Source organism: Chlorocebus sabaeus, chromosome 25 (genome assembly GCF_047675955.1).
Source record: "Chlorocebus sabaeus isolate Y175 chromosome 25, mChlSab1.0.hap1, whole genome shotgun sequence".
Taxonomy (NCBI): domain Eukaryota; kingdom Metazoa; phylum Chordata; class Mammalia; order Primates; family Cercopithecidae; genus Chlorocebus; species Chlorocebus sabaeus.
Genome location: NC_132928.1, coordinates 86,747,517 through 86,819,605, shown reverse-complemented (window position 1 = coordinate 86,819,605; position 72,089 = coordinate 86,747,517). Strand labels below are relative to the sequence as shown.

General features: G+C 36.3%; 2 protein-coding genes and 2 pseudogenes across 2 annotated transcripts; 3 read left to right on the top strand and 1 right to left on the bottom strand.

Annotated features, from left to right (window-relative positions):
• Nucleotides 1-4,004: 4,004 nt before the first annotated feature.
• LOC103247609 (olfactory receptor 2Z1-like) lies at nt 4,005-9,979 on the bottom strand. Its single transcript, XM_073011413.1, has 3 exons — nt 9,839-9,979; nt 9,013-9,134; nt 4,005-4,971 (listed from the first exon to the last, which is right to left on the bottom strand). Exons 1-3 carry the CDS (start codon nt 9,977-9,979, stop codon nt 4,005-4,007), a joined length of 1,230 nt encoding a protein of 409 aa, XP_072867514.1.
• A 12,829-nt stretch (nt 9,980-22,808) lies between these two features.
• LOC103247612 (olfactory receptor 2T1-like) lies at nt 22,809-23,727 on the top strand. The gene has a single exon (XM_073011449.1). The coding sequence runs from the start codon at nt 22,876-22,878 to the stop codon at nt 23,725-23,727; it is 852 nt and encodes a 283-aa protein (XP_072867550.1). The 5' UTR covers nt 22,809-22,875.
• A 13,940-nt stretch (nt 23,728-37,667) lies between these two features.
• On the top strand, nt 37,668-38,652 carry LOC140708535 (olfactory receptor 2T27-like; annotated as a pseudogene).
• Nucleotides 38,653-48,126: 9,474 nt separating this feature from the next.
• On the top strand, nt 48,127-49,407 carry LOC119622928 (olfactory receptor 2T2-like; annotated as a pseudogene).
• Nucleotides 49,408-72,089: the final 22,682 nt, after the last annotated feature.

The window sequence follows — 72,089 nt, the reverse complement described above, 5'->3', positions numbered from 1 at the left end:
TAACTCTAGATTGTTCTATTCAATTGTACCTTTTAAACATAGTATAAAAAAAATACCCAATGTTATACTGCCAATGAAGAGTACATAGCACATACTATATTTGGGTGGACAGTGGTTGAGTTTTTCTAGGCAGCTGTCTATTCCTAAGACTTTGCAGGGAGGGCATCATTTGCCATTGGACATTTCTTTGGGTACATCCTCTTTGCCTTCAAATAAAGGGAAGGAAGATGATTGTGTTGTTATAATAAAATAAACAAGAATGAGATCCTGTGGTAAAACTGGTGCTTGGGTACGATCATGTGAGGAATTTGAGTCTATTCCTGTTGCTTTTGGGTTCTTGGTCACATAGTCTTTGCCTAAGCCAATGGCTAGAAGGATTTTTCCTATGTTATCATCTAGAATTTTCATGGTTTCAGGTCTCAGATCGATTTAATCTCTATAAATTATACAAATGTATTAAATTGTCACATGTACCCACCAAATATATATATTATATATTAATTTTTAAAATGAATACAGAAAACTTCTGATGAGGATAAAATTAAATAAAGAGCAAGTTTGTAATATGTTAGGGATAAGGTAATTTAATCTTGGGAAGGCTTCTGTAATTGTTTAAGAATTTATCATTTTTTCCCAGTTTGTCACTATCCCTCCCTCATTTTCTCCTCAGGCAAAAGTATATTCCCCGAAGCTTGAGGTCTGTCCTTAAGTTTTTCCTGAAATTTAGCTTTGTGCTTCCACACCTTAGCTTGAAATGTTCCATGTACAAGAGAGCTAGGCTTCGTCATGTCACCTGGCAGATATCACCTAATTACTTGGTTTTTAGATCTTTCCATTTTCATGTTCTATTAAAAGGAAAAAAGCAAATGGCATACATTATAAATTGTACATACTGGAAATACTATGACATATTCCTTAAGTGAAGGTCAAGTCTAATCAGGGCTGGCCACTTCTTCCATGTGGACATCAAATTCTCACAGCTACTGATTTTCTTACAGTCTCCACATTGCTTTCTGATGTGTGTTTTCTAGTGCGGTTCATCTACTTTTCAGCAAGGTTTTCCTGGCATTCTACCGCATGAATGATATAGTTATTCTTCCCGTGCCTTGAAAGGGGGTCTGCTCTCTATCCATCATTTCTTGGTGTGAAAGGATGTAGCTAAAATTAGGTTCACTGCAAATGCCCGGCAAGGCAAGTGACTGTAATTTACTCCATGGTTTCAGAAGGTCACGTTCCTTTTATATTTGCTTCACATTCTCATTTCCTGGCTTCTGCCTCATGTTGCAAGATGTCTGCTGAAGCTCCAGCCGCCATGACTACACACCAGCCAGCAAGAAAGGCGGGTGATGTCGAGAGGCATGTGATATTACCCTGGCTTCTGAGGAACTGCTGGAAAGCACAAACCTTTGTACCTGTAGTCCACTTGCCAGAGCTTACCTAGCTGCGAGAGTAACTGGGAAACCTGTTCTTGTTTTTCATTTTAACATTTAAATTTTACTTTATTTTTAAATGTATTTTTAATTGACATATAAAATTATATGTATTCATCATGTACAGCATGATGTTCTGAAGTATATTAAAATATACATACATTGTGGCATGATTAAATCAAGCTGTTTAACAAATGCATTACCTCACATAGTTATCACTGTTATGATAAAAACACAATGTCTACTTTCTTAACATTTTTCAAGAATACAATATATTGTCAGTAATGGAAATATATTCTTTACTGCAGGTAGTATCTGCTCAGATGAAATTGGAGTATAAAGAAGGTGAGGAATATAAATTATTCTACCATAAAGACACAAGCACCCATATGTTCATTGCAGCACTATTCACAATAGCAAAGACATGGAATCAACCTAAATGCCCATCAACAGTAGACTAAACAAAATACGATACACCATGGAATACTATGCAGCCATAAAAAAGAATAAGATCATATCCTTTGCAGCAACATGGATGGAGCTGGAGGCCATTATCCTAAGCAAACTAACACAGGGCCAGAAAACTAAATACTGCATGTTCTCACTTATAAGTGGAAGCTAACCTTTGAGTACATATGGACGCAAAGAAGGGAACACGAGTGTGGTGGCTGGGAGGAGCAAGCAGCATCTCAACTAGCAGAATAGCTCCAGAATGGGAAGCAGGAAGGTGCAGGAGTAAAGTATTAAGAAGGAGAGTGAAATGAGGCCAAGAATGTCAGACTTTGCAGGACTTTGAAGGCAACGAAAAAGTTTGTTTTATCCAAAGAACTATTCAATAACAAATAGTTATTCAATATTTAATAAATGTCTACTATGTGCCAAGTGCAAGGACAAAAACATCTGCCCTCATGGAGCTTACTTTGTGGTAGGAGAAGACACATAGTAAGCAATGTAAGTTATTAAAATATATCACGTTAGATGGCGATATGTGTTAACAGCAATTAATATGTGTAATGAGAACTGCTAAGGGGATTCTGGGGACTTTCGGGAGTGGGGTTGCTATATGTAGTTAGATTTGTGTTTAGAGATCCCTTTGGCTACATCTTGGAAAATAAGTTGTGAATGTATATGTGGGGGTGGGGCAAGAAAGGGGACAGGGAAGTCTGTTTGAAAATTCCTGCATCGTCCAGGTGAGAATAATTTAGGTATTTTTGGACCACAGTAGTGGTGGCAGTGGTGACCCAGAGGCCATCTTGTGGAGAGGTGAGGCAGGAACTGATGAGGGACTGGATATGGGTGGTGACAAAGACTCATTGTTCTCGTGTGACAACACTCAGTTACCAGCCCTGGAAGAAGCTCAGGCTTCAGGGTGAGATTATGACTTTGTTTCCTGAAATGATGAATTTGAGGTGCCTTTGAAACATCCAGTGGGAGTACTGAGGTGGCCTTGGGTATGTGGTGAGGAGCTTGGAAGAGACATCTGAGTGGCCTACAGTTATGTGTCTCAGGCTTTGGTATCAAATGGTAACCGAAGCCAAGAATGGGAGTGACTAGGGAGTGTAGACTGAGAAGAGAAGTATCTAGCCGCACTGGGTTTTGAGGGCCTTCACCACTTAGTGGGAAAAAGTGCACCAGAAGCAGGAGGAAAACAAGGAATGTGGTATTATTGCCCAGGGAAGGAAGATTTTCAAGAAGGAGGAACTAGAAAAAGGAACAACACTGTTGTGATTAGACAAGAAAATGTTCTTTGGATTTAATTGTTCATCCAAAAGTTATTTTTTGATTGACTCGATGTGCCAGGAACTCTTCTAGGAGCTGAGAATACATTAAAGAGGAAATTCTGTACTCTCCTGAACTACACATTCTAATACACAAATGGGATTAGAGCAAGATGGTGAAGTGGGGTGGGAATGCTATTTTGGAAAGGGTAATCAGTGCAAGTGTCTTTGATATGGTCACGTGAACAATTCCTAAACGAAGGCAAGGAGAACTCCATGTAAAAATGTGAGGAAAGCCCCCAGGCATCGGGAACTCAGCATTGAAGGATGCTAAGGTGGGATTGTGCTTGGGAATTTTGAACAAGGGGGCCAGTGTGGCTGGAGCAGAGTGAAGAAAAAGAAGTATATCAACACAGAAGATTGGAGAAATAGTCAGGTATCAAGGGCTTGGTGGGACCTTTGGCTTTTACTGGGTAAGAAGGGAAGCCCTAAGACATTCAGTGACACAGAGAGGATGGTTTATCGCTGCACTGCCCAGGGGATGGCTGAAGAAAAAGCCTGAGTAGAGTTTGTTGAGATGGACAGGGGGAATGATGAGTAGAATCAGATGTTCTGGACACCTCTCTGAAAAAGTAGAAGTGTGGTGGCTTGAGGGGAATCATTTCACTTCCTTGCATGTGGATTTGGGATTCTTCCTCTCATCCCAGAAGGGAATCCTAGAACAGGATCCTGGAGCCATAAACGCAACCCAGATATGGAAGGTCATATGAAATAGATGTCTGTCTATCTTCAGACCCAATGCCTATGAGTGAACTCAGATCTCATACATGTGTCTCCCAGCCCTCTCTCCTGGGTCTCAAGCATTCCTACGGACACCACACTCTCCTATGATCTTCTTCATTGCCCCAGTCACTTCCTTGTTTCTGAGGCTGTAGATGACAGGGTTGAGCAAGGGTGTGAGAACCGTATAGAAGACAGATACGACATCATCCTGGCCAGGAGAGTGGTAGGATGCAGGTAACATGTAGGTGTAGACAAGGGGCCCATAGAAGAGGTTGACTACTGTCAAGTGGGAGGAACAGGTGGCCAGGGCCTTCTGACGCCCCTCCACAGAGCGCATCTGAAGCACAGCCACCAAAATGAAGGCGTAGGAGGTGGTGATGAAGGCAATGGGCACCAAGAGGACCACCACACCTGTCACAAAGAGCACCTGCTCATAGGCCTCTGTGTCTGCACAGGCCAGCATCAGCAGTGAAGGCACTTCGCAGAAGAAGTGGGTGACCTTTCGTGAGCCACAGTAGGGGAACTGCAGGGTTAGCGAGGTCTGGATGGAGGCATTGAGGGACCCTCCCAGCCAGGAGCTCACAACCATGAGCAGGCAGACGCGACGGCTCATAAGCACTGGGTAACGCAGAGGGTTGCAGATGGCTACATAGCGGTCATAGGCCATGAGGGCCAGCAGGAGACACTCTGCAGCTCCCAGGAACATGAAGAAAAACATTTGTGCCCCACAGCCCCCAAAAGAGATGCTCGTCCAATCAAAGAGGAAGGCCACTATCATCTTGGGGACAGTGACTGAAGAAAAGAAGATGTCCAGGAAGGACAGCTGGCTGAGAAGGAAGTACATGGGCTTGTGGAGCTGGGCATCGGCCCAGATCAGGAGGACCATGGTGGCATTGCCAGCCATGGCGAGGATGTAGACCAGCACCACCATGCTGAAGAGGAACAGGTGCATCTGGCTCTCATTGAAAAGTCTAGTGAGGACAAAGCCAGTGGTGGAGGAGTGGTTCCAAGGCCCTCTGCCTGCCTCCTGCCAAGCCTCACTGTGGAAAGGAAAGCGAACCGGCTCACCAGGGGCTCAGATACATTCACTCAGAGACAGAGATGGGGCAAAGATGGCAAAAGGGCAACAACTAGGAAGGTCGGTGAAGAGGCAGATGATGAGTTTTGCAATGTCCTTATAAATTTTTTGTAGGGTCAACATTATTTCACAATGAAAAATTATTACAAAAAGCATGGTGTGCAGCCAAAGTAGTACTCAGAGGGAAACTCATAACTCAAAATACATGTGCTAGAAAAGAGAAAAGTGTAAAAACTAGTGATCTAATTTCTGTTTCAAAAAGCTGGGAAAAGAACAACAGCACATTACAATGTCCCATGTTTTTGAAAAATGCATAGTTAACAATATTCTTAACACTTCAACAAACAAATATGTGCACAGGAAAATATTGAAAACAAAACCATTTATTCTTATGCCTAACTTGAGGACTAGATCTACCAATACATGAATTACGTGGTTCAAAGTCCTTACTTGAGCATCCACGTGATATATTTCTTTGAGAAATAGGTTAGAGCCGCTGGGTACAGTGGCTCACGCCTATAATCCCAGCACCTTGGGAGGCCGAGCCAGGTGGATCACCTGAGGTCGGCAGTTTGAGACTAGCCTGACCAACATGGAGAAACCCCGTCTCTACTAAAAATACAAAATTAGCCGGGCATGGTGGCACATGCCTGTAGTCCCAGCTACTCAGGAGGCTGAGGCAGGAGAATGGCGTGAACCCGGGAGGCAGAGCTTGCAGTGAGCCGAGATCGCACCACTGCACTCCAGCCTGGGCGACAGAGCGAGACTCCATCTCAAAAAAACACCAAAAAACAAAAACAGAAAAACCTAAAACAACAACAACAACAAAAGAAATAGGTCAGAGCCCGTGTCTGTTGCTGACGTGTTGCATTTTATTAACTAGTGGAGCTGTACAGTCATCACAGTCTTTTGTTACCTTGGCCCTAAGGAATTCCAGACTTGGCACCTATGCTCTTCTGGAATTTTGACACTATGTTCTCATTCTCATACTGTTGTTCTCTTATCTTGATTTCAATAGTTTCATGATAGCTGAGTCCTATTATATTAATTAAGAAGATTTTCTTCTTGATAAATAAACTTCTTGATAAAGATTGGGCCTCTTTATAAATATAAATCTATGGAGTACGTGTTAGGAATACGTAAGCCAGGTCAGTAGTTTCCTTTGGGAGGGATCTGCACCCCTAAAGGGCTCCCTTCTGAAATTATATTTATTCAGGTAAAGTCAAATCTCTAGGAATTATGAGGTAAGCGATGATAGGAAATAAGTCACCTGAAGGCAGTTTTAGGAGCTGAGGATGAGGGACAAATTGGATTAACGACGCTGCTCCAAGGATGAGGTTGTGCTAGACGTGTTAAAGATCCATCCCCTGGCAAGTTCCCTGAGCCAAGAAGCTCTGCGGAAATCCTGGCCCCAGACTCCCGAATCCTAGGGAATGCCTTCAATTTTAGCTTTTATTTCTGCGTATGACTGATGGCAAATGGCTTAAATGAAGGGATTGAAGGGAAATAAAATGAACTTCCCAGTATGGTATTAAGGAGTTGAGAATATGAGAGAATAATGGAGCTGGTGGATACCACAGGGTCACTGGGACAGAGTACGAGGGGCAGCAAGTGTCCCAGAGGGACAGCACATCAGAGAAGTGACAAGGCTGTACAATCTATGGATTTCTCTATGGGTGCCTGTGCTTTTCAAAGCTCGAGCTCCCACTGTTCTGAAGTGTGGTACAAGCTGACACTCACTGACTAGTCTACTGCCCACATCTCACCACTGTATGGTCAAAGGTCAAAGGATCTTAGAAACTGGAACTTGCCGGAGGTCACAAAGACAGCAGAGAGAGCTGTGCCAGGAAGTGGCTCTCTCAGTGCTTGTCCTGGTTCTTCTTGCTATGCCAAGGAGCCTCTCTCATCTGTGGCCTTAAACTCCACCATTCTGAGGCTGCTCACAGCAGACACACAGATCCCTTAGATGTGAGTCAGACGTGTTCGGAGTGCGTAGCAGGGCCCACTCTAAAAGCCTGTCTCTGGAGCTGAGCACAGAAATTAACATGGTTAAACTCAAACTTTTGAGACATGACTTTGGGTGGAGCTAAAATATACACTGCACCTATTTTCTGTATTGTATGATAAGTTGCCATCTTGAGGACTCGTGGACCTGGGGAGGGACTGCACCTCCCAGGGTGAGCTAATTCCTGGAGATGGTAAATACCTTGCTTGTGAGCATGCCTTTGAGAAGCAAATCAACCAATTCCCGAGTCTACAGCCCCACCCACCTCCTTTTATGAGGTTCCCACAGTCAGTGACACCTTCCTGTGCTCAGTTATGATTCACCAGGTCCAGCTCCTGGGCAGTTAGAGGCCACCCATAGAGCCCAGAGCCCACCCAAATTATTCACACTTTCCAGTCCTAAGCCTGCTCAGCTGTTTACCCCCGTTTCTTCCCAGGGAAGACACAGCAAAGGCTTGGTCTCTGTTTCCTGCTCACTCCTTCTGCCTTCCCCGTGTGGCCCTGCGTGGTGTGTGTGCTCCTCCAGGGGATGTGACAAGCCACCGTTTCAATGCCAGTCACTTCCCGATCCACTGGCCTTGCCATACACGAATTAAAACGAAGCCTCGGGTACATTTAAATCTTTCCTCTAAAGATAGTTTTCTCACATGGCCCCTGTTTCGGTGTCTTGTAAGCACAGCTTGTCTTGTTTGGTGTCTCAAATGTCTCAGACCACTGTATTTTACATCTGGAAGGAGCTTAGTCCAATATCTATGTTATTGGTGAGAAGTGACAGCCTTGATCAAAAATCTCTTTTCTAAAGTTTACTTAATTATTTTGATACTTATTTTTGGTTAACAAATACTTGATCTTCTAAGCCAGGTCCAAAATAACTCGTAACTGTTCTGAAGTGGTTTTTCTCAGCCTCAGCACAGTTGGTACTTTGGAATGGATACTTCCTCACTGTGGGGCACTGTTTCGTGCATTGCAGGACATTTAGCAGCTTACCTGTACCTGACCCTGTAGATGCCATAGCAACCCCCTTCAGTTGTAAAAACCAAACATATCTCCAGACATTGCCAGATGCAGGGACACAGTCACCCCCAACTGAGAACCTCTGCAGTAGAAACTTACCATCAGTTACCTTTTTCCCCTTCCCTCGTTCTCCACCAAGGCAAATGAAAAAGGACAAGAATCCACACGTTTAAAATCTGCAATAATTTGACTCTGACTTGGCTGAATGTTCTTATCTGGTTTTATCTAGTATAAGGCATGTGGTTGAGTACCTGGTCTCCGGAGCCAGGCTGCTTGGGTTCAAGCCCCAGCTCCACAGTTTCCCAGCTATGTAACTTGGACAGGCTACTCAGCCTCAGGTTCCTCATTCCAAAAATTGTTGGGACTGTTTGGAGCATTAAGTGGTTTTAAATGTAGAGTGCTTAGAACAGAGTTTGGCCCAAGGAATGTGACATTTTGAGTTCAGCTGCCACTAACGTCAGCACTGTTACCACTTTTATAACCTCAGACCTTTGCTCCCGCTCTATCTAATCCCGCTCTTAGGATTATCATGCCCACTTCCCAGGGTTATTGTGAGTGTGGAGTAAGGAAAATGGTGAGATCATGCCTTTTCCAGAGGAGGTATTCAGTGAATGTTAGCTCTCTTATTCCTTCACTTAAGCAAATCAGTTTTGCAAAATCATCAGAGTTAACTCTGGTACTCACCGGCAGGAGCTCCTAGTCCCTCCCACTCGGAAGTTCCCCTTACATGCGCTTCATATTGTGAAACCTTGCAGGGGGATGCATTTGTTGTAGTTAAGTGAACTCCTCTGTCGCACTCCAGATCTCTCCACCTAGACTGAAAATTACCTGTGACCAGGGACTGCGCCCTTTCTGTTCTATTTCATGACAGATTGTGGTTCATGGTGGCCCTTGGTTAATGCTGGTGGGCCAAAGGAACATGTATAATGGGTAGACGAAAGAAGCATACACTTGCTCAAGAAAACACTGCTAGCCCTCACGCCACCTTCCATCACGGCCATCTGAAGTCGACATCCCTCCGGCTGGTGGGGCTGTGCATGAGTGCCTGCTCCCCGGAATGCGTCCTCGGTTGTCTTGGCACTGCTGATTTATCTTCTCAGGCAGTTTCTCAACATGGCAATGAATGCAGCACGTGCATGTGTGTATGTGTGTCTCATAATTACATTCAGGGAGATTTATTTTCTTTCACCCTGTTTTCCAGGAGAAACAGATCTATTTTTCTATTCCGTCCACCATACCTAGATCATAAGTGGTACACAATAGGTCTTAAAGAACCACTAGAATGAATGAAAAACAAAATCCTGGATGCAACTGACACATTTTGTGTTGTGGGCTACATCTAGCCCAAGATTTTTTTGTTGTGTTTTTATTCTCATTGGTTTTTTGGTACTGATGTGACTTTTAAAATTTCCCTACAGTTTTACAGATTTTTTTTGTTTTCACACAGCCTTGGTTTTTGCCATCTAAGATAGGCAGCTTATGGAGAAGGCCAGTGTTAATTCCAAAAGTATGAATGCTTATGTGCTTTGCTGGGGACTGTGTGTATGATAGTAAAACAATAAATCTTATTATCTCATTAAAAATGACAGTAAAAATAATAAATTATATTATCTCACTTTGCCTTAAAAAAGCAAAATTCCAGATAGTTGAAAATTTTAAATGTGGGAAAGTTTGACAGAGGAGAAGTTACAGAATTGTCTTTTTGTGACTTTTCATAATAAGCTTATTGTAATAAGCTAGCTGGGGCTGCATGGATGGGGTGGAGGGTTTAAATTATTTCCTATCTCTTATAGTTTCCATTGCATACTCACCTCAGATTGCCCTGATCCACAGTCTCCATGGGCATCTCGGTCTCTTGTTGACTTTTTTCCTTCTGCCTTGTCCTTCCTGGGCTCCAAGCTGTGGCTCAGAGCCTGAAGCAGGTCCCTTTGGGGGTCTACGTGAGGGGTCATGAACGCTGAGGTGTAAAATTTGTCTCTTTTCACACAGGGCACTCCTAAAGGCTCCCCATTTTCCCATAGAGCCCCTTTTTCTAAAGTATACTTTATCCACCTTTACTGCAATGAGGGTGAATTGCTGCCTATTCTTGGTGCTCTTCCAACTTCAGAATGCTGTGATTGCAAAGCTTCTGTCATTGAATTTTGCCCCATATTCCTACCCACAGACACTCAGATTGCACAGTCCTGTGTAGCACTTAGGAATTAGTTGTGCTGTTGAGACTTATAGGACACGGGTGCTGGGAAGACATAAATTGCTCAGCCCCAAGACTTCAAATTACAGATGAGATAATGGCATTTAGAACAAGGTCTCCAGATTTGCCTGCATATTGGAATGATCTGATGAGTTTCAAAAAATACTAATGCCTGTGCCTCACCCCCGAAGTAGTGATTGAATTGATCTGGGATATAGCCTGGTCTCTGGAAAGTTTAAAAGATTTTGAGGTGATTCTACTCTGCAGAAAAATCTGGGAACCGATGACTTAGGGATTTCATAGACAGAGGAAAGACAGATATGCCAACTGCTCACACCCCCAGGGCTCCTTAGACCAAAGGGTCATCTCTGGATTGGCAACGCCAGCTACTTGTTCAATGTGCAAATTCTCAGGCCCCACTTTGGACCTATCAAATCAGACACTGCTTGGAGGGCTCAGAAGTCTATTCTGACAAACCCTCCGGGTGATCCCATGTTCTCAGCCAGTGGTGATTTTGCTTCCAAGGGGACATTTGTCAATGTCTGAAGATATTTTTGGTTGTCACAATGAGGAGGTGAAGGTAGTAATGGCACCAAATGGGAAGAGGCCAAGGATGCTGTTTAACATCCTACAATGCACAGAACAGGCCCCACAAAAAAATTAACCAGAACGAAATATCCACAGTGCCAAGATCGGGAAAGCCTCCTCTCGACATGCTTGTTTCCTGTGGTAAATCCGATTCTCCCAGACACGGCAGAGTGGTGGGTTCAAACTCATTCTGAGGCAAAGCTCATACTTATTTTGACAACATTTCAACCGTTCTCCAAAATCTCACATCTCCAAAATTAATGAATAACTAGTCACTAAGTCTAGTTAAAATAATTAAACACATTACAGTTAGTATACCTACTTCCATGCCACATAATTTATATGTGCTGCTCAAATAAAACCTACGCAGAAACCTCTAAAGAAACAGCATACATACCAACAAGGAAAAAACAGGTGTCTCTCTAGCCCCGCAGACTAAGCCCTTGGACGAAGGTCCACGGTTAACAAATGTAAAGTGAGATGGGTTTACTGGGACAAGAACATCCTGGCAGAGGCAGAGGGTGTTGTCTGACTCTAAAAAACTGATTGAGGAAGAGCGTGCCTCTTTAGGATTCTTTACAGCTGGGAGTGGGGTGGTCTATACTTGTGCAGACACCTGAGGCTCTGTACTTGTACATGATACATTTTCCAAAACTAAAAGTCAGAGATTCTCTACCTGCCAGCTCCTAAGTATTTCCCAGGTTTTCTGTGCAGGCAGTCAAGTGACTTTAGAAAGAAGACACGATCTAGATTTTAATGAATTCTATATAAGAGCAAGTGTCAAGGTCTGCGATAAAGCTTCTTGTTTCTGGAAAGCGGGGACTGCTCCAAAAATCACCTACATACTTCCTCAGCTGTAATGCAGTGTATTCAGGGGCTCCAGGGCCCCCGAACTATTGTTCCAAACCATTATATACACAAAGTACTTAATTGTGGGGCAGGCTTGGGCATAGACAAATCAACACAGCGTCATCTTGGTGTCTGGGGAAACTTGGCAATTAGAGACATGGAGGTCCTTTCTTTCCTCCCTCCCTCTCTTCTTTTGTAACATCTATTAAAGTTGGTTTCACTTCTAGCTTTTTGTTTCGGTCCTATTGTTCTAATGAGCTTTTATTCCTTAATTTGAATGGAATCAGAATGAGAAGCAAACCAATATTTCTTATCTCCCATTTTATGTTAGACATGTATGATATTATCTCATTTTATCATGATAATATATAATTGATTATGATTTTATATATGAAGAAACAGAAGTTCAGAAGGTTAACCAGCTTAGTGCTCAAGGTCACCTGCCAAGCAGATGGTAGATCTGAGATGTGAGCCAGGTCTGGGTCACTGCAAAGCCTATGGGCTCCCTGGTCTACCAAGTAGCCAGTGTATACAACACCAGCCCTAGATACATGCTTGGGAATTTAGGTCATGCCAACATGTACAGGTGCCCACAATGTGACTATTTGGTGGTTATATATACACAGGCCTAATAAACTGTCATTTTGGATTGAGTCAACCAGTTAATTCAGTGAAAACTATGACCTATTTCTTAACAAGATATGCCTAATTGTTTTATAAATAATAAGTCACATCTTACATTTGAATGGTATAAAAAATTACAAAATGTGGCCTACATCCAATATCTCATTACTTGATCAGTTCACCCATTCTTTAGGTAACTGTACATAAGACAGGCAAATTTTTATTGCTACTGGGTGAATACACCCAGATCACCAGGATAAGACTGATGTGCTCTCAGAATTTATAATCTCAATTAACACTCACAGCAATGATGTGAGGTGAATATTGTTATCTTATTTTGCAGAGGTGGAAATTGAGATTCCAAGAGGAAATAATTTTGTCCAGGAACACTAAATTTGGAACCACTAATGATTCCCATATCAGCCAAGTATATTCATTTTTTGAACAAATTTTAACATGTTTGGTTGCTGTAGAATTTTTATTCATTCATTCATATTTGTACTCACTTGATGTTTATTTATTTTTGATACGTAATATTTTACATATTTATGGAGCATCTGTGATATTTTGTTGCTTGCATAGGTTTTATAGTGACCAAGTCAGGGTATGTGGGGTATCCATCATCCTGAGTATCATTTGTATGTGTTGGGAATATTTCAAATTCTCTTTTCCAGCTACTTTGAAATGTATAATACATTGTTGCTGACTATAGTCACCCTACTCTGCTATCAAACATTCGAACTTATATTTAGCTCCCACATATGAGTGAGACATGTGACATTTGTTTCTGTGTCTGGCTTATTTCCTTTAACATAATGACCTTCAGTTTCATTTGTGTTGCGGCAAATGACATTATTTCATTCTTTTTTAGGGCTGAATAGTATTTCAATGTCAATACATATTTATTGACCACTGTCCTTAGGCTGTGTGATGTTGAACTTCTGACTCTTAGAGCAGGAAGCTGCTTATGGAACACTCTCCTTTTGATTCCATGCAATCTGTTAATAACCATCTTGTTTTTCTTCTCACATTCATTTACAGAGATCCTTGTCTTCTCCAAGGTTCCAGGTGCCCAAATAATCCTGGAAAATGTGTAAGCCGAAGGCCAGGGAGAAAGAACCTCTCTTCCTCACTGAGCATGGACTTGACCAGGGCTGCCTTCTGTAGTTCACTGACCACCATGGTACTGTTCTGTCAGAAAGAGTAAAACCAACATGTGTTGCATCTGTGCATACTGATGTCATGAATTCAGAGTGATAAATGAAAGGAGTTTCTTTTTTAAACGTGTATATGGCCTTCTGTTCAATCTATTTGTCAAAATTTCGTTTATATTTAAAATGCTATATATTTAAAGGCAAGACCAGTAAGTCTGATTTTTTGATTTCTTTTTTCTTTTCTATTTCCTCAATTTTCTTCTGATCCTCACTAGTTCTACATTCAGCTCTCAGCTACCTTCAGTCTCTGTCATCATTACCTAGTTTCAGATCCCAGGAACTGAGGTGACCAGCAGGGCTGCACAGACGCCCTGTGCTCAGGAGTGTGGCGTGTGCACCACAGTCAACCCCACTGAGTTGTCCACCTGCACTCGACTTATGTGTAGGGTGGCCTGCTGTGAAAGCAAGGGAGATCCCTAGTTGCTGCTTTGTACTTGATTGTCTGTGTTTCTTTGTTAATTATGTATGATCTCACTCTTTGTCCAGCCAACAATACGTGCCATAAATATGAGACTGGAGAATATCTTAGGGATTTATCAATGGGTTTACATTTACTAAACAAAATAGAAAAACATTCACACACCACCACCACCACCACCACCACCACCACCACCAGTGAAATAAATTTATTCAAACCACCAGTGAGGAACCCAGAGTTCTCAAGAACGATTCTTGCGTTTTGACTGCAGCTGGCTAGGTTAAGAACTAGCGTGGTCAGATCCAGCAAAGCCACTTGTGCCAGAGAGCTGAATGTGTTGGAAGTCCTGATTTTTCAAATAAGCCCACAGATAGCTTCCTTTTTAAGTACTGGTTTATTTTATTTTTTAAGAACATGAAACTACAAATTGCGCATACACAAATTTTGTGTCCACATTCAAACTTGTAGCTATGTAAATTTAGACAACATTTAGAAAACATTTTGACCCTGGAGCTTAATTTTTGGAAATTTACGCTAAAGCAATTGTTAACAAGGATAGTAAAGATGTACACACAAATATCTTCCACGGAGCTTGGAGGCTACATTAATACAAAGAGGGGAAAGAAACCAAATGCCTAGCTGTAGGGAAATAGGTTAAATTTTATTAAGTCCACCTGAAAGAGAATCGTTAATCCTTTGAAAATGATGCAAAATTAAAATACATAGCAACATGGAGGAATGCATATGAAAATAATAAAACCATAAAGCAGAATATAAGACTATACCATGATTACAATAGTAAAAAGTGTACATTTTATACATATGGAGAGTAAATGGAAGAATATTTGAATCTCGAGATGGTGGATAAGGGGTGATTCTTTTACTTTTTATTTGTATTCTTAATTACCATAGTAATTCTTAAATAATATATATGATAATATTAAATTGATTATCTACAGTCAATAACCTGTTGACAAAATTCAAAATGTCAGACTGTTTAGTTGGACTTAACTAATGTTGTAATCTACCTAAAAACGTGTTTTGCTCTAACTCATTTTTACGAAAATGAAGAAAACTTAAAGCTTGTTTCCATATTCCCACATTGGTGAGAGCAGAGGCAATTATTTTTGTTTATTTGTATGAAATCATTCTCCGCACTTTGAATTAATAGTAGGGAGGACCAAGTCCTAGAAGGGTGATGCAACTTTCCACAGATGGTTCAGACTATTTCTAGAGAGAACTGAGAACCCATCACTTTCGTCTGGTCTCTGCTGAACTGAGTGAAGGAAGATAAACCAGACTACTGACCACGTAGACCTGTGGACACGTCCCACTTTTCTCAGCCATTGCTCTTGGGAGAAGTCGTGAGGTGACTTCAGGACTGTCTGCCCCGGACACTCCCTGCCGGAGCCACATTTGGTGGGCAGCCCTGAGCAACAGGAATGGTCCCGAGGCGTACAGCACCGCTTGGAGATAGTCACCTCCAGTTGATAATCATGCTGTTGGTGGGGTTGTTAGGGTGAGCCCTTGGGATCTGCCACCATCAGAGACTGTGGGGATCCCAATGCAGAACTCCAGGGCCCCCTGGGGTATCTGCACAATTACAGAACTCACTCCATGTCAGCACTTGCATATAGATAATTAAGTGATCGTTCTTAAAAAATATTCCCTTAGATGGAACTAGAGGTCATTATATTAAGTGAAATAAACCAGGCACAGAAAGACAAATACTGCATGTTCTCACTCACATATGGCAACTAAAACATTGATCTCATAGAGGTAGAGAGTAGAATAGTAGATACCGGAGGCCAAGAAGGGTGTGTAGGGGTTGGGAGGTGGGAGTGAAGTGATTTTGGTTAATGAGTACAAACATACAGTTAGATAGAAGGAGTAAGTTCTAGTTTGATAGCAGGGTAGGATGCTATAGTTCACAACATATTGTATATTTAACTAGAAAAGAAGACTTGAATGTTCCCAGTACACAGGAATAATAAATACTCAACGTGATGGGTATCTTAAATACCATGGCTTGGTCACTGCACACTCAATCCATGTAACAAAACATCACTTGTGCCCCATATATATGTACAGATATTATATATCCATTAAAAACTGTTTAAAAACAAAAACAACAAAAAACCCAAACCAAAACAAATGTTCCTTAACTTGATTCTCACAGAGACACCCATTTTGCCTTTGGAGGTTTTCATTTTCAGGCTATCTCTGCCTTGAATGGAGTGGTGTAACTCATGGCTGGCCAGAGCATACCCGGGGATCTCAAAGCAGGACACCCAGAATAATTCGGCATTCTTTACTGGTCTGCTGCTTTCTTCCTGCATGTTTAGTTTTTCAGACCTGTTATCCCGCTCTACTTGCTAAATATTTCCCTGTAAAGACAAGAAACAGACAGTATTACATGTTTCTAGAAGACTGGAGAATTTATGCAATTTATCCTGGCAACGCAAATGGTTTCAAGGATTTCTAAGGTGGCATTTATTTGTTTGGCTTAATAATACTTCCTTCTACAGAGTTTAATAAACTTGTTGCATGTCTCACTTTGTCCTAACTCCATCATCAGTTGCTAAGGATACCTTCTGTCACGCCAAGTTCATAAATCCAGATTAGAAATCTATGCATACTAGATCTTCAGGAGTAACACGCTGACAGCACTTTGGCATCCAGATGGCCCAGGTGTTGAAGGTTTTCCTGTTGTGGATACCAACGCTTATGAATTGCTTTGTGTGTTTTCTTCTCGGTATAAGCTAGATGATAATTTTAGTCTACTAAATCTGATCATTTCTCCTTCTAGCAAAATATCACCTTCAACCTTCTAAAAAATCTTAGTTCTTCATCGCTTGTTTAGTTACATAAAGTTCTTGTAGTTTACCAGTAAGTTTTTGATTTACTAAATTATGCATAACCTTCTCTATCTACTACTCTGAATGGCTTTCCTGAGAGATTCAGCTCTCTGTGAGTGACAGATAATCATCTTTTGATGGAATACAGTTTGGGATAAAATTAGATATTTGGACAATTTTTATGAAAATTATGTATATTATCTTCCTTGATTCCTACTTAGTGATATGTGTCATGTGCTGTTTTGAGTGGGTGGCATTCAGATTGCGTGGATGAGAGGAGATATGAGAAATGTGAGATCATATAGAACACATGAATACATTACTTTATAAAGCGTTTTAAAAATTAAATAATGGGATTTAATACTTTAAGGTTTTGTCTAAATGATGCAAAATCCTTGAGTAAAATTAGGCAATTAAAATGGATCATCTAGGAGCTACTGCTCTACTTAGACTCACTCTTTGTTTGTTCCACTGTTCCTATTCCCTTTAATGAAAATGCAGGTCTTTTGGAATTATGCAGGAATTTCACAGGCGACAAACCAAATGCTGATGAGCACCTAGACTGACTCCTCCTCATAGTAGCACCTTAAATACTTGGTACATATGCAAATGATTGGGTTTCCAGAACATTTCATTGTGGTCTGACTGAATTTATGTTCTTTATATGACATAAACAAGATTTACGTAAACTGAATCTAAGAAAATTGAGGCAGAGTTGTCTGCAACTCCTGGGCTGGAAATCTCAGGTACACGTATAAAGAGGAATGACCGTCCCATTCCCTCCATGCCAAATGCAAGTGCATTGAGAAGAAGATTGCCTGTTTGATTTTCTGTGGGAATTACATGGAGTGAGTATTGTAAATCTCAGGTGTAAGGATGCTATTGAGTGTAACAGTCCAAAGAATCTTTTCTTAAATGTTTGCTGCTTGTTTTTTAAAAAATAATTTAAGCAAATCTTAGACTTATGAATTAGATAGGATAAGGACAATACTGTTTGAAAGGCATGAAGCCCTAAAGGAAAAACCTGTACTTACTCTTAGTTTCTAAAGTACAGACTATGAACCAGGCTCCCTGAATCTCTGAGTGGTGCATTGTCTTTGTCTTCGTGCCTTCATTTTACAGACGAGAACACTGATGACTGGAGAGTTGAAGATGCTTGCATCAAAGACACAGAGCTGATGTAAGGCAGACTCCTACAGGCGTTCTAATCTCCAACATAGACTTGTTGCCTGACTGTCAAACGTGCAAGCATCTTAAAAATCCTTTCTTCCACAATGATTTCAAAGAATGTGCAGACACCTGGATTTCTCAGATCCACTTTGCCAGTGATTCACAAGCAATTGATTCACAGGTCTTGTCAGGAGGTACGTGTGAGTTGAGGAATGTGGTTCTAACTTACTCTAAAATTGTCAGAGTACATTAGTGCTTTATTATCTAATAATTGTATGATTATTCTTTCAATACGAGTTCATTCTTAATGATTCCAACTTTCTGAGATACTAAACAGAATTTAGGAAGACAGAAAAATTAGGAACATATATTTTTGTATTTAGTCTAAAAAATTCCACAACACTGTATTGACCTGTCTAGAGAACTTCTCATGTGAAAAGATAACTGTAAGTTTGAATGTGTATATGAGTCAAAGTGTCTGGGATAACAACAGAAAAGTAATGTTGCCAGTGTATTCTGTACAGGAAAAACTGCACCTAGAGTAATCTGTTAAAATTGAGGTATTATATTCTAAAATAGACATTGCAAAAGCTATCCCAGGTAAATACCTGGAAGTTGAGCACTTTGGAAAATTCATACATGAATGCATAAAATAACTAGAGAAGTGTGACTGGTATAGAGAAAGAGGAAAGATAACCTTGCAGTCATATTCACATTATGAAATGTTGAATGTTGCAAAGAGAGAAAACTGGTTCCAAGCAGATTTGGAAGGCAAGGAAGGAAACTGCATGAAGCAGCTTTAATCTAAGCTATCGCAGAGCTTCCTAACAACAGGCTGCTGCATTGAAGGAGCGTGGAGCAAGCTCTTTTCTTTGGCAAAAACTTCGCCAGTGGTCATATGGAAGCAGGCAAAGGCTGCAGCTTACAACTTAGGGATTATCTTGTCACTCGTTTTAAAGGATGGGCTGGGTGATCATCACAGTCCTGGGCAAGCATTGTGTTCTATGCTCCAATTGTAGTGATGTGGGAGGAAATTATTTGCAGCCATCCGTACTCAACCAACATGTACCCCTTATAAAATAGTAGAGAATATTTACAAATGTCAGGATAATATAAATGTGTTGATTTATCTCTTGGTGTATTGTATTGTATTATGCAATAAAAAATATTTTACGTAAGCCTAGAAAATTTTATTCACTAAAATTATGTCTATTTTATCCATTAACTTTTTTTTTTCTAATTTTCTTTTCTTTTCTTTTCTTTTTTTTTTTTTTTTTTTTTGAGACGGAGTCTCGCTCTGTCACCCAGGCTGGAGTGCAGTGGCCGGATCTCAGCTCACTGCAAGCTCCGCCTCCCGGGTTCACGCCATTCTCCTGCCTCAGCCTCCCGAGCAGCTGGGACTACAGGCGCCGCCACCTCGCCCGGCTAGTTTTTTTGTATTTTTTAGTAGAGACGAGGTTTCACCGGGTTAGACAGGATGGTCTCGATCTCCTGACCTCGTGATCCGCCCGCCTCGGCCTCCCAAAGTGCTGGGATTACAGGCTTGAGCCACCGCGCCCGGCCTTTTTTAAATTTTCTCAAAATTTGCAGGCGAAGCATACTCCTGCTCTTCAAAGGAGTTTAGATTTTCTGCAAGCTTAATTGCAATGCACACCTTTTTCTGAGAATTTCTACTAAGTAACATTTCTTTCAAGTCAAAGGACATCTGGGGGAAAAGATAGACTTTAACTGCTGATGCAACTTCGCTGGGAGCGCCTGGGTTTACAGACCTTTTCGGAAGATCAGGAGGTATTTGCAATTTAAATTCATAGATTTTAGTTGAATTTGTATATTGCTTAAATGAGAGATTGAGAATTCGTACCCATTTACCAATAGTTTTGAAATAATTTCCAGTATCTTACGTTTTACTTTGTATTATATAAAATATTTTTACTTGTAACTGTACACTTCTTATTTGATTCTTAAAGTAACCCTGAATGTTTCATTATCTCAATTAATATAAGCAGATACTGAGGCTCAGGGTGTTTAGGAAGAGAATCCAAGGTCACAGAATTAATTAATGTCATGACCAGAGGAAGAACTCAATTCATTTAATTCTAAATTTTGTTTTACTGTATGTTGCCTTCATCATTTCAGAAACAAATGCCTATATAAAGTCACAGAATCATTCCAAACATTTTCTGATTATTTTTACGTGTACTAAACCATAGCAAAGCTGTGTGATCTATGCGCAGGAGAAATTCAACAAGTATAATTCCTTACTGTGCTCGCTCTAGTGAGAGAGCAGATAATAAATTTAACAAAACATTTGCTTAAAATCATAATGTACTTTGAGGAGGGCTTGTTCTCTGACAAATTAGACCTTTTGTGTGCAGATTGGAAAAGTAAGGCCAGTTGGCTGCAAAATGGAGTCGACTTTAGAATTTCCCTTTGTATTGCTAGGTCTACAGGGCTAGCTGGCCATAGAAAAAGCTAGAACCACTGAAGAATTACATATATACATATATAAATCTATGGGAGGAGATTGTGAATATATATACATATATATAATGGATAAAAGATCATCCTTTATGTTCTTGAAGTTTGTTGTGGATTTTATTGTAACCTGAAATTGTGTAAAACAGTCACTCGGTTTTTCTTAATTACCAGAACTATGGAAAAATTCCAACTTCCAAAAATAATCGGGGAGTTACAGCTCAATATGTATGTCCCTGTGCTATTATATGTGTGTGTGTGTGTAACATGGGGGTGAGCGTGAACAGAGAGCAGAGACCACTATTACATATACGTGTGTGTGTGTGTAACATGGGAGTGAGCGTGAACAGAGAGCAGAGACCACTATTACATACACGTGTGTGTGTGTAACATGGGGGTGAGCGTGAACAGAGAGCAGAGACCACTATTACATATACGTGTGTGTGTGTGTAACATGGGAGTGAGCGTGAACAGAGAGCAGAGACCACTATTCCACATACGTGTGTGTGTAACATGGGGTTGAGCGTGAACAGAGAGCAGAGACCACTATTACATATACGTGTGTGTGTAACATGGGGGTGAGCGTGAACAGAGAGCAGAGACCACTATTACATATACGTGTGTGTGTAACATGGGAGTGAGCGTGAACAGAGAGCAGAGACCGCTATTACATATACGTGTGTGTGTAACATGGGGGTGAGCGTGAACAGAGAGCAGAGACCACTATTACATATACGTGTGTGTGTGTGTAACATGGGAGTGAGTGTGAACAGAGAGCAGAGACCGCTATTACATATACGTGTATGTGTAACATGGGAGTGTGAACAGAGAGCAGAGACCACTATTACATATACGTGTGTGTGTAACATGGGGGTGAGCGTGAACAGATTGCAGAGGCTGCTATTTGACTTTGCGAAGCAGCACGATTTTCCCTCTATTTCTGCTGTCTTATCGCAGGATAAAAGTCAAACCCAAAATGCAGGAAGTGTGGAAGTAGCTGAAATACTGCTAATATTTAGGCTACAACATAAACTAGGGATCAGTTTCCCTTTAGAAATATATTTTAATAGGCTCCATTAATGAAATTTTAAAAAAGTAAAAGTCAAATGAGGGAGGTATATGAATATATAATGAATCAAGACTCTCTGGTCCAGACACTCCTCGCACGAACAGACCCCGTGACCACAACACATCACCCTCGATGCTGTCGCTGGTGAACGGGGTTTTACAGCTCCTCACTTCTTAGTTCTATCGTGAATATCAGGGAGTCAATAGAAACAAAGCACTTCTTAGCCTGACACTTGGCAAAAGTAAACTCCACGATGTCATCATCATTAATCTCAGTAGCAACTTCTTTTTCTGGGCAACGGACTCAAATGCTAATATTTTTAGAATATTTAGAGGAGCATGAGACTAGTTTGATCAATTTTACCCCCAAATATGTTGGTAAAATATCTGTCTTGGAACACGTTTAGCCTTAAAACATGTGAAACATCATCCTTTACTTTCATGAAGTTTGTTGTGGACATTGGTTTTTTATTGTAACCTGAAATTGTATAACACGCACTCGGTTTTTCTTAATCATCAAGAACTATGAAAAATTCTAATTCCCAAAAATAATCAGTGAGTTATAGCTCAAGGTTTATGTCCCTGTGGTATTTCCTCTGAAAATTAATTGCTAATACTAGTTTCCAATGGTCACGCTAATCATAATCCTAATGCTAATTCCTCATCTTAAAATTGAAAATAAATAAAATTCAGTAACACTGAATGCCTCTTGTATTGAGAATAATTTTTTGTGTCTAAATTTGCAAGAGTAGTTTCCACTGAGTTTCTGTTGCCGTTTTTATTTCATCCCTTATAATTTGTCTGGGACATGGATAGACTAACACCAAGTAAACTCTCATGACGTAGGCAGTGACTTGTGATCCAAACGGCAGATAACCCATACTTGTAGCTAAGTGGAACACATGAGCTACTCACAGCCAGCACCAAAGATGTTTTGAAAGTGGTGGTGATGCCGACCACCGAAAGATGCATTAAATAATAATACAAATTTAAATGCATCTAAAGTAATACACACACACACACACACACACACACACACACACACACACCCCAGGCCATGGTATGTTTAACTGCTGTGTAGCATGGTATGCACCCTTAGGCATTGTAATGTATATCATTGTAATACAGTATCATCTGCTGACATCATCTTCTCCAATGTATTTAAGCAATTATTGATTAATAATGACCAATTTTATTTAAAAACTCTTCGGAATAGATTAAATGCTAGATATCAGTCCCAGTGTACCAAGAATACTATTTTTTAAATGTTTTCTTCCCAGTTTTAAAAGTTTGCTGCCTAACAATTAATTCAAATGTTGTTATTTTACTGCCCTGGGAATGCTGTCATCTTATTCGGAAGATACTACCTGATATCAGCACAATTGTAGGATCAATGGAAGAGCACAACACATCCTCTACAGACTTCGCTTTCATGGGGCTGTTCGACAGAAAGGAAACCTCAGGTCTTCTTTTTGCCATCATCTCTATCATCTTCGTCACCGCACTGAGGGCCAATGGGGTTATGATCTTCCTGATCCAAACAGATTTGCGCCTTCATACACCCATGTACTTCCTCCTCAGCCACCTTTCCTTAATTGACATGATGTACATTTCCACCATTGTGCCTAAGATGCTAATTGATTACCTGCTGGATCAAAGGACCATTTCCTTTGTGGGGTGCACAGCTCAACACTTCCTCTACCTTACCCTTGTGGGAGCTGAATTCTTCCTGTTGGGCCTCATGGCCTATGACCGCTATGTGGCCATCTGCAACCCTCTGAGATACCCTGTCCTCATGAGCCGCCGAGTCTGTTGGATGATTATAGCAGGTTCCTGGTTTGGGGGCTCTTTGGATGGCTTCCTCCTAACTCCCATCACCATGAGCTTTCCCTTCTGCAATTCCCGGGAGATCAACCACTTCTTCTGTGAGGCTCCGGCAGTCCTGAAGTTGGCATGTGCAGACACAGCCCTCTATGAGACAGTGATGTACGTGTGCTGTGTTTTGATGCTGCTGATTCCTTTCTCTGTAGTCCTTGCTTCCTATGCCCGAATCCTGACCACAGTGCACCGCATGAGCTCAGTGGACGGCAGGAAGAAGGCCTTTGCCACTTGTTCATCCCACGTGACTGTGGTGTCCTTGTTCTATGGGGCTGCCATGTACACCTACATGCTACCACACTCCTACCACACGCCTGCCCAGGACAGAGTCCTCTCTGTGTTTTACACATTCTCACACCCATGCTGAACCCCTCACCTACAGCCTTAGAAACAAGGATGTGACTGGAGCTCTGAAGAGGGCCTTGGGGAGGTTCAAAGGTCCTCAAAGGGTGTCAAGAGGTGTCTTTTGATAGTCGACTCCTTCCCATGCGTGTGGTAAATGGGAGACTCTGTGGTCACTGTGGCTGTGCTTTCATTGAAAGATGAAGCAAAAAGGGAGGGAGTGATATGATTACCATATTGGTTTTTTGTCTAGGGTTTCTGGTTCATAACTCCATGGTTATGTTCCAATGTTGTGGTTCTTGAGGCCTCAGAAAACCGAATCTCTCTCTGTGATCTTTGCCTTCCCTCTTTTCACCTGCTTCTTTTTCTCCCCAAAGAAAACCTTAGAAACAAAAAATATAATCCAATCTTTGCCCACTTTTTATCACAAAGAAATTATCTGACTACCTTGTCTGATTGCAGGTCACAAGACCTCTGTTTCAAAAGAGGCCCTCTCTCGTACCCTGGAGGAGGGAATGCTATACAGAGGGGCCAAGAACAATCTGATCAGACAGGCCTTCATGGGTGTCCCCACTCACTCTATCAACACTAGGTCATACTCTGTGTCCAGTCATATTTCTATGCAATTGTCCACGCTTCAATCATGACTATTCAATAGAGTCTCCACATAGAGGCCAAAAGGAGAGGACAGAAAACTTCCGGAAAGCTAAACTCATGAAGCTGAGCAGGAGGGTGATAAGAACCCACCCACCTCCCTGGAGGGTGGCATGCCCCAGCTCCACAGAGACAGAAGCTCTTATGCTCTCCTAGACCTCACCCTGGTGTCTTTTCATCTGGTTGTTTCTATGTATCCTGTGTAATATCATTTATAATAAATGGTAAACGTAGGAAAGCATTTCCTTGAGTTCTGTGAGCCTCTATAGCAAACTAACTGAACCCAAGGAAGGGCCGTGGGATCCTCAATGAGCAATCACTTGGTCAAAAGCACAGGACAACTTGGGGCTTGTGATTGGCACTGGAAATGGAAGGCAGTATTGTGGGACTGAGCCCTCACCCTGTGGGATCTGACGCTATCTCCAGATAGATCGTGGCAGATGGTCGTGGGACTTTAGCTTGGGCTAGAGCATTTGACTGTGGATAGTGGCAGAATGGAATTGATTTGGAGGACCCCCAAATGGTGTCCCTTACCTTAACTCCCTTACCTTAACTCGAGCGTTTTTTCTACTGACTTCACGTCTTTAGCTTTACTCTTTCAACCAATTGCCAATCAGAAAAATCTTTGCGTCCACCTGTGACTCATCAGCCTTCCACTTCATGTCCTGCTTTTTCAGGCTGAAACAATGTGTATTTTACATGTTTTGATTGATGACTTTGCATGTAAGTTCTTTCCCTAAGTTTTAGGGAGACAGAGGTTACCTTGGGCACACTTTCTCAGTATCTTCTGAGGCTTTTCCCCAGGCCATCATCACTCATATTGGCTCAGAATAAACCTCTTTAAATATTTTACAGTGTTCGGCTTTTTCATCAGATGCAAACTTGACATACTAAATACGCTGAAGAAAATTGAGAAAACTGAAGAGGTAGAAAGGTAACTTTCTGATTGTTTCTGCCCTTCTCCCTTGAGAGCTGTCCACAAAAGAATTCTCAGACCTACCTCTTCTGAAAGAAGGTAACAAGCCCCTTATTCCAGAGGGGCCCTGACCAATGCCCAGAGGGGAAAAAATGTCACAGGGGGAGGCCACTAGAATCTGAACAAACAAACCTTGCTAAGTCCTCCTCCTCAGTTTATTTCCATTACATCTTATTTTTTAATGATCTAATCATACTTTTAAGGTTTGCATGCCTCATGAAACTTCTATTAAGTAAATTTCCTATACTTTTCTGTTACTAATCTGTCTTTTGTTGGAAGTTACCAGCCATGAACCTTTTGATGAGCAACGAAAAAAAAGTCTTACTTTCCTCCCCCCACCCCATACCACTAACTGTAAACTTTGCAAAGTTTTGATACTGTCTATACACCTAGATTCTTAGGCTTAGCATCATTACAGAGGGATAAAATGTGTGTCTGAACTGTGTCAGTTCATCATATCAGGGATAGAAAGTGTCTGTGAACTGTATCAGTACATTATATCAGGGAGATAAGGTGTGTCTGAACCGTATCCATACGTTATATCAGGGATAGAATGTGTGTGTGAACTGTATCCCTACATTATATCAGGGATCAGCCATCTATTGAACTATTAAGACCCTTGGGATATATTTGTTTGCAAAATAGGTGCCTGTCCTCATGAAGCTGCCCATGTAGCCCAGAGGCAGTGAATAATAATAAACAGAATAAGTAAGTTAACTCTGTAGTCTGTGAATGTCAAACGGTAGAGAAAGAGAAAAGTAGAGTAGATTGAGGGAGAGAAAGAATTGCTGAAACTGTGGTCATGTTGGTTGCTTTTTACATTGTCATCGATAGTCTAGATCTCTTTGGAAGGATAACATTGGAGCAGTCTTGAGGAGATAAAGAATTTAGCCCTGAAGACAGTGTTGGGGTGGGAGAGATCCCACATGGAGAAAACAAAAAACAAAAAACAAAAAACTGGTAGGACAGCCCCGAAGTGAGAGTGTACACGGCTTATTCAAAGAGTGACAAGAAGCCAGGATGACTGGAGCAGTGAGGGAAACAGTGGTACGCGCAGACATCTATGTCTGGTAATGGGGAGAGGAGCATGGAAAGGGCCCCTTATAGCTTACTGTAAGAATTTCAGATTTTACTCCCAATAAACGGTGAGCTACAATGGGGTTTTAATCACCAAAGTGGCATGATCTGATGTTTCTTCAACTGCTGCTTTAGAAATAACCCTCAGAGGATTTAGGTGAAGCAGGAACATACCGTAGAAATGGTTGGAACCTAGGTGTATTCTGAAGGTAGAGCCAACAGGATTCCTTTACTAGTTGGATATTGGTTTCAAGGGAAAGAGAAACACCAGGGGCAACTCTAAGGGCTTGGATTGAGCGACTGAAATTGGGGACCTCCTACTAGGGGGACTAAGGAAAGACACAGCTGCAGGAAGTTTGGAGGGGGGGAAGAAAGAGGCACAGATCCGTTCAGTTTGGTGAATGCCAAGTTTGTTTTGAACTGAAGTCATTAATATATAGATATTATATAGATACATGGTTATAGCTTAGAACCCCAATGAGCTTAACAGAGAAAAGGTACAGAAAAAAGAAAAAAAAAAAAAAAAGAAGACCAGTAACTGAGCTAGGATCCCTCCAGTACTAAGTGAACCTGGGGAAATGACACAAGGAGAAAAAAAATTAAAAGGAAAAACAAAACAGTGGGTTAGGAAACTCAATCACAGTTTGGTGGACTTGAAGACAGATGAAAATGCAACAAAACAAAACACACATCTTCAGTTGAGGGAATAGACAGTTATATCAAAACAAGGAAAAAACCAGACAAACAAAACTGTGTTGATGGCCCTAGTACAATAAGGCCTGAAAGGTTTGATTTATCCACATAAAGATCATTGAAATGAGAGGTAAATATCCTGAATAGAGAGGACAGTGGAGGAACTGGGGAGACTAAGAACAGGCAAAGTTTTTGGAGAATGTGACTGTAAAGGAGACAGAGATGTCACTGCAGATCTGGGAAAAATAAATTCATCAAGTTGTATTGGGAAAACTGTTCATATGGAAAATGGAACATTTGCCTAAGGTCACATACTGTACCACAAATATGTTTTAGGTGAGTTAAAAACTAAAAGGTGAAGAAAGGAAAAATAAACTATGAGCTTTTACAAGATAAGACAGGATAATATTTTCTTGACTTTAAGTTATGAACACATTGCTTAAGACACAAAAAGAACTAATATAAAGTAAAATATTGGTAATTCAATTTACAAATAATTTAAACACTTGGATAGGTCACAAACTAGCAGATGTGTAACAAAACTGGAAACAAAATATCCAGCACGTGTATAAAAAAATTCTTATGTGTCTGTAACAAAAAGCCAAAATTTGATAGCAAATGGGAAAAATACTTGAATAGATACAAATGTATCTGTCTCAACTTATTGAAGATACCATTCAAAAGAATTTCAAAATTATTTTTGAATTTTAAAATTATTTTTGAAATTAAAAATTAATTTTGAAATTTAAAAGAAATCATGAACTCAGAAAATTGTACAACAGTGTTCATAACTCCATTATTTACAATAGCCAAAAGGTTGTGTCCATCAATAGACAAATACATAAGCAAAATGTGATGTATACAAACAATGTGACACTATTCCACCTTCAAAAGGAATGAAACTCTGATATTTTCTGCCACATGAATGAACTTTGAAAATGTTATGTGAAGTGAAATAAGCATAAAGGCAAACATTGTATGATTCCATTCATATGAGATACCCTGTTGGAGGCCGAAAGAGTGAGGGTCATCATCGACTCAGGATACCACGGGAGGCTAAGTAAGCCACAAAACTGCTTCTCATAAATGCAGAATGTTGGCAAACGGACAAACCGCGTTTGCTGAGCAGAGGTTATACTGAGGGCAGCCATGCCCCAGGCACGAGTGTTTGTCATTAGGTACGTCTGAAAGTCTGATGGCAATAATGTGAACCTGTGATCAATCACGTGGCTGACCAATCGTGACGTCCTCCTCCCTGCTCTTTCTACTCAATAAATACGGAGGGTTGTAGATGCTCGGGTGGCTGCCCTTGCTCACTCGAAGCTGGGATCTCTCTTCTTCCCTCAAGCTAGCGTTTCCTTCAGTTTTCTTTTGTCTTTTGTTACCATTTCCTACATTCATTTCTCGTTTCAGTCCTGTAATGACAGTCTTAAGCGGTAACAGTAACTGCTGTAGTGATGGTCTCAAGCAGTAATAGTACGAGTCTGTCACAAGTGGTGCCTGAACAAGGGACCTGAAGGGACAAGCAGAGGCCTGAAGGGACCTGAAGAGGCCTGGAGGGACAAATAAAGTAGGGATAAAGACAGGAACTAGCAGGGACCATGGGGGACAGATAAGGATAACGACTAGCAGGGACTTGCAGGGACAGACAGGGTCCTATAGGGACTTGAACGAGGAAGGTCGGCTGGAACTTTTTTGTTCCTAAAACCAGCCAGATGAACGGGAAACCCCATTACAAGTCTGCCAGCAGCAACATACGGCCAGTGCTCTCAAAAGGTACTGGTCAGTGCCCCTAGAGGTATGAAGAACGGGGAGTTCTTGAATCAGGGTAACATGGGGAAGAATTTGGTTATTTTTTTCCTTTTGTTTGGAGTTTGGTGCATGCCATCTTATTTCAGGGCCTGAGAATTCCCCACTTACAGCACCTATCAAAAGTGGTAGACGAGAGGGAGAATGAAAACTGGCTTTGCCATCTTCTGTGGCTACAGAAAGGCTGACTTTGACTATGGCTCATGAGAATACGAATGTGGGTTGTGAACGTGCAGTGGCACCTGTGAGGTCTGCAGGAAGTTGAGGTTTTCTTAGAACTTGTCAAGATGTGGGAACTCGGCCTCATTGCTTTACAATGTTGACTCGGGCAACGGCTAATTCTGGTAGTTGACGGATCTGAAAGGAGCCCAGGGTTGAGCCCAGGAGTGGGAAAATGTAAGTGTGGAAAAATCGGACATTTCAGAAGAGAATGCCGCCAGACCTCTGGGCCGAAGGGATCTCAACAGTTCTCGCTACAGAAAAAGTACCAGGACGTTGCCCTTGTTGCCATTAGGGAAATCATTGGGCTAATCAGTCCCACTGAAGATTTTATCAAAACGGCACCTCCTGTTGGGAAACAAGCAGGCCTGGACCTGGGCACCTCGAACAATGGGGCGTCCCCAGGTCAGGCCACAACTCCGTTTCAGGGGGGCGGTTTCCGAGATGCCTTGACTCCCCCTCAAACACCTGGAAGCACAGGATTAGATCCGCCAAAGAATGAGTTAAGTTAGAGAACACACTTGACACTGGCATTTGGGGACCTTTGCCAACAGGATAGATGGGATTTTAGGCAAAAGTCATGTGAACTTTCAGGGCCTTCCTGAAGTCCCAGGAGTTCTTGCTCTGGGTTATGGAGAAATTCGGGTAGTGGTAACGTCACAAGATCTCCGGGTTTTGAACCAGGAGAATATTACACAACTGTTGCTTATTCCCTGTAAATCGTGCCCTTCTGTACGTGAGAAGCGAGGTGGTCAGGGATTTAGAAGCACAGGTAGGAGAAAGATTTGTTTATCACAACTCAGAGCGTCTAATAGACCCGCCTGTGTAAGTGTGAATTGAAGGTTTCAGGATGGCTTTTTTGCTGTACTGCTGCATGAGAAGGATAAGTCTCAAATCGTTTTGTTTTCTCTGTGCCTTCTGTTCATCGGAAAAAGCTTGTCTTTCGTTATCAACAAGGTTTTACCCCCCAGCAATTCTGCAAAGAGGCAGAAGCTGAGCTGCAGCTCGTGGAGCGGATGCTTCAGCAAGGGCGTTGCCTCCCGGCTGCAGCCACAGAAACCTTTGCTTCTGTAGATTTACTACTAACGTGGGGACGAGCGTGGTGTGCCTGTGTCTTTACAGGAGACGAACAAACCGTGTGGGTGTCCTCGGGCCCGAGGACCGACCGGAGTCACGCTGACATCAACTCCCATAATACAGGGACAGATCTTATTCAACTGAAAGAAAAGGAAAAGTTGGAAGCCAAAAGAAGGGTCGTGATCAAGTCAGTAACTCGGTATACCCCGGAGGCTGAGCAAGCAGCAAAACTGCTTCTCATAAAGGCAATGTTGGTAAACTGACAAACTGCGATTGCCACACAAAGGTTATGCTGAGGGCAGTCACGCCCCCAGGCCACAAGTGTTTATTAGTACATCTGAAAGTCTGATGGCAATAATGTGAACCTGTGATCAATCACACAGCTCACCAGTGGTGACGGCCTCCTCCCTGCTATTGCTACTCAATAAATAGAGGCCTGAGAGGCTGGGGTGGCTGCCCTTACTCACTCAAAGCTGGGATCTCTTCCCTCAAGCTAGCCTTTCCTTGAAAGTTTTTTCTTTTACCATTTCTACGTTCATTTCTTCATTCAGTTCTGTAATGATGGTCTCAAGCGGTAACAGTAACTGCTGTAGTGATGGTTTCAAGTAGCAATAGTACAAGTCTGTCACAAGTGGTGCCTGAGCAGGGACATCCAGGGACAAGCAGAGGCCTGGAGGGACAAATAGAGATAAGTAGGATAGAGACAAATAGAGTGTGCATAGGGAAAGGCAGGAACTGGCCAGGGACCATGGGGGACAGATAGGGATAAGACCAGCAGAGACTAGTGGAAACTTGCAAGGACAGACAGGGTCCTATAGGGACTTGAACGAGGAAGGTCTAGAACAGAAAACAAACCAACCAGACGAACGAGAAACCCCATTACAAGTCTGCCAGCAGCAACATACGGCCAGTGCTCTAAAAAGGTACTGGTCAGTGCCCCTTAGAAGTATGAAGAATGGGAGGTTTTTGAATCAGGGTAACATAGGGGAATTTTTTTTCCCCTTTTGTTTGGAATTTGGTGCATACCATCTCTTTATTTCAGGGCTTGAGAACTTTTTGCCCCAGTAACAGCACCTATGAAAAGTGGTAGACGAGAGAGGGAGAATGAAAATTGGCTTGTGCCATCTTCTGTGGCTACAGAAAGGCTGACTTTGACTATGGCTCATGAGAATACGAATGTGGGTTGTGAACGTGCAGTGGCACCTGTGAGGTGAGCAGGAAGTTTAGGTTTTTAGAACTTGTTAAGATGTGGGAACTCGGCCTCATTGCTTTACAATGTTGACTCCGGCAACGGCTAATTCTGGTAGTTGACGGATCTGAATGAAAGGAGCCCAGGGTTGAGCCCAGGAGTGGGAAAATGTAAGTGCAGAAAAATCGGACGTTTCAGAAGAGAATGCCGCCAGACCTCTGGGCGGAAGGGATCTCAACAGTTCTCACTACAGAAAAAGCACCAGGACGTTGCCCTTGTTGCCATTAGGGAAATCATTGGGCTAATCAGTCCCACTGAAGATTTCATCATAAACGGCACCCCCTGTTGGGAAACAAGCGGGCCTGGACCTGGGCACCTGGAAGAAGGGGGCGTCCCCAGGCCAGGCCACGACTCCGTTTTGTGGTGGGGGGGGTCTCCGGAGGTGCCTTGACTCCCCCTCAAACACCTGGAAATGCAGGATTAGATCCCCCAAAGAACGGGTTATGTTGAGAGGAAACGAACTTGATTGACACTGGCATTTGGGGACCTTTGCCGACAGGAAGATGGGATTAATTTTAGGCGAAAGTCATCTGAACTTGCCGGGACATTCCTGAAGTCCCAGGAGTTCTCGCTCCGGGTTATGGAAAAATTCAGGTAGTGGTGAGTAGGCCAGGGATTTAAAAGCATGACTAGGAGAAAGATTTATCACAACCCATAGTGTCTTAATAAAACCCGCCTGTGTAAGTGCGAATTGAAGGTTCAGGACGGCTTTTTTTGCTGTACTGTTGCGTGAGAAGAATTAAGTCTCAATTTGTTGTTTTCTCTGCCTTCTGTTCATCAGAAAAAGCTGCTTTCATTATCAATAGAAAGTTTTACCCGCAGCAATTCTTCAGGGGCAGCTGAGTTGCAGCTCGTGGAGCGGATGCTTCATCCAGGGCGTTGCCTCCCGGCTGCAGCCACAGAAACCTTTGCTTCTGTAGATTTACTACTAACGGGGGGACAAGGGCTGCCTCCGTCTTTACAGGGGATGAACAAACCATGTGGGTGTGTGTTCGGGCCCAAGGACTGACCGGAGTCACGATGACATCAACCCCCATAATACAGGGACAGATCTTATCCAATTCAAAAAACAGGAAAGGTTGGAGACAAAGAGGGTTGTGGTCAACTCAGTTATACCCTTGGAGGCTGAGTAAGCAGCAAAACTGCTTCTCACAAATGCAGAATGTTGGCAAACGGACAAACTGTGATTGCCACGCAGAGGTTATGCTGAGGGCAGTCATGCCCCAGGCACCAGTGTTTGTTATTAGGTACGTCTGAAAGTCTGATGGCAACAATGTGAACCTGCCATCAATCACACAGCTGACCAGTCGTGACGGCCTCCTCCCTGCTCTTAACAAATGCGGAGGCCTGAAGCTCGGGCGGCTGCCCTTGCTCACTGGAAGCTGGGAGCTCTCTCCTTCCCCAAGCTGGCCTTGCCTTTAGAAGTTCTATTTTTTTCTCACCATTTCTATGTTCATCCCTTGTTCAGTGCTGTTGTAATGACGGTCTGGAGCAGTAACAGTAACCGCTGTAGTGATGGTCTCGAGTAGTAGTTGGACAAGTTTGCTACAGTACCTAGAATAGGAAAATCCATAGAAACAAAATAGAATTGGATGTTACCAGAGACTAAGAAAAGGAGAAAGTTAATGTTAATGGGTACAGAGGATTTGTTTGTGATGAAAGTTCTGGAGATGGTGTGGAGATGGTTGTCAACCTAAAGGAAAAAACCTGAGGCAAAATCAACGTAAGTAGGGTTTACTTGGGCCAAGACTGAGAAACACAATCTGAGATTCTCGTAGCCCTAAATAAATGCTCCAACTAAGTTATGGGGCGTTTAAGGGAGGAAAGGAAGTTCTAACGCCGACATGAGCTATTGTGATCAGCTATACCTTGTGTTTATATCTCAAATTCCCGGAACATGAAGATAATTGGTAAAGGTCACATTGTACAACTTGTAACATTTTAGGTAATTAATCAGCTAGTCTGGAAACCACGGTGGGTAAAAGTATAAAATTTCCTTAAACAACCCCCCAGGCTTGTGCATTTGAGCCGGGCTGGGTAGGGAAGTTATTCTCATGCTCGCGTGTCTCAGCCTAAAACATTTTGCAAAGCTCATTCTTCAGACTGCTCGCAATCATTTCTTAGTTTCAAATATTTTCTAAAGTCAACTCTTGGTGGGAGGAAAGCTAAGGGGCAGGTCATACAAAAGTAATTTAACAGTGGTTTCCTCAGATTGGACCTCAATCCTAAACAAAGTGGAAGACAATTTTATAAAGTACCAAATTTTGAATTTTCAACCATACTAGGATTGAACCATCTGCTATAGAAAATATCTTGGAGTACATAGCATGTACCATTTGGGGGAAAAAATGGGAACTGGTGTAGGTCAACCAGTTAAGATAGTGTTATGTATTTGTGGTACTCATCAGCTTTTTTTTAAAGGTGTAATTTGTTTTTTCACTGAGTATTATACCCGTGCAATCATGGTCTGCTTCAAGACAATCTCTCGGCCTTAAAACTTCTTGACCGTTCTAAAGATTCCCCCAAATTGATCTTAATTTAGAAAATGTTTTTTCCACAACTAGAAGTGACACTTCATGTGAAGAGACTTCTGGGGAGGAAACATAATGAATCTCATTATACAGAGAATTTAATGTCTTAGTCTGGGTCACCATTGCCCTGTTCTGATCTCTCAAGATATTTATGCCTGTTGTCCTCATCTCCTGTCTAGCTTAGCCTTTTAGCACTCAAACATATTCTGAGTTAGATGGTCACCAAGAATTGTTGCCAATCTGATGCCGAGCAAGAGTCGGACAGAATGACATCAAAAATGAAATAGAAAATTGGCTACCTGCTGTTGGATCTGCTATTTGAGAGAAACAACATGGACAGCAGAGGGTGAGATCCCCCAAAGTTAATTGTTGCTGCTATTACTATCTTGCTTAAGGCTAACCTGGCGCTCACTTATTTAGTACCCACTTATACCAGAATTCACGCATGCGACGAGGGTGTTCCCACATCCACAAGCAGAACTGTTGGAACTTAGGTCATTCCTGCTCATCACACTTGGATTCGTGATTATTTGAACTACAATTAGATACTCACCGGCATGATCTTAAGGTACAAATTCATGATGATTGGATTGACCTCATAAACCAATAGTTGCATAATTTCTAATGTCTAGACCAAAGATTTTAAATGCATAAAAATATGCATTTTAAAAATTCAAGTAAAATTGTACAAATCACATACCTGGATGGAAAATATTTTCCAAAATTTCAGCATACAGAATGATAAAAATGTCTTTAAATATTTCAGAACTTTTTGGCCTAAACATCAAAGTTACAATTGTAAGTAACCTTGGGGGCAAAATAGCTGCACTAAATAGTACATCAGAATATTACTAAATATTAAACAATGTTCTTGTTCTATAGAAGACACTTTTAACAAATCACCTATATAGAAACAGTCATGAAAAATCAATAGACAAAAATATATGTTCAATTTTCTTAGTAATCAAAGAAATCCCTATTAACGTGAGTTTAGATACTAGTGCTAAACATGGGCAAGCACAATGCGGCCACCAAGTGTGCTCTATTACTGTTAAACATCTAACAATCTGGTTGATGGGCTTCTAAAGCATTGTACACAGCTCTCCATGAGCTATACCAGAGAATCAACCTCACAATATTGTATATTATAAGCAAACTTGGTTTACATTCATGTTTCTAAGTTGAGTGTCATATTCAGTCACAGCAATAGTCTGTATAAAGACTAAGTGGGAAAGGTGCTAAATATTAAGTATATATAAAGTTAGAAGTTTTACTACAGCTTGAAATTATGCATAGACATAAAAAGTTATTACATGGGGGCACGGAGTAACCCAGTTGATTCCTTTTTTCTTTCCCAAGTATTAAATGTTATACTGGGTAATTTTTAAAATACAGGGAATAAATCAACACTGACAAGAGTGGAAGATGGTTTTAAAATCTGAGTGGTTACGGAGCCTCTCGCATCTCCCCTTTCCCTTTGTGAAGAAAGCTGGGGAGATCCTCGGGGTCTCATTAACAAGTTTCAGGGCCAGGAGTATTCATGGTCAGGGTTTTGGGACACAGCTGCCCTGATAAGCATATTTTTGGACCCATGTTTTCCTCTTGGGCTGTAATATTCCCAGTGGACCAATAGCAGTCACTGTGGCTGGTCTCCAGTAGGTTCCACCATTCTCTGAATTTACTGTGAAGTAACAAGCATAGCTCTCCAAGGATCTTGTTCTTAGTAAATTGTGGACAACCAGGTCTGGGTGAGCATTTACCTCTCTCCATCATAAGAATTGCTGCTAAATGTTTGCCTTTAATTTCCCCAATGGTTTAACACAGTTTAAAAAATAATAAAACAGCTTGTGGAAAGCTCTGGCATAAAGCTTGGTAACATTTCAAGAATGAGAACTGAAAAATGCATAAGGATATAATGTGGGTTTCATCAGTAAAAATCTGGCTGAGAACTTAATTTTCATTTTCCATCTGTCCTTTGTGGCCTGGTTGTGGTGGAATGTACCGAGGGGCCCTGGTGTGAGTTTCCTGTCTACCAGCCAGTGGGCTGCAGCTTCCATCATTTTTATTGTCCTTTCTTCACATGCCAAATAAGTCAAAACTACAGAGGTCTTCAAACCATTCTGATAGTGCACCTGTGGTCACACATACTGCATACGTTCACGTGCCTTGATTCCAAGCTTCCTGAAGACAGATGATGTCTTACATTCTTTCAGGTCCTTTTTGGAATATCAAACTTTGGCTTACCCAGTGTGCCTCTCGGGAACGTTTGTGGGAGGAATGAATTGATGTCTACTTTGTCCTGTTGGAGAACAGCATAGAACAATTACACTGTCACTGTTTGAAGAGAACCATGTTCCTCTGGGGAAGTTTCCTTAAGCCTCGTTTTCAACTGTAGAATGGTCTAGTATCTTACAAGGTTGTTCAGAAATGTGAAATTTATGAATTGGTTATGACTATTTGCAGGTGAATGCACATACAAGTAGATGTTTTTCTAGTTTGGTATCGCACCTAAATTTCTTGGCTGAATTCTAATTTGGGTTTGATTCTGGAGGACTTGTTTGGATGAAGGTACTTGGAGCTGTTGTATTCTCAGAAAGGGGTGATACCTCTAGACCAGTGCTGTCTCATAGAAACCCTAGGGGAGCCACAGAGATAATTCTAAATTTTCTAGTAACCACATCAAAAATGTAAAATAAGTGAAAATTTTAATCTATATCCAAATGTATCTAAAATATTTACCACATAATATAAAGTTTTAAGGAGCTGTGCTGCATATATTTTTAACAAGATTTGGAATTCTTAATGTAACTTGTACTGATGCCACATTTTGACTTGGAGCATCATGTCTCGGGCTCCATGGCTTCGAGACTCATGGCTCCACACTGGACAGTGCAGCTCCGTATGATGCAGAGAAGCTATCCACATACCGCATTTAGGGACACATGAGTTAAGATTAACTGACATGGATATACATGCATAATCTAACTTTGAGTTAGTGTATCCCAAAAGGGATCTCAATCTCATATTCATAAAACGTTATACTACCATTTAACTTTTACTTGTTAACGAGTCGTATGTTACCCAGTAGTGTTCTGCTGCAAGAAGGAAAGCAAACGGCTTGACCCTAAACATTTTCTCCCGTGATTTCTTCCTATGAATTCTTGAATGACTTCTCATAACTCAGCTTTTTATTCAATGCAGGCTCGTTTTCAAATATGCTGCTTGATAGAAGTTGAGCACTCGCATTTGACAATGTACAAACGTGTCCAGAATGGTAGAAATTAGGTCAGATCAATGCAGTTATTCAATAAGCAACATATGTACTCTTGGTGATATCCAAACTGAGAACTCGAGGCTAGTATAAGGAGAACAGTCTAGGACGGGGACAATCCTCCTTTCCTCCCACCACCCTCTCCTATTCAATCAGGCTGGTTCCTCAAGTGCATCCCCCTGATGTAAGGTGGTACTCGAAAGATAGAAGTGAATGTGGTCATGAACAGAAAGATTGTTTCATCATGAACTCTAAATAGTAGTCACCAAATCAAGAAAATCATCCTGAACTATGATATGAGATGTAGCACAATCCTGCTCAGGCAGCTCTCAGGAAATTATGAGCTTCAGGAAGATGACTTGACCTTGGTTTGTTCATGACTGCTTCATAATGTTTTAGGTAAATCAGATACCTTTCCAACTTTATCATGTCTCTTGTGTACCCTACAGAGCTATGGAGTGGGGCAATTATTCCGTGTATGCCGACTTCACCCTCTTGGGTTTGTTCAGCAACGCCCATTTCCCCTGGCTTCTCTTTGCCCTCGTTCTCCTGGTCTTTGTGACCTCTGTAGCCAGCAACATGGCCATGATCATTCTCATCCACATAGACTCCCGCCTCCACACCCCCATGTACTTCCTGCTCAGCCAGCTCTCCCTCATGGACATCCTGTACATTTCCACCATTGTGCCCAAAATGCTGGTGGACCAGGTGATGAGCCAGAGAGCCATTTCCTTTGCAGGATGCACTGCCCAACACTTCCTCTACCTGACCTTAGCAGGGACTGAGTTCTTCCTCCTAGGACTCATGTCCTGTGATCGCTACATAGCCGTCTGCAACCCTCTCTGCTACCCTGTCCTCATGAGCCGCAGGGTCTGCTGGTTGTTTGTGGCGGCAGCCTGGCTGGGAGGGTCTGTGGATGGTTTCCTGCTCACCCCCCTCACCATGCAGTTCCCCTTCTATGCCTCTCGGGAGATCAACCACTTCTTCTGCGAGGTCCCTGCCCTTCTGAAGCTCTCCTGCACGGACACGTCGGCCTACAAGACAGCCAGGTATGTCTGCTGCATCATGATGCTCCTCATCCCTTTTTCTGTCATCTCAGCCTTGTACACAAGAATTCTCATTACTGTTTATAGGATGAGTGAGGCAGAGGGGAGGCGAAAGGCTGTGGCCACCTGCTCCTCACACATGGTGGTTGTGGGCCTCTTCTATGGGGCTGCCATGTACACATACGTGCTGCCTCTTACCACACCCCTGAGCAGGACAAAGCTGTGTCTACCTTCTACACCATCCCATGCTCAACCCACTCATTTATAGCCTTAGGAACAAGGATGTCACAGGGGCCCTACAGAAGGCGGTGGGGAGGTGTGTCCTCAGGAAAGGTAACCACTTTCTAAAGAAACTGCATATGCTGCTAGAGATTTGAAATGAAGGATACAAGACTTTGTTGTTGCCCTTGAACTTAAATATTCTCTGCCTGGAAACAAGTCATCCCCATGCCAGCAACTGTGGGGCATTTATGAGGTTTGGAAAGCTGCCTGGGATTTTAAGGATTTCATTTTTGAGAGGAATGAAGGTTCTGAACAACGAACAGCTTGGGATGGCGTAGGCATAAAGTTGGGGTTTAGTAAGTCACCCATCAGATTTTAACAAGGTTGTGCATTCCAGTAAAAATCATGGAGTAGCCTGTTTCTGGCTCCGCTCAGTCACGACAAAAGAAACGGTCATCTTCACCTGCTTCCCTGACTTCTCCCGACTTCTCCCCTTTAGACACTGTCCATTGACCATTATAAAGAATCAACTCATCAAATATATTTCAAAGATAGCAGTCACCATCTTATCCTCAGGGGTTGTGTTCTAAGACTCCCAGGGGAAGCCTGAAACCATAAGCATAGAACCTGATGTCGGTCACAACACATTTGCTCATCTTCTACCATAAATGTAATGCATTTTTTCTTACCCTAAACACTTATCACACACCATGACTATAAGTTTTGCAGTTTGAGGTGTGACAGCAAAATTACCACAAATGTTTCTTCCTTCTACACAATTTCAAAGATAGAAGATGATTCTTACTGTAGATCTCAGCAACCTCAGCATATCTTTTTTTCTTGCCAGAACCTCCAGTTAAAGAACTTAATTGGAATGTGTCTGATAAGGGTTGACTGTGTCCCCACCCAAATATCTTGAATTCTAGCTCCTATAATCCCCATATAGTGCGAGGGGCCTGGTGGGAGGTAATTGAATCCTGGGGTTGGGGGGAAAGGGGGGCTTTCCCATGCTGTTCTCACGATGAATAAATCATAAGATCTGATGGTTTTACTAAGGGCTGTTCCCCTGCACATGCCTCTTGCCTGCTGCCATGTAAGACATGCCTTTGCTTCTCCTTCCCTTTCCAGCGTGGTTGTGAGGCCTCCACAGCCATGTGGAACTGAGCCCATTTAACCTTTTTCTTTATAAATTACCCAGTCTTGGGTATTTTATAGCAGTGTGAAAATGGATTGTCTGTTTTTCAGACATGAGCAGAGGGCCAATATCTTTAGAAATTTAGAAAGAACACTTAAAAATTCTTATAGTAACTAGCAGAGTTTTTCCAAATAGATTCACCCTAAACGTCAAGTGGCACTTCGGAGTGGAGTGAGTTGAGCAAGCAGAATTATTTGCAAATAAAAACACTGAGAATCTAAACTCCAACCTGTGGGATTCGCTCTCGGCTTGTAGCAACGAAGTCTATACCTACTGATATAAAATGACTACTTCTTGAAAAGTTGAAGGAAGAGAAGCGAAAAATGAAGAAAACATGAAAAGATTGAGATGCCACAAAATACCTTTTATAGAAATAACGTAGACTCCATTTTCACAAGATAACTAAATTCAACACTAGACAAAACATTGTGACATGTGAGTTAGAAACTAATACCAATCAATACCTTGTTCACAGGTCTTTTTTTTTCCTTAGGTTGGGCTTGTATTAACTTTCCTAATTGATACAGCAGCACTTCTCAAACACTTTCATGACAACTGTAAAGTTTTATGGCACATTGAGGAAACCTGGCTGTTGACAGCAAAATCAACTCCCCTGTGGCTATAGCCAAATCGGGCACTGAGACCAATCCAGGGTTGTAGAGGATCAATATTGATCATAACTCATTTGTGGCTCTGTAGAAAGACACATCACACCGGAGGGAAGAGTCTATCCAATCAATCCAATAGCTACTTGGAGAAGTTTTATGGATGACATATAAAAAATTTTTAGGAAGAATTATTGAATCACATTCTAAAGGCTGAAGAGAGGTACAGGGTTTTCTGTTTATCTGTAACATTAGGAGGACATAAGGAATAAGGTATGTGTCTAATGGATTTGTGATGACTAGAAATGATCATGTGCCCATGAGCTGACTTAAGTCATGAAAAGCACTCAGTGTTATTACTCGTAGGGAAGTTGTTCTGCTCCCCAAACAAGACCACTTTTCCCCATTAGAGAAACAAATGTTAGGAAGTTCAGTTTTCCTAAACTTTAAGTATCTTGATATACTCTTGTGAAAAATTTTAGAAAGCGTATAACTTGTTTAACCCTCACTTTTTTCTACCCATTGCATCCTTTCTTCTAGTTTCTCATGTCTCCTTTATTCCTACTGAATTCAACGTTCTTCTGTACTATGCATAAGACAAATTAATTCTGAAGAACACTTAACCTGTGTGACAAATACCACTTTTGTGAAAATAGAAGGTAGGAGAAAGTAGAAGGAAAATAACTCTCGGGACCCAAACTCAGCCAAAGGAAAAAGTCAAGCTTGGGAACTGTCATGCAAAAAACTTTCATATTGTTCCTGACTGGATAGCTACAGATTCCGTACTGTTCTCAAATGGATAGCTACACAGGTAGAAGGCTACACACTTCCCCAAGGAACCTCCCTCACAATTTGCTCCCAAGGAAATTCCTTGCCGGCCCAAAGATCTTTACTCTTAAAACCATTCTGTTGAATGTTGTGCTGATAATGTAAATGAGCGGCTTATCTTCAGAGGCAGTGGACAGACAGACCTGGGGGTCATCCCTCCACTTCCCTGAAAGAAATGCGTATTTGACTCTTTCCTCTGTGTCCCTTTAATATACAAATCCAGACTGAGCAGGAGATGAATGCCCAGCTGACTGTTCCTCTAAACCCTCTCCTTTCACATCTAAAGTGCGAATTCAGTGAACACTGATCAAAGCCTTGAAAGAAGGCAACCGCTTACTCCATTTACCCACACTTCCCACCCTTTTTTTTTTCTCAAATGTCCACTGTTTCCCTTTTAAATATTGAAGTCTCCCAACCCTCTTTGGAAGAAGCATAAATCTCAGATGCTCCTGTCATTTTGTGTTCCTTTTTCCCAGGTGTGCATCCTCAACCTTGGCACCAGAAACCTCTACGCTGAGACTTGGCTCCAATGCTCTTTGGTTCATACTTATATTTATAACTTGAAATATTTCTCCCCAAACAAAATAGGCAGTGACGGAGAGTTTGTTTGTCATAGCTTGTATTTCTAAAGATTTCAAATCTAATTTTCAATTTAGAGCAAGGCTCTTATCCCCATATCACCTCTCCATCTCTGGAGAGATGCCAAGATTCAGTAAGACATTTTCATGATGAAATAGCAAGAAACAGTTCCAGTCCTTCACTTGGGAAAACAATGCACCCTCTACAAGAAAGGATGGGCTGCTTCTAAAATTCATGGTAAACCCAGTCAACCTGGATTAATTGCTAACCCAGGAATTCTTCCTGGGGGATGTGGGAATCTATTAGTGAAAAGACTTTCTGACCTAGCCTCACCCCCACACACATGTATTTAAGAAGTCTGACTTTCCACTGCTGCTTTAGAAAGACTTGGACCCAGATTCTCTGAGGTAGGATCTTAGATTTCATGAAAACCAGAACATTACCCAGATATTGGGATGTTTTCTTTAGGTATTACTCTGTAACTGTTAGAAGGCCACCTTACTGTGAGCTTATCTGCTGATGACTGAGGCAGTGGTCCATCCTTCTCAGCATTAAGAAGCATAAATGCATATATTCACTAATCGGCAAGCAGATTGACTGAAAAAGGGGCATTTAGCATGAAACGTGGGAAGCTAAGGGAAATCTAATAGTTTAGAATATTACTGGAGGAAAATGGCATGTGAGAGCTGACAGCTGGAAGAAAGTTTCAGACTTTAACTGGTAGCAAGGGTGCATATTGGATAAGCATAGATTGCCCTCTGAATATTTTGTTACAATTTTAATTTACGTTTTAAGTTAAATGACAATTGCTGCCTTTCATATGTATTTAGGTGTGACTGAAGACTTTCTGCATGCTTGGAGGAAAATTTGATTTTTTCCTTTTTTTTTTCCCTAACCTCCTTCCTCTTTTATTTACCCTATAAGGCATCCACATGTGCCTTAAGATAAAATCCTTAAAAAAGTATGCAGGTAGAGTGGGATATCTATGGCAGTATGTAATTAGAACTGGAGATACAAGGTAAAGGGAAAGAGAAATTCACATCCTTGGATACTAGGTGGCTGTGGAGAGACTAAAACTGCTAGATCTTTTGTACGTACCTATTTCGGAATATGTAACTTTCTTACTGAAACAATTCCCATTTACACCTTATTTCTCAACACTGAGCTCTGGTCTCTCCACCTTGACTTTCCAGCCGCGCTCCACCCCACACACCTCAGCTCTCCACGGACTCTTCAGCTGTGGTTAGACTGGACTCTCCCCTTTCTTTCACCCCAGGTGCCTAATTCCTGCTTTCGAGCCTTTTCTGACATGATTTACACTGTCTTTGATCATGTCCCCTTGCAGTCTCGAGTTTTGGAATCAGACCGGTTTACCTCTCCAGTGTTGCACTATTTAACTGGACCGACTCCTGTCTTCTGGTTCTTGCAATACACTATCTTCAAAGCAGTGATCACTTAGATTCTCTTTAAAAGTTTCGTGCTTTAAGATCATTTCAGTCCCTCTAGCCCTTGGGTTGAAACTTTTGAGATAAGAGGAAAACTGTCAGAATTCTTTAACACTTTCATTTCCAGTTTTAGTTACCTGCAATCTGCCAGCTTCCTGCTATCTACCATGTTTAAAAAAAATATTAAATGAAAAAAACTCAAATTTTAAATTGCACACCATCTTGTATGATGAACTCTTGTCTTGCAGAGGACATGGATCGTCCTTTTGTCTGGCTTATTCACGCTATGTGTGCTACCGAGTCAATCGGTAGCTGTCTGGGTCATCGACTGTGGTGGGCTCACAGTGCTTGGATTCAAGTAACTCAGTAATTTTTCTTAATGGCCCCGAAGGGATGGAGCCATGAAGCTGGCAACTTAGATGTGCCAGAGAGAGGCTGTAAGGTGCTTTAAGTAAAAAGGTTGAAAGTTCTTGACTTAAACCTCAAGCTGAGTTTGCCAAGATCTACCTTAAGAAAAACTTTCTTGGAAATCATGAAGGAAGAAAATGGCAAGTTTTGCTGTGACACATCGACACATCAAACTCTAAGTTACAGCCACAGTATATTGTCTTAGGTGTTCTATTTTATTGTCAATCCCTTCCTTACTGTGCCTAATCTATACATTCAACTTGATCATAGGTATGTATGCATGGATAGAATATGGTGGATGTATAGGGCTCAGTGCTGTCCACAGTTCCAGACATCCACGGGGGGTCGGGGGGGGGGGTCTTAAACAGTCTCCCACAGATAAGGGGAATCTGTACCTTTTGTCCACTACTCAAGCTGATGTGTAGCATCTTCTGGTTTGCTGTGACTTCATGTACGTTGTAAAACTAAACTACCCAGCACATGTAAAGCCCTGTTCTTTATGATTTGGGGAATATCACAATTTCCTGTTTCTCTTCCTCCATCTTCTTAGTGCCTTTCACACCATTATCTTCTCTTTACAAGCTTTAATCAAAGCAGAAAGACCCCAATATACTAGGCCCCCTTTTTCTCATTCAGTGACAAATGATGACTTAGAGCTATGTGGCACTTTGGCGTGTCACCAACATGTTACTAATCCATTCTTTTACTGAAAGAACACCTGAGGTCTGGAGAAGTAACTATGCATGTCATCCCCAAAGTGATTTTGACAGCTGAGTAAAGCACAATGGCATTAGCTGTTATTTGTGGTTGAAACACCTTTTAAAATAGTCCCCAACATATTTTCATTTTTAGAAATCCCCACTTTAGACTTAAAATGGTTTGCTTTTATGAGAATTTTTGATGATACTTTAATCGAACTTAGCTATAGACCCCTTAAGAATATTGTCAGTTGCTATTAATCTTAGCTCACACAGTACTAGGTGAGAATCTTGAACACAGAATGTGTTTGCACTTGAGGCATTCTGTCTCCAAGGATGGAATGGAAAACCCCTCCCTTTAAAGCTCTGTAGGTTACATTGTGTCAAGTGGAGAAGGTCAGTTCTGGTTAGCAGCTTGACTGCCACAGAAGGGACACTGGCAGTTTCTTCTCATAGCGCTTGTCATGCTGAATTCCCGGAAACGGGTGTCAATGAATTGCACGAAGCTCTTCCTGGTAGAATAACATCTGACCTCTTGGAGATCTTCATACAATTTTCAATGAGTCACCCATTGTGCTTGATTTCTATGACTTCTCCCAGAACAACCCCAGGACTGTTGTCCCGAAACATCCAGCTTTGATCACCTGGCACCCTGCAGGGAGATTCTCCTCATTCTTTCCCGCTTCTTGCCATGTGGCTGACCACAGGTAGAATAAATGCCTCTTGGTGAGCTCACTCATCCCTTACCCATCAGCCCCAAGTGTGCAGATAACGGATGCAGAGCTCCCGTGCACGGTGTCCTCCACCTCTGGGCTTGATCTTCCCACCCTCCCGTTGCTGCCAGATAACTGTGCTGCAACACTGGGTGATGTTATAACTGGTCCCTGGGGGTCAGGGTTTCTGGGTTATGTTCTAACCTGCACTGGGGACAAAGCATTCCCCGCCTTGAATAGCAGAAAGGCCTGAAGCTTTGATCATGGAAATAAAAGCTTTTTTTTTTTTTTTTTGTCGTCTTCCTTCCTTTCAAAAGCCGTGTTTTTGTTTTTTGTTTTTTTGTTTTTGAAAGACTAGTCTATGAGGGAAACAGGAAAAAACCCAAGGGTCTTAGAGTGGAGAATAATGATAGTGGAGGAAAGATGACCTGATGGGGAATGGAATCTAGGAATCTTGTGTGTGTGAATAAGCCAAACCACACATCATGTTAAATAGCATTAACTCGAATGTGAACATTTAGATGCCCGGAACTGACTTAAACAAGTAACTGATAACAAATGTTTTCATAATGCGGATACTTAATGCCCAGTGTCCTACGGAACAATATCAGGCTCGCATTAGAACATGTCACATTTGGTTTTCAATATTGGCTTCATTTGAAATGGGTGAATTGCTCTTTTGTGCCGAGCAGTGTAGTGTTCCGCTCTTCAGCGGAGCTGCGCCCTACACACATCGCCACCCATACCATGCTCACTCACATATGAACTCTACACATGTACACACAACACACTCAAGCAATCTCTCATCTCTTAAACAGCCTTGGTTGTATAAAAATAAGGGAGGTGGCTAAAATCACATTTTTCTCCTACTGCAGCTTTTTTTACACTCTTCTGGGATCTACAATGAGAAGATCTGGGAGTTGAAAATGGTTTACTCTATCAGACATTTGAGGCAATAGATTGTTTTGCCTCCCCTTTGAATACCTTGTGAAGTGTAATCTGATTATTTACATGAAACAAAAATGCTTTGACTTGTGTTCTGATTCAAAAGTAATTTTAAGTCACTTTCATTTGTCTCATTCTTGCCTATTTCAGTTTCTCAAAGTATATTTTTAAAGGATGATTGTAAGCTAACACTATAGTAACTAATGTGTAATACCCATAATGCATTTAAGTGGAACAATAGATATGGGTCAAGATAAACTTATTGTCTGCTGGATTAATACTTTTCATTTCCAACAAGCTGTTGCAAAAGCCACTGTAAGTGGAATTTTATATTTAGTCTCTTGACCCATGACTCAAAGCTGTGGCTATCACAAGAAAATCTTCCTATTAGAGAAGGCAAAAGTAGCTGACTCTTACCAAGCTTGATAGGAGTTAATATTTGATGCTCATGTATTTTTTTTCTCCTCAACCAAGGTGTGATTAATTGAAGTTTCAGCACAGACCAACAAAAAATTTGCTTTTCTTCTCCCTTTGAAAGTTTACTCATCTTTTTAGGTCTATTACTCACATCTCCATCTTTGAGCACTAAGAAGGAAAACTGTTTACTGTTCCTATTGTGTTTGCTTCAATGTAAGGGGAGTTTATTCCTTACTGATGCTTCAGAGACTGTAAATTTGACTATTCTGGAACCAAAAGATTCAGATATATTTGTAGTATTGGTGGCCAAAACGTTTTACAGAAACGTTTCTTCAGTAATCCTGTCACTAAAATGAGAAAAAGATACACCATAATCTAAAAGGAACAATTCATCCCTCAATATCCCTGAACATATCAAAAGAACACGCATTCACGTTACTCAACATGAGAATTTATTCCATTTAGTTCAAGGAACGCTTGATACTGCTTTCTTGAGTTCAGAAATGTCTTTACCATCTATAGATTCTTGATGTTTTGTTTTTTGAGATGAAGTCTCACTCTTGTCCCCCAGGCTGGAGTGCAATGGCACGATCTCGGCTCACTGCAACCTCTGCCTCCTGGGTTCAAGCGATTCTCCTTCCTCAGCCTCCCGAGTAGCTGGGATTTTATAGGCACCTGCCACCACACCTGACTAATTTTCATATTTTTGTTAGAAATGAGGTTTCACCATGTTGGCCAGGCTCGTCTCGAAGTCCTGACTTTGAGTGACCTGCCTGCCTCGGTCACCCAAAGTGCTAGGATCACAGGTGTGAGCCACTGTTCCCAACTGTAGTTATTCTTAGAGACATTGAAGGATCAGCAAAATGATGGAGAAATTTGAGGAAAAAAATGCAGCTAGCAGTGGATTCCTAGGATGAGATAACACTAGAACAGCTTCAGAATGCTACTGTCAGAAATGCTAGCATTTTGGCTAAACAATATTTTAAGAGAATATTAGGTCATCATTGAGTGATATGATGCAGTATTTAGTCATAAAACTTGAGCAGAATTCATGGTGTCAACCAGAAGGGGACCACCATGATAAGGAAACTAAAGCCCTGCTCTGAAGCAGTTTGTGGTGGTCCTTCCAGATTTATGATCCCCAAATTCTGTGAGAACAAATAGACACAAGATCTCACAGCAATCCATGACTAAAGCATGAACTTGCTTTGCGGGACAAAAGTCTAACCACAAGACAGCAGCTCCTGACCTCAAATGAGGCCATCTGTACTGCTTTGAGGTTGCAGACTTTCGCAAAGCTGTTTAGTAACAGCCGAAAGTCAGTTATCTAGATATCTACTTGTGACTTACGAAATTGGTAGAACATCTGTGTATGATCTTAATGCAATCATCTTAATGGAGATAGAGAGCAATTTAAACCCAAACCATGTATTATTGCAAGGTGAAATGGGAAATAAGGCACGGTAACCACCCTCAGAAAACTTTCAATCTAAAGTGGTAAGATTATAAAATGTATTCAGAAGATAGTTCAAAATAAAAAGCCGATTCTAAACCAGGTACTGTATGAATTATTACATTTACATCTCACATCCAGCCTGTATAGAACTAGGATGACTTTTCACAGATGATGAAACTGAGTTGAGATTAATTTTCTGTCCAATATCATACAGATCATTAACACTGAAACTGGGATTTCAAATGATCCTGAAGTAGGTGATCTTTGCTTTATCACACGCTGCTGACATACTATTTCCTACATGTCAGGTCATTAAGCTGCCAGATTTCTGCCTTGACAGCCCACGGAGCTCTCATGGACCATGGGCATGGAGGGCCTTCTCCAGAACTCCACTAACTTCGTCCTCATAGGCCTCATCACCCATCCTGCCTTCCCCGGGCTTCTCTTTGCAATAGTCTTCTCCATCTTTGTGGTGGCAATAACAGCCAACGTGGTCATGATTCTGCTTATCCATGTGGACTCCCGCCTCCACACTCCCATGTACTTCTTGCTCAGCCAACTCTCCATCATGGACACCATCTACATCTGTATCACGGTCCCCAAGATGCTCCAGGACCTCCTGTCCCAGGACAAGACCATTTCCTTCCTGGGCTGCGCACTTCAGATCTTCCTCTAGCTGACCCTGATTGGAGGGGAATTCTTCCTGCTGGGTCTCATGGCCCATGACCGGTACGTGGCTGTGTGCCACCCTCTCCGGTACCCTCTCCTCATGAACCGCAGGCTCTGCTTATTCATGGTGGGCGGCTCCTTGGATGGGTTCATGCTGACGCCTGTCACTATGAGTTTCCCCTTCTGTAGCTCCCGAGAGATCAATCACTTTTTCTGTGAGATCCCAGCCGTGCTGAGGTGGTCGTGCACAGACACGTCGCTCTACGAGACCCTGATGTATGCCTGCTGCGTGCTGATGCTGCTGCTCCCTCTGTCCGTCATCTCCGTGTCCTACACGCGCATCCTCCTGACTGTCCACCGGATGAACTCTGCCGAGGGCCGGCGCAAAGCCTTTGCTACGTGTTCCTCCCACGTCATGGTGGTGAGCATTTTCTACGGGGCGGCCTTCTACACCAACGTGCTGCCCCACTCCTACCACACCCCAGAGAAGGACAAAGTGGTGTCCGCCTTCTACACCATCCTCACCCCCATGCTCAACCCACTCATCTACAGCTTGAGGAATCAAGAGGTGGCCGCGGCTCTGAGGAAAGTGCTGGGGAGATGTGGCTCCTCCCAGAGCATCAGGGTGGGGACTCTGCAAACATCTGCGGTGCTGCGGCTAATGATGCAGCTATTCCAGAAAATACGGTATTGGTTCTGAAGCTCGGGGTGGCGACTGTGACCAGGAAGGACTAGCGGGGACTCCCAGGGCATCAGGGTGGTGACTGTGACCAGAAAGGACTAGCGGGGACTCCCAGGGCATCAGGGTGGGGACTGTGATCAGGGAGGACTAGTGGGGACTCTGCAAACCTCCGCAGTGCTGCAACCAATAACGCAGCTATTTCAGAACATACGGTATTGCTTCTGAAGAATGTTGTCACTGAGCTAATTCAAAATTATTAACAGGCAAAATCATCCTGTTGCAAGGATTACTTGGTAACAATAGCAAAGCTGGGGAGCATCTCTGCATTAGCCAACTTGTTCAACTGGATTCACCAAGAAACCTTTCCAGAGGGCATTCTCAGGCAGGCAGCCCTAGAAACCATTCCTGGCAAGCCCAGCCGCCCTCTGGAGTGCCCGTGTTAACCTGTGATCATGATCGTTCCTGTCTGCATTGCTGACCAACCTCTGAATGGAAATCGGAGCATTTGCCACCTCCTTGATTTACTTTCAAACATTCAATACAAGTAAAATATTTTCCAGTGCTAAACGTGTAGCAGTTTTATTTAGAAAACTTTTAGGAAGGTGTTACTATTGTATTTTGGTTCTGTATTCTTACATTTTAGGAATGCTCTTATTTCAGAGGTAAGTGATAAATACTTGCCCTGCATTTATTCCCATGGAGTCCAATATATTCCTGGAAATAAATATTGATTCATTGATTGAAAATTGACTCTGCCATTAAGATTGTTACACGGCCAAAAACCTACAAAACGGCCATTTACACTTAAATGGTAATAGATAGAATGTCTTGGTTTATTCATTCTACACTTAGTTCCCTTGGAATAAGTTGCTCAGTTTTCTTATTCTCAACATATTCACTGATATGCTAAAGACAAGTATTTCTGTAATGAGTTGGAGTTAGGTGTGGTGCTTTGATAGACGTGTGACTTTGGAATACTAAGCCAAGACTGCACTCACCCCACCATTTAACTTTAGCTGCTTCTGTGTGTAAGGTCCTGAAATAGGAGAAATAAAAAATATTGAGGGACCTGGTGTTTATTTTTATTGATACAAGGTTTAGAAAACACTGGACAAAGTGGTTACACAGTTGACGAAGACTAAGCAAAGGTTCCTCAGTCTTATGTTCTAGTGTCAACACAGAGATAGAAGGAACAATGTTTCCTCCATTGTTGCTGATGTAGATAAAGAATATTCCCTTCAATATGCTAATCCCTAGGTTTTTTATTCAGAAGGTTCCTAATAATTTAATCTTTACCCTGAAATCAAACACATGGAAAAGAGATGGAAGAATGTCCTGGAGGGATTAAGTGAAGAAACAGACCAGGGATTCATCTATGAAATATCCTCGGTGTTATTTCAATTCAGCTCCATTCACATGTAATTCCTTTGTTATCTGCACCAATGCCCTCCCCCTTCTCCATTCTCCTGCCTTAGGTAGCACCCCCTTGATCTTTCTTCCCTCTACAACACTCCTCCAATTCACACTGCCTCTGTGCTCTATCCTGGGACATTTGTGTTTTCGTTCCCATTTCCTCAGTTGCTATATATTAAAAAATAGGACTTTTGTTCTATTTCTAAGATTAATTCTCTGCACATTTAACGGGAATATTTAACACTGACAGACATTTCAAAAGTATTCCTGAAGCAATGAGGTGCATTTTGACAAGTTTCTAGGGATATCATGGACTTTAGTGATCCGGGCATGGAAGGAGTGACTTATTCAATGTATAAGAGTCTATTCAAGCAATTCTGTGGTGGTTACATCAACGTGTTCTTTTCCTGGCGATTTATCAATCTTTCCACTGTTGACGTGTGCACTTTTCTGTTGTAGGCTCTACTTTAATACAACTTAAAAAAAAATTTTTGTCTCATTTTACACATGGTGGGTATCCACTCTCCTCACACATAAAACTAGTCCCACTGTAAAAGGGAGTGACCAAGGATTTTTCCCCAGTCATCTCACCAAATTATAAGGTAAATTGTGGTCACCAGATTTGCTTATTAAAATATATGAATTAGTTTAGTAATATACATAATTTAGTAACTTAGTTAATATTATCAGTTGTATACCTGAAACATGGCATGCACTAATACAAATAATGAGGAAAACATAGACTGTCCCCAGGACTGTCCCTAGTTTTGAAAATATTTAACTACATTAGTTTCATTTTTGATTCTGATCTTCACAAAATATCAAAGAATCGGCCCCATGGGAGATGAAGACGCTGATGTTCACAGCAAATTATTTCCCCATTCAAACGAGAGGCAGGTGCGGCTTCAGAACCACGTCTTCTAACCTCTGGTCTGGTGTTTTGTGCCAAGCCACGATACTGATAATTTACAAAGGGGAGAAGCGGCCGGGCACAGTGACTCACGCCTGTAATCCCAGCATTTTAGGTGACTGAGGCAGGTGGATCACGTGAGGCCAGGAGTTTGAGACTAGCCTGGTCAACATGGCGAAACCCTGTCTCTACTAAAAATACAAAAAATTGGCGTGGTTGGCACATGCCTGTAATCCCAGCTACTTGGTCGGCTGAGGCAGGAGAAACGCTTGAACTCAGAGTGGAGGTTACAATGGGTGGAGATCGTACCACTGCACTCCAGCCTTGGCAACAGCAAGACTGTCTCAAACACAAAGGGGAGAAGTACATGGCACGATGTGCAGCTGCCAGCTTAACCCTCATAATGACCTGGGAACAAGGGTCCCTTCAGAGCAACATGCTGTTGAAAGCCATGTTCATTTGCTGTTGGAGGCCAGTTAGGCTGGTCTAGCGAGGAGCCGATGACCCACGTCGAGGGGTAATCAGATTCCCTGTGGGGTCTTTCTACAGGTGAGGGATATGGATATAAAGTTAACTGAACGTTTGCTTCTACAGACTTGTTTTATTTACACAGCAAGCTTCTATTTATGCAATATAAAATTGTAATAGAGGAAAGCATACAGTCTACTTATTAAATACCTTATTTAATTGCCTTATTCAATACTCAGGAAGATATCAGGCAAAAAGGAATGATCAGAGAAACTGAAGATAATTAGATAACTAATATGCAAAATAATTATTTAGCATAAAGAAAAGAATGCAGACCTCTGTATCCACAAAAATTAAAAACTGAAAACTGAAAAAATTAGTGACAGAACATCCCTGTCAAGCTAAACAACTGACTTTAAATGAAGTCTGTGAATTCTGACAATTATGTGAAAGCAAAATGACCAAAACGTCAGGTCCTGACTCTACAAAGTTCCATACACGAAACAATTGTATTAATAGATAATCATATGGCATTGATAGGTTATTTAGCTAAAACAATAGACTGATTCTTACACAAATGATAAAAGCCAGATGAATTTTTAAGCTTTTTTCCAGTTGGATTGTAACTAGGGTAGATTTCTTAAACCTGGGTGACTCCCATGACCGTGCACACACTTTCCAGCATTTCACTGTATGCTTCCTTCTAAATCCCAGGTCGTCAAAGGCCAAGAAAACATTTAGTTATTTTTTTCATGTCACGTCATGTCACGTCACGTCACTCAAATGAAATCATTTCATTTCATTTCATTCAAATGAAATCATTTCATTACATTTCAATGAAATCATTACACTTCAATGAAATCATTTCATTTCATTACACTTCAATGAAATCATTTCATTTCATTACATTTCAATGAAATCATTTCATTTCATTACATTTCAATGAAATCATTTCATTTCATTACATTTCAATGAAATCATTTCATTTCATTACATTTCAATGAAATCATTTCATTTCATTTCATTTCAATGAAATCATTTCATTGCATTTCGATGAAATCATTTCATTGCATTTCATTGCAGTTCGATGAAATCATTTCATTGCATTTCATTGCAGTTCGATGAAATCATTTCATTGCATTTCATTGCAGTTCGATGAAATCATTTCATTGCATTTCATTGCAGTTCCATGAAATCATTGCATTGCATTTCATTGCAGTTCCATGAAATCATTGCATTGCATTTCATTGCAGTTCCATGAAATCATTGCATTGCATTTCATTGCAGTTCCATGAAATCATTTCATTTCCATGAAATCATTGCATTTCCATGAAATCATTTCATTTCATTTCAGGGGAATCACTTCATTTCATTTCAGGGAAATCATTTCATTTCATTTCAGGGAAATCATTTCATTTCATTTCATTTCATTTCATTTCATGAAATTCCATTCCATTTCATTTCATTTCATGAAATTCCATTCCATTTCATTTCATTTCATGAAATTTCATTTCATTTCATAAAACTTCATTTCATTTCATTGCATTGCATTTCAATGAAATCATTGCATTGCATTGCATTTCAATGAAATCATTGCATTGCATTGCATTTCAAGGAAATCATTGCATTGCATTGCATTTCAAGGAAATCATTGCATTGCATTGCATTTCAAGGAAATCATTGCATTGCATTGCATTTCAAGGAAATCATTGCATTGCATTGCATTTCAAGGAAATCATTGCATTGCATTGCATTTCAAGGAAATCATTGCATTGCATTGCATTTCAAGGAAATCATTGCATTGCATTGCATTTCAAGGAAATCATTGCATTGCATTGCATTTCAAGGAAATCATTGCATTGCATTGCATTTCAAGGAAATCATTGCATTGCATTGCATTTCAAGGAAATCATTGCATTGCATTGCATTTCAAGGAAATCATTGCATTGCATTGCATTTCAAGGAAATCATTGCATTGCATTGCATTTCAAGGAAATCATTGCATTGCATTGCATTTCAAGGAAATCATTGCATTGCATTGCATTTCAAGGAAATCATTGCATTGCATTGCATTGCATTTCAAGGAAATCATTGCATTGCATTGCATTGCATTTCAAGGAAATCATTGCATTGCATTGCATTGCATTTCGAGGAAATCATTGCATTGCATTGCATTGCATTTCGAGGAAATCATTGCATTGCATTGCATTGCATTTCGAGGAAATCATTGCATTGCATTGCATTGCATTTCGAGGAAATCATTGCATTGCATTGCATTGCATTTCGAGGAAATCATTGCATTGCATTGCATTGCATTTCGAGGAAATCATTGCATTGCATTGCATTGCATTTCGAGGAAATCATTGCATTGCATTGCATTGCATTTCGAGGAAATCATTGCATTGCATTGCATTGCATTTCGAGGAAATCATTGCATTGCATTGCATTGCATTTCGAGGAAATCATTGCATTGCATTGCATTGCATTTCGAGGAAATCATTGCATTGCATTGCATTGCATTTCGAGGAAATCATTGCATTGCATTGCATTGCATTTCGAGAAAATCATTGCATTGCATTGCATTGCATTTCGAGGAAATCATTGCATTGCATTGCATTGCATTTCGAGGAAATCATTGCATTGCATTGCATTGCATTTCGAGGAAATCATTGCATTGCATTGCATTGCATTTCGAGGAAATCATTGCATTGCATTGCATTGCATTTCGAGGAAATCATTGCATTGCATTGCATTGCATTTCGAGGAAATCATTGCATTGCATTGCATTGCATTTCGAGGAAATCATTGCATTGCATTGCATTGCATTTCGAGGAAATCATTGCATTGCATTGCATTGCATTTCGAGGAAATCATTGCATTGCATTGCATTGCATTTCGAGGAAATCATTGCATTGCATTGCATTGCATTTCGAGGAAATCATTGCATTGCATTGCATTGCAGTTCCATGAAATCATTGCATTGCATTGCATTGCAGTTCCATGAAATCATTGCATTGCATTGCATTGCAGTTCCATGAAATCATTGCATTGCATTGCATTGCAGTTCCATGAAATCATTGCATTGCATTTCATTGCAGTTCCATGAAATCATTGCATTGCATTTCATTGCAGTTCCATGAAATCATTTCATTTCCATGAAATCATTGCATTTCCATGAAATCATTTCATTTCATTTCAGGGGAATCACTTCATTTCATTTCAGGGAAATCATTTCATTTCATTTCAGGGAAATCATTTCATTTCATTTCATTTCATTTCATTTCATGAAATTCCATTCCATTTCATTTCATCTCATGAAATTCCATTCCATTTCATTTCATTTCATGAAATTTCATTTCATTTCATAAAACTTCATTTCATTTCATTGCATTGCATTTCAATGAAATCATTGCATTGCATTGCATTTCAATGAAATCATTGCATTGCATTGCATTTCAAGGAAATCATTGCATTGCATTGCATTTCAAGGAAATCATTGCATTGCATTGCATTTCAAGGAAATCATTGCATTGCATTGCATTTCAAGGAAATCATTGCATTGCATTGCATTTCAAGGAAATCATTGCATTGCATTGCATTTCAAGGAAATCATTGCATTGCATTGCATTTCAAGGAAATCATTGCATTGCATTGCATTTCAAGGAAATCATTGCATTGCATTGCATTTCAAGGAAATCATTGCATTGCATTGCATTTCAAGGAAATCATTGCATTGCATTGCATTTCAAGGAAATCATTGCATTGCATTGCATTTCAAGGAAATCATTGCATTGCATTGCATTTCAAGGAAATCATTGCATTGCATTGCATTTCAAGGAAATCATTGCATTGCATTGCATTTCAAGGAAATCATTGCATTGCATTGCATTGCATTTCAAGGAAATCATTGCATTGCATTGCATTTCAAGGAAATCATTGCATTGCATTGCATTGCATTTCAAGGAAATCATTGCATTGCATTGCATTGCATTTCAAGGAAATCATTGCATTGCATTGCATTGCATTTCAAGGAAATCATTGCATTGCATTGCATTGCATTTCAAGGAAATCATTGCATTGCATTGCATTGCATTTCAAGGAAATCATTGCATTGCATTGCATTTCGAGGAAATCATTGCATTGCATTGCATTGCATTTCGAGGAAATCATTGCATTGCATTGCATTGCATTGCATTTCGAGGAAATCATTGCATTGCATTGCATTGCATTTCGAGGAAATCATTGCATTGCATTGCATTGCATTTCGAGGAAATCATTGCATTGCATTGCATTGCATTTCGAGGAAATCATTGCATTGCATTGCATTGCATTTCGAGGAAATCATTGCATTGCATTGCATTGCATTTCGAGGAAATCATTGCATTGCATTGCATTGCATTTCGAGGAAATCATTGCATTGCATTGCATTTCGAGGAAATCATTGCATTGCATTGCATTGCATTTCGAGGAAATCATTGCATTGCATTGCATTGCATTTCGAGGAAATCATTGCATTGCATTGCATTGCATTTCGAGGAAATCATTGCATTGCATTGCATTGCATTTCGAGGAAATCATTGCATTGCATTGCATTGCATTTCGAGGAAATCATTGCATTGCATTGCATTGCATTTCGAGGAAATCATTGCATTGCATTGCATTGCATTTCGAGGAAATCATTGCATTGCATTGCATTGCATTTCGAGGAAATCATTGCATTGCATTGCATTGCATTTCGAGGAAATCATTGCATTGCATTGCATTGCATTTCGAGGAAATCATTGCATTGCATTGCATTGCATTTCGAGGAAATCATTGCATTGCATTGCATTGCATTTCGAGGAAATCATTTCATTTCCATGAAATCATTTCATTTCCATGAAATCATTTCATTTCCATGAAATTTCATTTCATTTCATTTCCATGAAATCATTTCCATTTCATTTCATTTCCATGAAATCATTTCATTTCATTTCAGGGAAATCATTCGTTTCAGGGAAATCATTCCATTTTAGGGAAAACATTCCATTTTAGGGAAAACATTTCATTTCATTTCAGGGAAATCATTTCATTTCAATAAAATTATTTCATTTCATTTTAGTTCATTTCATTTCATGAAATTACATTTCATTTCACTTCATGAAATTTCATTTCATTTCATTTCCAGAAATTTCATTTCATGAAATTTCCTTTCATTTCCTTTCATTTCATTTCATTTCATTACATGAAATTTCATTTCATTTCATTCAAATGAAATCATTTCATTTCATTCAAATGAAATCATTTCATTTCATTCAAATGAAATCATTTCATTTCATTCAAATAATGAAATCATTTCATTTCATTTCAATGAAATTTCATTTCAATGAAATTTCATTTCAATGAAATTTCATTTCATTTCAGTGAAAACATTTCATTTCATTTCAGTGAAATCATTTCATTTCATTTCAGTGAAAACATTTCATTTCATTTCAATGAAATCATTTCATTTCATTTCATTTCATTATATGGAAATCATTTCAGGGAAACCATTCCATTTCAGGGAAACCATTCCATTTCAGGGAAATCATCTCATTTCATTTCAGGGAAATCATTTCATTTCATCTCAATGAAATCATTTCATTTCATTTCATCTCAATGAAATCATTTCATTTCATTTCATCTCAATGAAATAATTTCATGAAATTTCATGAAATTTCATTTCATTTCAAAAAATTTCATTTCATAGAATTTCATTTCATTTCATTTCATAAAATTTCATTTCGTTTCATTTCAAAAAGATTCATTTCATTTCATAAAATTTCATTTCATTTCATAAATTTTCATTTAATTTCATTTCATAAAATTTCATAAAATTTCATTTCAATTCATAAAACTTCATTTCATTTCGTAAAATTTCATTTCATTACATTTCAAAAAATTTCATTTCATTTCATAAAATTTCATTTCATAAAATTTCATTTCAAAAAATTTCATTTTATAAAATTTCACTTCATTTCATAAAATTGCATTTCATTTCATTTCATAAAATTACATTTCATTTCATTTCATAAAATTTCATTTCATAAAATTTTCATTTCATAAAAATTTCATAAAATTTTCAATTCATTTAATAAAATTTCATTTCATTTAATAAAATTTCATTTCATTTCATAAAATTTCATTTCATTTCATTACATAAAATTTCATTTCATTTCATAAAATTTCATTTCATTTCATAAGATTTCATAAAATTCCATTTCATTTGATTTCATTTCATAAAATTTCATTTCATTTCTTTTCATAAAATTACATTTCATTTCATTTTAAAAAATTTAATTTCATTATTTCATTTCATTTATTTCATTTCCCAAAATTTCATTTCATTTCATTTCATAAAATTTCATTTCAACTCATTTCCTTTCATGATATTTCATTTCATTTCATAAAATATCATTTCATTTCATTTCATAAAATTACATTTTATTTCATTTCATTTCATAAAATTTCATAAAATTCCATTTCATTTCATTACATTTCATTTCATAAAATTTCAAATCATTTCATTTCAAAAAATTTCATTTTGTTTCAAAAAATTTCATTTCGTTTCATGAAATTTCATTTCATTTCAAGAAATTTCATTTCATTTCATAAAATTTCATTTTATATAGTATTTAATTTCATAAAATTTGATTTCATTTCATTTCATAAAATTTTATTTCATTTCATAAAATTTCATTTCATTTCATAAAATTACACTTCATTTCATGAAATTTGAATTCATTTCATAAAATTTCATTTCATTAAATTTTATTTGATTTCATTTCATAAAATTTCATTTCATATAATATCATTTGATAAAAGTTCATTTCATTTCATTTCATAAAATTTCATTTCATTTGATAAAATTTCATAAAATTTCATTTCATAGTTTTATTTCATTTCATAAAATTTCATTTCATTTCATAAAATTACACTTCATTTCATGAAATTTGAATTCATTTCATAAAATTTCATTTCATTAAATTTTATTTCATTTCATTTCATAAAATTTCATTTCATAAAATATTTCATAAAATTTCATAAAATTTCATTTCATTTCATAAAATTTCATTTCATTTCATAAAATTTCATTTCATTTCATTGCAATTCAAAAATTTCATTTCATTTCTTAAAATTTCATTTCATTTCATAAAATTTCATTTCATTTAATTTCACTTCATTTCATAAAATTTCATTTCATTTCATAAAATTACACTTCATTTCATGAAATTTGAATTCATTTCATAAAATTTCATTTCATTAAATTTTATTTCATTTCATTTCATTTCATAAAATTTCATTTCATAAAATATCATTTGATAAAAGTTCATTTCATTTCATTTCATAAAATTTCATTTCATTTGATAAAATTTCATAAAATTTCATTTCATTTCATTTCATAGTTTTATTTCATTTCATAAAATTTCATTTCATTTCAAGAAATTTCATTTCATTTCATGAAATTTCATTTCATTTCATAAAATTTCATTTTATATAGTATTTAATTTCATAAAATTTGATTTCATTTCATTTCATAAAATTTTATTTCATTTCATAAAATTTCATTTCATTTCATAAAATTACACTTCATGAAATTTGAATTCATTTCATAAAATTTCATTTCATTAAATTTTATTTGATTTCATTTCATAAAATTTCATTTCATATAATATCATTTGATAAAAGTTCATTTCATTTCATTTCATAAAATTTCATTTCATTTGATAAAATTTCATAAAATTTCATTTCATAGTTTTATTTCATTTCATAAAATTTCATTTCATTTCATAAAATTACACTTCATTTCATGAAATTTGAATTCATTTCATAAAATTTCATTTCATTAAATTTTATTTCATTTCATTTCATAAAATTTCATTTCATAAAATTTCATAAAATTTCATAAAATTTCATTTCATTTCATAAAATTTCATTACATTTCATAAAATTTCATTTCATTTCATAAAATTTCATTTCATTTCATTGCAATTCAAAAATTTCATTTCATTTCTTAAAATTTCATTTCATTTCATAAAATTTCATTTCATTTCATTTCATTTCATTTCATAAAATTTCATTTCATTTCATAAAATTACACTTCATTTCATGAAATTTGAATTCATTTCATAAAATTTCATTTCATTAAATTTTATTTCATTTCATTTCATTTCATAAAATTTCATTTCATAAAATATCATTTGATAAAAGTTCATTTCATTTCATTTCATAAAATTTCATTTCATTTGATAAAATTTCATAAAATTTCATTTCATTTCATTTCATAGTTTTATTTCATTTCATAAAATTTCATTTCATTTCATAAAATTACACTTCATTTCATGAAATTTGAATTCATTTCATAAAATTTCATTTCATTAAATTTTATTTCATTTCATTTCATTTCATAAAATTTCATTTCATAAAATATTTCATAAAATTTCATTTCATTTCATAAAATTTCTTAAAATTTCATTTCATTTCATAAAATTTCATTTCATTTCATAAAATTTCATTATATTTCATTTCATAAAATTTCATTTCATTTCATTGCATTTCAAAAATTTCATTTCATTTCATTTCTTAAAATTTCATTTCATTTCATAAAATTTCATTTCATTTAATTTCACTTCATTTCATAAAATTTCATTTCATTTCATTTCATAAAATTTCACTTCATTTCACTTCATAAAATTTCATTTAATAAAATTTCATTTCATTTCATAAAATTTCAATTCATTTCATATTTCACTTCACTTAATTTCATTTCAAAAATTTCATTTCATTTCCTAAAATTTTATTTCATTTCAAAAAGTTTCATTTCTTTTCATAAAATTTCATTTCATTTCATAAAATTTCATTTCATTTCAAAAAGTTTCATTTCATTTCTTTTCATAAAATTTCACTTCATTTCATAAAATTTCATTTCATTTCATTTCACTTCATTTCATAAAATTTCATTTCATTTCATTTCACTTCATTTCATAAAATTTCATTTCATTTCATAAAATTTTACTTTATTTCATTTCATTTCATAAAATTTTATTTAATAATATTTCATTTCATTCCATAAAATTTGATTTCATTTCATAAAATTCCATTTCATTTTATTTCAGTTCATTTCATAAAATTCCATTTCATTTCATTTCATAAAACTTCATTTCATTTGATAAAATTTCATTTCATTCCATTTCATTTTACTTCATTTCATAAAATTTTACTTCATTTCATTTCATTTCATAAAATTTCATTTAATAAAATTTCATTTCATTTCATTTTATTTCATAAAATTTCATTTCATTTCATAAAATTTCATAAAATATCATTTCATAAAAATTCATTTCATTTCATAAAATTTCATTTAATTTCATAAAAATTTCATTTCATTTCATTTCATAAAATTACATTTCATTTCATTTTATAAAATTTAATTTCATTATTTCATTTCATTTCATTTCACAAAATTTCATTTAATTTCATTTCATTTCCTTTCATAAAATTTCATTTCAACTCATTTCATTTCATGATATTTCATTTCATTTCATAAAAGATCATTTCATTTCATTTCATTAAATCACATTTTATTTCATTTCATTTCATTTCAAAAAATTTCATAAAATTCCATTTCATTTCATTACATTTCATTTCATAAAATTTCATTTCATTTCATTTCAAAAAATTTCATTTCATTTCAAAAAATTTCATTTCGTTTTATAAAATTTCATTTCAAAAAATTTCATTTCATTTCCTGAAATTTCATTTCATGAAATTCCATTTCCTGAAATTTCATTTCATTTCATGAAATTTCATTTTATATAGTATCATTTAATTTCATAAAATTTCATTTCATTTCATTTCATAAAATTTGATTTCATTTCATAAAATTTCATTTCATTTCATAAAATTACACTTCATTTCATGAAATTTGAATTCATTTCATAAAATTTCATTTCATTAAATTTTATTTCATTTCAAAAAATTTCATTTCATAAAATATCATTTCATAAAAATTCATTTCATTTCATAAAATTTCATTTCATAAAATTTCATAAAATTTCATTTCATTTCATAAAATTTTATTTCATTTTGTAAAATTTCATTTCATTCATAAAATTACAGTTCATTTCATGAAATTTGAATTCATTTCATAAAATTTCATTTCATTAAATTTTATTTTATTTCATTTCATAAAATTTCATTTCATAAAATATCATTTCATAAAAATTCATTTCATTTCATTTCATAAAATTTCATTTCATTTCATAAAAGTTCATTTCATTTCATAAAATTTCATTTCATAAAATTTTTAATTTCATTGCATTTCAAAAATTTCATTTCATTTCATTTCATTTCTTAAAATTTCATTTCATTTAATTTCATAAAATTTCATTTCATTTAATTTAATAAAATTTCATTTCATTTCATAAAATTTCACTTTATTTCATTTCATTTCATAAAATTTCATTTAATAAAATTTCATTTCTTTTCATTTCATAAAATTTCATTTCATTTCATTTCATAAAATTCCATTTCATTTTATTTCAGTTCATTTCATAAAATTCCATTTTATTTCATTTCATAAAACTTCATTTCATTTCATTTGATAAAATTTCATTTCTTTCCATTTCATTTCATTTCATTTCATAAAATTTCATTTAATAAAATTTTATTTCATTTCATTTTATTTCATAAAATTTCATTTCATTTCATTTCATAAAATTTCATTTCATAAAATATCATTTCATAAAAATTCATTTCATTTCATTTCATAAAATTTCATTTCATTTCATAAAATTTCATTTCATTTCATTTCATAAAATTTTATTTCATTTCACAAAATTTCATTTCATTTCATAAAATTATACTTCTTGAAATTTGAATTCATTTCATAAAATTTCATTTCATTAAATTTTATTTCATTTCATTTCATTTCATAAAAATTCGTTTTATAAAATATTTCATAAAAATTTCATTTCATTTCATAAAATTTCATAAAATTTCATTTCATAAAAGTTCATTTCATTTCATAAAATTTCATTTCATTTCATTTCATAAAATTTCATTTCATTTCAATGCATTTCAAAAATTTCATTTCATTTCATTTCATAAAATTTCACTTCATTTCATTTCAAAAAATTTCATTTAATAAAATTTCATTTCATTTCATTTCATAAAATTTCATTTCATTTCATTTCATAAAATTTCCTTTCATATTTCACTTCATTTAATTTTATTTCAAAAATTTCATTTCATTTCATTTCACAAAATTTCATTTCATTTCATTTCATTTTATTTCAAAAAGTTTCATTTCTTTTCATAAAATTTCATTTCATTTCATAAAATTTCATTACATTTCATAAAATTTCATTTAATAAAATTTCATTTCATTTCATTTCATAAAATTTCATTTAATAAAATTTCATAAAATTACATTTCATTTTATTTCAGTTCATTTCATAAAATTCCATTTCATTTCATTTCATAAAACTTCATTTCATTTCATTTGATAAAATTTCATTTCATTCCATTTCATTTATTTCATTTCATAAAATTTTACTTCATTTTATTTCATAAAATTTCATTTAATAAAATTTCATTTCATTTTATTTCTTTTCATTTCATTTCAATTCATTTCATAAAATTTCAATTCATTTCATAAAATTTCATTTCATAAAATTTCATTTCATTTCATTACATAAAACTTCATTTCATTTCATTTCATAAAATTTCACTTCATTTCATAAAATTTCATTTCATAAAATTTCATTTCATTTCATTTCATAAAATTTCATTTCATATTTCACTTCATTTAATTTCATTTCATAAAATTTCATTTGATTTCATTTCAAAATGTTTCATTTCATTTCTTTTCATAAAATTTCATTTCATTTGATTTCATAAAATTTCATTTCATTTCACTTCGTTTCACAAAATTTCATTTCATTTCATAAAATTTCACTTTATTTCATTTCATTTCATAAAATTTAATTTAATAAAATTTCATTTCATTTCATAAAATTTCATTTCATTTCATAAAATTTCATTTCATAAAATTCCATTTCATTTTATTTCAGTTCATTTCATTAAATTCCATTTCATTTCATTTCATAAAACTTCATTTCATTTCATTTGATAAAATTTCATTTTATTCCATTTCATTTCATTTCATTTCATAAAATTTTACTTCATTTCATAAAATTTCATTTAATAAAATTTCATTTCATTTCATTTTATTTCATAAAATTTCATTTCATTTCATAAAATTTTATTTCTTTTCATTTCATTTCAATTCATTTCATAAAATTTCATTTCATTTCATAAAATTTCATTATTTCATTTTGTTTCATTTCATTTCATATCATAAAATTTCATTTCATTTCATTTCATTTTATAAATTTTCATTTCATTTCATAAAATTTCACTTCATGTCGTTTCATAAAATTTCATTTCATCATTTCATTTTGTTTCATTTCATTTCATATCATAAAATTTCATTTTATTTCATTTCATTTCATTACATAAAATTTCATTTCATTTCATTTTATAAAATTTCATTTCATTTCATAAAATTTCATTTCATAAAATTTCATTTCATTTCGAAATATTTCATTTCATAAAATTTCATTTCATTTCCTAAAGTTTCACGTCATTTCATAAAAGTTCATTTCATTTCATAAAATTCCATTTTATTTCATTTCAGAAAATTTCATTTCATTTCTTAAATTTCATTTCATTTCATAAAATTTCATTTCACAAAATTTCATTTCATTTCATTTCATACAATTTCATTTCATTTCATTTCATTTTATTTCATTTCATTTTATAAAAGTTCATAAAATTTCATTCCATTTCACAAAATTTCATTTCATTTCATATCATTTCATAAAATTTCATTTCATTCATTTCATAAAATTTCATTTCATTTCTTTCCTTTTTGTAAAATTTCATTAGATTTCATTTCAGAAAATTTCATTTCATTTCATTTAATAAAATTTCATAAAATTTCATTTCATTTCTTTTCGTTTCATAAAATTTCATTTCATTTCATTTCATAAAATTTATTTCATTTCATTTCATAAAATTTCGTATCATTTCATTTCATAAAATTTCATTCCATTTGATTTCATTTCATAAAATTTCATTTCATTTCATAAAATTTCATTTCATTTCATTTCATAAAATATAAAAAAATTTCATTTCATTTCATAAAATTTCATAAAATTTCTTTTCATTTCATTTCATAAAATTTCATAAAATTTCTTTTCGTTTCATTTCATAAAATTTCATTTCATTTCATTTGATTCAAATGAAATCATTTCATTTCATTTGATTCAAATCAAGTCATTTCATTTCATTTCATTCAAATGAAATCATTTTATTTCATTTTATTCAAATGAAATCATTTCATTCATTTCTTTTCTTTTTTATTCAAATGAAATCATTTCATTTCATTTCATTTCATTTTATTTCAACGAAATCTTTTGATTTCATTTCTTTCAAATGAAATCATTTCATTGCATTTTATTTCAATTAAGTCATTTCATTTCATTTCAATTAAATCGTTTCATTTCATCTCATTTCATTTCATAGATATCATTTCAGGAAATCATTTCAGGGAAATCATTCATTTCAGGGAAAGCATTCCATTTCAGGGAAATCATTTCATTTCAAGGAAATCATTTCATTTCTGGGAAATCATGTCATTTCATTTCAGGAAAATCATCTCTTTTCATTTCAGGGAAATCATGTCATTTCGTTTCAGGGAAATCATCTTGTTTCATTTCAGGAAAATCATCTCGTTTCATTTCAGGGAAGTCATCTACTTTCATTTCAGGGAAATCATTTCATTTCATTTCAGGGAAACCATTCCATTTCAGGGAAATCATTTCATTTCATTTCAGGGAAATCATTTCATTTCAGAGAAATTATTTCATTTCAGGGAAATCATCTCATTTTATTTCAGGGAAATAATTTCATTACATTTCTGGGAAATCATTTCATTTCATTTCAGGGAAATCATTTCATTTCATTTCATCTCAATGAAATAATTTCATTTTATTTCATCTCAATGAAATCATTTCATTTCATTTCTTCTCAGTGAAATAATTTCATTTCTTTCCATGAAATTACATTTTATTCATGAAATTTCATTTCATTTCATTTCATGAAATTTCATAAAATTTCATTTCATTTCATAGAATTTCATTTCAGAAAATTTCATTTCATTTCATTTCATAAATTTTCATTTCATTTCATTTCATAAATTTTCATTTCATAAAATTTCATTTCAATTCATAATATTTCATTTCATTTCATAAGATTTCATTTCATTTCATAAAATTTCATCTCAAAAAATTTCATTTCATTTCATAAAATTTCATTTCATAAAATTTCATTTCATTTCATTTCATAAAATTTCATTTTTTTCATTTCATAAAGTTCCATTTCATTTTATTTCAGTTCATTTCATAAAATTCCATTTCATTTCATTTCATAAAACTTCATTTCATTTCATTTGATAAAATTTCATTTCATTCCATTTCATTACATTTCATTTCATTTTATAAAATTTTACTTCATTTCATTTCATAAAATTTCATTTAATAAAAATTTATTTCATTTCATTTTATTTCATAAAATTTCATTTCATTTCATTTCATAAAATTTTATTTCATTTCATTTCAATTCATTTCATAAAATTTCATTTCATTTCATAACATTTCATTTCATTTCATTTCATAAAATTTGATTTCATCATTTCATTTTGTTTCATTTCATTTCATATCGTAAAATTTCATTTCATTTCATTACTTAAAATTTCATTTCATTTCATTTCAAAAATTTTCATTTCATTTCATTTCATTTCATAAATTTTCACTTCATTTCATGTCATTTCATAAAATTACATTTCACCATTTAATTTTGTTTCATTTCATTTCATATCATAAAATTTCATTTTATTTCATTTCTTTTCATTTCATTACATAAAATTTCATTTCATTTCATTTCATTTTATAAAATTGCATTTCATTTCATAAAATTTCATTTCATTTCATTTCATAAAATTTCATTTCATTTCATAAAGTTTCACGTCATTTCATAAAAATTCTTTTCATTTCATAAAATTTTATTTCATAAAATTTCATTTCATTTCATTTCATAAAATTTCATTTCATTTCATTTCATTTCATAAAATTTCATTTCATAAAATTTCATTTCATTTCATAAAATTACATTTCATTTCATTTCATTTCATACTATTTCATAAAATTTCGTTTCATTTCATTTCATTTCATAAAATTTCTTTTCATTTCATTTCATTTCCTTTCATAAAATATCATTTCATTTCATTTCATAAAGTTTCATTTCATTTCATAAAATTTCATTTTATTTTATTTCATTTCAGAAAATTTCATTTCATTTCGTAAAATTTCATTTCATTTCATTTCATTTCATTTTATAAAAGTTCATAAAATTTCATTTCATTTCATAAAATTTCATTTCATTTCATTTCATATCATTTCATAAAATTTCATTTCATGTCATAAAATTTCATTTCATTTCATTCCTTTTTGTAAAATTTCATTAGATTTCATTTCATAAAATTTCATTTCATTTGATTTCATTTCATTGCATAAAATTTCATTTCATTTCATTTCATAAAATTTCATATCATTTCATTTCATAAAATTTCATTCCATTTGTTTTCATTTCATAAAATTTCATTTTATTTCATTTCATATAATTTCATTTCATTTCATTTCATAAAATATCAATAAATTCCATTTCATTTCATAAAATTTCATAAAATTTCTTTTCATTTCATTTCATTTCATAAAATTTCATAAAATTTCTTTTCATTTCATTTCATAAAATTTCATTTCATTTGATTTGTTTCAAATGAAATAATTTCATTTCATTTGATTCAAATGAAGTCATTTCATTTCATTTCATTCAAATGAAATCATTCTATTTCATTTTATTCAAATGAAATCATTTCATTCATTTCTTTTCGTTTCATTCAAATGAAATCATTTCATTTCATTTCATTTCAATGGAATCTTTTGATTTCATTTCTTTCAAATGAAATCATTTCATTTCATTTCAATTAAGTCATTTCATTTCAATTCAATTAAATCGTTTCATTTCATTTCATTTCATAGAAATCATTTCAGGAAATCATTTCAGGGAAATCATTCATTTGAAGGAAATCATTCCATTTCAGGGAAATCACTCCATCAGGGAAATCATTTCATTTCAGGAAATCATTTCATTTCAGGGAAATCATCTCATTTCATTTCAGGGAAATCATGTCATTTCATTTCAGGAAAATCATCTCATTTCATTTCAGGGAAATCATGTCATTTCTTTTTAGGGAAATCATCTCGTTTCATTTCAGGGAAATCATCTCGTTTCATTTCAGGGAAATCATCTCATTTCATTTCAGGGAAATCATCTCGTTTCATTTCGGGGAAATCATCTCCTTTCATTTCAGGGAAATCATCTCATTTCATTTCAGGGAAATCACTTCATTTCCTTTCAGGGAAATCATTTCATTTCATTTCAGGGAAAGCATTCCATTTCAGGGAAATCATTTCATTTCATTTCAGGGAAATCATTTCATTTCAGAGAAATCATTTCATTTCAGGGAAATCATCTCATTTCATTTCAGGGAAATAATTTTATTTCATTTCTGTGAAATCATTTCATTTCATCTCAATGAAATCATTTCATTTCATTTCTTCTCAATGAAATAATTCCATTTCATTTCATTTCAATGAAATAATTTCATTTCATGAAATTACATTTTTTTCATGAAGTTTCATTTCATTTCATTTCATTTTTTGAAATTTCATTTCATGAAATTTCATAAAATTTCATTTCATTTCATAGAATTTCATTTGAGAAAATTTCATTTTATTTCATTTCATAAAATTTCATTTTATTTCAAAAAATTTCATTTCATTTCATTTCAAAGAATTCTATTTCATTATATTTTAAAAAATTTCATTTCATTTCACAAAATTCATTTCAGTTCATTATATTTCATTAAATTTCATTTCATTTCATAAAATTGCATTTCATTTCATTTCATTTCATAAAATTTCATTTCATTTCACTTCATTTCAATTCATAAAATTTCTTTCTATTTCATTTCAATAAGTAAAATTTCATTTCATTTCATTTCATAAAATTACATTTCATTTCATTTCATTTTATTTCATAAAATTTCATTTCATTTCACTTCATTTCATAAAATTTCAAATCATTTCATTTCATAAAATTTCTTTTCATTTCACTTCATTTAATAAAATTTCATTTCATTTCATAAAATTTCTTTTCGTTTCATTTCATTTCATTTCATAAAATTTCATTGCATTTCATTTCATAAAATTTCAATGCATTTTATTTCATTTCATAAAATTTCATGAAATTTCATAAAATTTCATAAAATTTCATTTTATAAAATTTCATTTCATTTTATAAAATTTCATTTCATTAAATTTCATTTCATTTTATAAAATTTCATTTCATTTCATTTCATAAAATTTGAATTCATTTCATTTCATAAAATTTATTTCATTTTATTTCATAAAATTTCATTTCATTTCATTTCATGATAATTCATTTCATTTCATAAAATTTCATTTCATTTCATTTCATAAAATTTCATTTCATTTCATTTCATTTCGTTTCATAAAATTTCATAAAATTTCATTTCATTTCGTTTCACTTCATTTCAATTCATAAAATTGCTTTTCATTTCATTTCATTAAGTACAATTTCATTTCATTTCATTTCATAAAATTACATTTCATTTCATTTCATTTCACTTCATTTCATTTCATAAAATTTCACTTCATTTCATTTCATTTCGTAAAATTTCATTTCATTTCATTTCAATTCATAAAATTTCATTTCATAAAATTTCATTTCATTTCATATTTCATTTCATAAAATTTCATTTCATTTCACTTCATTTAATAAAATTTCATTTCATTTCATAAAATTTCATTTCATTTCATTTCATTTCATAAAATTTCATTTCATTTCATATTTCATTTCATAAAATTTCATTTCATTTCACTTCATTTAATAAAATTTCATTTCATTTCATAAAATTTCATTTCATTTCATTTCATAAAATTTCATTTCATTTCATTTCATTTCATAAAATTTCATTGCATTTCTTTTCATAAAATTTCATTGCATTTCATTTCATTTCATAAAATTTCATGATATTTCATAAAATTTCATTTCATTTCATTTCATTTCATTTCATAAAATTTCATTTCATTGCATTTCATAAAATTTGAATTCATTTCACTTCATTTCATTTTATAAAATTTCATTTCATTTCATAAAATTTCATTTCATAAAATTCCATTTCATAAAATTTCATTTCATTTCATTTCATAAAATCACATTTGATTTCAAAAAATTTCATTTCATTTCATTTCATAAAATTTCATTTCACAAAATTTCATTTCATTTCATTTCATAATTTCATCTCATTACATAATTCTATTTTACTTCATTTGATTTCACTTCATATCATAAAATTTCATTTCATTTCATTTCATAAAATTTCATTTCATTTCATTTTATAAAATTTCATTTCATTTCATTTCATTTCATAAAATTTCATTTCATTTCATTTCAAAAAGTTTCATTTCGTTTCATTTCATTAAATTTCATTTCTTAAGAGTTTATAAAATTTCATTTCATTTCATAAAATGTAATTTCATTTCATTTCATATCATTTTTTAAAAATTTCATTTCATTTCATCTCATAAAATTTCATTTCATTTCATTTTATAAAATTTCATTTGATTTCATTTCATAAAATATAATTTAATTTAATTTAATTTCATTTCATAAAATTTGATTTCATTTCATAAAATTTTATATCATTTCATTTCCTTTCTTAAAATTTCATTTCATTTCATAAAATTTCATTTCATTTCATTTCGTAAAATTACATTTCATTTCATTTCATTTCCTTTTAGAAAATATCATTTCATTTTATTTCGTTTCATAAAATTTCACTTTATTTCATAAAGTTTCATTTCATTTCAAAAAATTTTATTTCATTATATTTTATAAAATTTCATTTCATTTCATAAAATTCATTTCAGTTCATTATATTTCATTAAATTTCATTTCATTTCATTAAATTATATTTCATTTCATTTCATTTCATAAAATTTCATTTCATTTCATTTCACTTGATTTCAATTCATAAAATTTCTTTTCATTTCATTTCATTAAGTAAAATTTCATTTCATTTCATTTCATTTCATTAAATTACATTTCATTTCATTTCATTTCACTTCATAAAATTTCATTTCATTTCACTTCATTTCGTAAAATTTCAAATCATTTCATTTCTTTTCATAAAATTTCTTTTCATTTCATAAAATTTGATTTCATTTCATTTCATAATATTTCATTTCATAAAATTTCATTTCATTTCACTTCATTTACTAAAATTTCATTTTATTTCATAAAATTTCATTTCATTTCATAAAATTTCGTGAAATTTCATAAAATTTCTTTTCATTTTATAAAATTTCATTGCATTTCATTTCATAAAATTTCATTTCATTTCATAAAATTTCATTTCGTTTCATTTCATTTCATAAAATTTCATGAAATTTCATAAAATTTCATAAAATTTCATTTCATTCCATTTCATTTCATAAAATTTCATTTCATTTTACAAATTTTCATTTCATTTCATTTCATAAAATTTCATTTCATTTCGTTTCATAAAATTTCATTTCATTTCATTTCATAAAATTTTATTTCATTTCATTTCATATTTCACTTCACTTCATTTCGTAAAATTTCATTTCATTTCATTTCATTTCATATATTTTCATTTCATTTCATTTCATTTCATAAAATTCCATTTCATAAAATTTCATTTCATTTCATTTCATTTTACTTCATTTCAATTCATAAAATTACATTTCCTTTCATTTCATTTCACTTCATTTCATTTCATAAAATTTCATTTCATTTCATTTCACTTCGTAAAATTTCATTTCATTTCATTTTATTTCATAAAATTTGATTTCATAAAATTTCATTTCATTTCATAATATTTC

Coding starts and splice junctions, on each gene's coding strand:
- LOC103247609 (XM_073011413.1), bottom strand. CDS start 9,979: ATGACCCCTCACGTAGACCCCCAAAGGGACCTGCTTCAGGCTCTGAGC. Junction 9,135..9,838: donor GTGGATCAGGGCAATCTGAG/GTGAGTATGCAA, acceptor TGCCATGTTGAG/AAACTGCCTGAGAAGATAAA. Junction 4,972..9,012: donor TCAGATGGCCGTGATGGAAG/GTGGCGTGAGGG, acceptor TCCTTTCCACAG/TGAGGCTTGGCAGGAGGCAG.
- LOC103247612 (XM_073011449.1), top strand. CDS start 22,876: ATGGAAGAGCACAACACATCCTCTACAGACTTCGCTTTCATGGGGCTG.